Genomic DNA, 72,089 nt, shown 5'->3' on the forward strand with positions numbered 1-72,089 from the left:
GTGTTTCCAATGTGATAAGATTTCAATGTGATATGAACCTTGATGATAGCTATGTATAATTCCAAGGTGACCTTTGACTATGATATCTCAACACTATAAATAGAGATATCATTTACCATTGTATGATACACTTGAATAAAAAAAACTTTCTCCCCTATCTTATACTTCTTGTCTTTTTCTTCTTATATTCTGTGCTATCTTTACAATAATTAACAAATTTTGTCTTTGATATTAAAAGTCTAAATTATGTTGGTATTGTACACGAAAACACAGTTTAAATAATAAGGAAAAGGAAAGACAAACTACATAATAAATGAGCATAATCATATAACGTAATTACTTGTAAAAATTAATAATAACAAAAAGGATATTGGTGAAGCAAAAGATTACAACCTAAAGTTACAATGGAAGAAAAATTAAAGTGATCTAGAGTGAGGTTGTATTTATTGTGTTTTTTGATTCGGTGATATTTTCGACTCTTTATTGTACAAATTGCCGGTTGAGTACTGCGCCTAGTATGATGTATTTATTAGTTGGTTCGGATATCACATCTAGTACAGATTTTCTATTGGCTAGTTTCCGTACCACATCTGGTACATGTTATATATTAATTGGTTGGGATATCACGTTTGGTTTAATTGTTTGTCTTTTTGTTAGAGAATGAATTGGGCTATTTGATTGTAATAATGTTGGATGTATTTTTTGTTGTTGCTAAGACTTATTGGACTATATGTGTATGTCTTCTTGTTAACTAAGTTTAAGTTACTTGTTTGCACTTCATATATTTGGGGCTCGTTGATGATCTTATAGTGTTGATTTTGTGTATTGATATTATATTTTTTATTCTTTTATTAAGTACAAAGTATATTTCAGCGGTTGCTAACCTACCTCAGTTGTGAGTTTCGCACTTTCTACATTTAAGGTTGAGTTGTTTTATTCGGACTGCCAAGATTTCATCTCTATCCCTCAAGTCCATTGTCGGGATTCAGATATCGTTTTTTGGGGTTGCAACCCCATATTGTAGACTATGTAAGATGTTTAATTATTTATGTACACGACTTTTAGATTTTAGGAAATTATTATTGCATATTTACTGTTAATTCTTATGACGGTTTCCTTTATTTATGAGATTGTTAACTTTAAATGATTTAGTTGAGTTTGTATTGTTTTGACGATTAGTTCTTCCATTGGGGGTGGGGGGTTTAGTCAGATTGTCTCTTACTACAATTTAGATTGGAACATTACAAAACACTCTTTTTAAATTTTTAAGATATAAAAAAACTCCACAAGTGAGTTCAAATTTTTCACATTAATTGACCTATCAATGTTTGAATTTGTGATGATAAATACGGATATCACTATCAATTAGTTTTTAAGCATCAAAAGATGAAAATCATAATTGCAAATTAAGAAGAACAACAAATTCCAGATATCTTTAAATATATACAAAATGAGTTGCAAAGTAAATCTCAAAATATGCGCTAAATAGATCAAAATGACTTCGAACTTAACAAGTTTTATTTAATGCACACTTAAACCCTATATGTTAGTATAGTTATCCCCTTGAACATGGTAATTTGGAAATCTCAACTCTTCTAGATGTTAATATGATAAAAGAACGTGAATTGGCTCAATTTTAAGTACGTGGAAGGAAAGAAAATTGAAAATTTGACTTTAAGTATAATATTTTTCAACTATTTATTGCCACATAATTATTATAATAATATATTTAAGCCAATTATATTCCTCTTTGTTTAATATGCATCGTGCATTTTGTCCCAATTTCACAAAAAGAAGAATTACTTCAATGGGTACCTTTTAATAAAAAAAATTAAACTATAACTCTATTTATCTAATCCAAATAAAAAATGATTTAACTAAAGTAATGAAGTCAAAATGATGTAATTTTTATATTTTAAAAAAAAGAAAATATAAATACTTATTTTTGCAGTGAGTACTTATTTTAAGTTTTTAACTATGCATTATCATTATTTTCGGTTCAAATTGTTTGAAAACTTTTTTTCTATATAATTTCGCATTAGATGCATTGATTGTTTCTTTTAATAAAAAAGGTCTACCGTAAAACGAATTTGATTATATATGATTATTTTAAAAAACATAATAGAATTAAAATGTTTATTCCAATTTAATTTTTCATATTGGCCAGAAAAGGATAATTTAAATAATTGGTAAGACCTGAAAAAAATTTAAACATTATTCTAGAAAATGTCACTTGGACAATAAAATTTACTAGCGTATGTAACACACTTTTAAGGGTTGCCAGCATCCAGGAGAAGTGTGACTATTAAATTGTCAAGTTAATGAGGATAACTAAATCAACATAAAGCTTAGGTATGCACTAAATTAATTTCATCAAGTTTAGAGAATTGATCTATTCCGTCTTTGAATCATAAGCTTAAGTTAATATTAAAAGTGCGTGAAGAACACTTATCTAGACTTAGTAGGGTCGAAAAGAGCTCTTGGGGGCTGTTGTAATCGATCGGCAAGTGAAAAGGGGGAAAAGAAATTCAATATAAATTTTTTAAAAATCTGGAAATTTGATATACCACTGATATAGAGTGATATCTAGATCGTATACAATGATATTTTCACGACCCGAGTATACAAGCTAGACGTGGCCGGCACTCAAGAACCATTTATGGTCCACAAGCGAACCCTCATTCTGGATGACTACAAGCAAAAGACTAACTTAAGAATGCAAAAGCTTAAAAATGAAATAAAATTTCATATAACTTAAATCCAAAGAAAACTCTATACAATAAAGCATATGCAACTCGCCATAAAAGGCAACTTTAGTATTTAAAACATTTAACAAAATAAATGAAGACTTCTAAGTTCTACTGTCTATCTATGAAGCCTCTAAACGACCTCCTAACAACTGAAAGTAAATGTAATCCTCCGAAAGAAAGGAGACTCACCATAGTTAACTCGAACTCTATGTGACATCAACGAAGCTCTGATTAAAATCCTTAATACCTGGATCTGCATCATGAGAAGATGCAGGCCAAATGGCTCAGTACGTGGAAAGTACAAGCATGTAAGGGGAATTCTAAAGCATAACATAAGCTTGAACTTGATAAAAATGAAAACATACTTGCCTCTTTTTAAAATTAATCAACTCAAGGATTACTCAAAGATATTAAAAACTACTAACTTACTCAACTCACAAAAAGTCAAGGATAATATAATCAACTCGGAGATTAGATACTCAAATCAAGATTAGATACTCAACTTCAAATATTAGATACTAAAAATCTAAGATATAATACTCAGCTCTGGATACTCAACTCATGAATACTTAACTGAGCTCATTTATTATAAGCATTTTAAAACAAGTTCAATGTAAATAAAAAGGAAAATTTTTTGTAACTTGATGTAAACTCATAATCATAATATCATTAAAAAAATATCATGCTCCTTCTCAAAGTCTACCTCTGCAATGCATGAATGAAGTCTCATACCCACATTCACACTAAGCAGAATCACTTGAGGAACCATGCAATTACTGTTGTGAGAGTTTCTCTAACCGACAACCATCACTTAATTGTTATAGTGATGGTACATCATTATTATGCCCACGCTGCCCGTTCATTCTACACCTTGCCAGAGTATAAGATCTAAACTACTAAGTGGATCAAGTAGTCTATTGTGAATAGGGTTTATCTAAAAAGTATGACCTTTTTTTAATCCATGATAGCTACATGGTTTATGGAGATTTTAGTTAATATGAACTCGCAACCCCATATCGATGCTCAATACTACTCCCAAAAATATACTTAGCTCATATGTTTTAAAATAACTTCTTCTGTGATCTGAGATTAATGCTCAAAAGCTATCTTGAAAATCTCGGTTTCCTCTCTACTGAAAACTAGCCCCAAAGGCTCATTTGGAAAACTCAGTTTCCTTTCTTGTTTAAACCTCTTTTGAAAATCTCAGTTTCCTCTCATCTTAAATATGAAAAAATTTACTCTTGAGAATACTTAGTTCTCATATATCATTTTAAATAAAAAAAAGAACTAAAATCTTAATGATACTCAATTTAGAGAGTCCATGCAGAACATATGGGCATGAACGACTCGACTCGAAGAGTTAAGTATCTACATGAAACTCATGCATACAAATCTTCTCATTCTCTGACTTACTTCCTCAAAACTTATTTCAAATCAATGTTTGATCCCAAAGGAAATCAAATACCTTCTTGAACTTTACTCTTGACTCTCTCTTGAATGTTAATTATTAATTCAAGAGTTATGGTTCATGATATGAAGGATTTAGGTGATATTTTGCCTCATGACTACATTCTACTCACTCTCGCGCTCACTTAATTGAGTCTTGAAACAAGTTACTAGAAGTTGTAGAAGACTCCTCAAAAGGACTCATAGAAACTCTCTCTAAAGGTTTGGAAGAAATCTCGAAACTTAATCTTAACTTTACCTTGAATTTGAATTATTAATTGAAGTTTATAATTCATGTATGAATGATTTCTAAGTTTTTATAAGTATTTTAAAGTATTTAAAATCAAAAGGAGTGAAGATACACTTCAAATTAGCTCAAACAGGACAACCGATGGAAAAGAAGTGGGGGCAGGCGACCCTGGCGCGTTCTACGCGTAGGTAACTAGCCCCTAACTTTAGAGACTACATATGGGCACACTGAAAGCGTGCTTCCACAGCCATTTGGGCTCATCTGGGGTGCGCCGCGCCAGCCTCTCCCTAGGCAAAGTTTCGACGAATTCGCCTCTCGTTTTCTTCCCCTAAATCGTTTTAATCGATTTCTTTTCCCAAATTATCCTTCGATTCAAATTACACAACCTAAGTACATATTAATACACTCAAAACAATCATTTTCATCTCAAGAAATCATCAAAAACCCAACAAGCCAATATTTATAATGAACCTCAAGAAAACCAATCAAGAACTTAAATCCTTCAACTTTTTGTGAATGAAATTACGCTCAAACTAACATGTTTGGTGTGTGGGTGAACTAACACAGCACTATGGAATATTACATACCTCTTAGTAAGTGAACCTATGGCAAAATTCCACAACAAGACGCAAGAATCTCGGCGAATATTTGATCCTCTCCTCTTTTCTCTTTTTGACCTCTCAACTAAACCCTAGGAGTATAGGATTATAAAACTAAACCTAAAACGACTATACCCTGAAAATATTACTAAAAATGAATTGAATCTGATTGTGTAAGAAAAAAACCAAAATACCCCTTACTATTTTCGTGTAACTTTCCTTAACTTGATAGCCTAACTTCAAAAGGTCATATCTCACTCATCCAAACTCGAAACATAGCAAACTTGGTGGCGTTAAAAAGATAATTAAACATATGTCCTAAGGTATATTGTAGCATACCTAAGCATCCTTTTATAAGAATTATGACTGTTTGAAGTTTATAAAAAACTCATACTTAGCTAACTCTCCAAATTTTATATTTTTGTTATTTAAAATTTAGTTTTATTAGAACTCAAGGTGCTACAACTGACCTGACCTTGATACTAAAGAAATTTTGAATTCTTTGACAAAAACTTACTTACTTTGAAGGATGGTTTGAGTCTTAGTTCAAAAGATTTTCTAGGGTGTTACAGATATACGGGTAGTACATTGATACCATGAGTCATGGTATAGCTCGTGATTAATCGCCTTTGTCAATTTTCAGACTCTATCAAGTTTTTATGGTTCATAAAAAATGGGTTTTACTATTAAAGTACAAGTCGTACTCTTACTCATGGTATTTGGGACTAAATTTTTTACACTGGAGCATCTATGGTAAAACAAATTTTTTATTCAAGAATCGTATTGACAAGCACTTAGCAGTGTTGACACTGCAACAAATATAACTTTTAGCGGCAATAAATAGGCACATTAATATAGACTTCTAAAGTCTTTACCGACTTTATTTAAGTGTCATTAGATCCAAATTCGCTAAAATCTTTTGGGACATATACTAAAAGTGTTAATTGCTGCTAAATATATATTTAGTGGTAATTGCTAATTAATTACCGCTAAAGCTCATTTTTTATGTAGTGTAAAATGAAAATTCAAAGATCATAATTTGGTGGGTATAGTGGGACACATAACTCTTCATATTCAAGGAGATATACTCATATAAATTTGATCCTAAAATATCTTATGCAAAAACTTAATAAGTATTGTTGTTGAAGTGAAAATAATTGAAACTTAGTATAGATTTAAAATTTTGAACTATCGTAGTGTAACAAAAAAAAATTCTAAGCTAAGACTAGAACTAAATTGAAGAATGCATGTCACACGTGTCACGCCCCGAGCCTATATCCAGGATGTCGCCAGCACTCGAAGATCATTGTTGGCCTCAAACGAACCCTTGGCTTAGCTTGATTACTCAGCGGAAGACTTAAAGCATTAATACAAGGATTAAGATGCTAACTAACTCAATTGTCTGGAACTGAATTCAAAATGTTTTAAAAATAAACATTTACCTTAGCCAAAATGGCAACTCAAATCTGAAAATAAATTAATAACAAAATTATGATGAAAGAACTAACATTTGACTGTATATCTATGAAAACTCTAATAACTGAGACGGATGTTGGTACAGACTCCATAACATCCTAATAAACTAAACTAGAAAGCAATGAAAACGGATCCTCCGAAAAACAAGGAGGTTCACCAACTGACTCTAAACTGCTCACTCGATCAACGGTGGGCTAGAATGTCAATCCTAGTTACCTACATTTGCATCATAATACAATGCAGGCCAATTGGAATCAGTATGTTGAATGTACGAGTATGCGAGTTAGAGTGCTAAAACAACATATGCTTGAAGTAGATTATGAAAGAAACACTTACCTTAGCTATTGTCCAATGCATAAATGAAGTCTCGTACCCTCATTCATACTAAGCAGAATCTCTTGAGGAACCATGCAACTACTGTTGTGGGAGTTTCTCTAACCGAAAACCATCACTTAAAAGCTACAGTGATGATACAACACTTAACATTTGTATTCCCCCAAAATATATTTAGCTCATATGTTTTAAAAACATCTACTTCTGTGATTTGAGATTAGTGCTCAAAAAATTAACTTAAAAGCTCTGTTGGAATCAATGTTCCCTTTTGTTTCTTAAATGTGAAAATATTTGTAAACTCTTAAGGAATACTTTGTTCGCTTATAACTTTTGAGAAATGAAGTCAACTCTTTACTTTTCGATTAACTTGAAACTAAAGCCTTATAACAAAGTTAAAGACTTATGAAACTTGAAATGAACTTCTTATCATTATCTTTTCTCTTTACTCAACTTTATCCTTAAGTCTTAAAACAAAGTTTAAAGCATTTGTAAAAGACTTCTTGAAACAACTCTAAGAAATTTCTAGAATTGGCTCAAAACTTCCCTTGATTTGAAGTTACGGATTCAAAGTTTTAATTCATGTTACTTAATGATTTATCCTTAGAAGTCATTTAGAGTAGTTAGAATCAATATGAAGTGTGAAAACACTTAAGAAAATATTAAACAGACGGAATAATGAAAATTGGGTGAAAACCAAAGTTCTGGGTGTGTCCGGGCGGACCATGCCAGCCTCACTTTACTGAGGCACCATTCTAGCACACTGCTGGCATGCCACCCCAGCCCTCCTGGCATTATGGGGGCGCGTCGCTCCACCTGTTACTTAGGAAAAAATCTGGCAAATTTTTCCTCTCGTTTCTGACCGTTAATCATTTTAATTCGATTCTTTTCTATAAAATTCACTTTAGATTCATGTACACATATCATGTATACAAGTATCTAACTCAATTAATTCAAGAACAATACCTATATCATCAAAGAAATCCTAAATCTTAACTTATGTTTAAGAAGGAAAGCAATTCAAGAACATTGAAAAAATCCAATTTTTTTAGTATGAAATTACGCTGAATCAAACATGTATGGCACGTGGGTGAATGAACCCAACATTATGGAAGACTCAAATACCTTTTCAGGGATCACCCCCGATGAAATCCACAATTTATTTTCAACGAACTCAACGATCTTGGTTCATTTTTCCTTTCTTCTTCTCTTGTGTTCTTTCTCCAAAACCCTAACCTTTCTTCAAAAGTGTCAAACTGAGCAAGTTCATTTTATACCCTTAATAATATTAACAAAAACAAATTTAATTAATCGGGTAAGAAAAAGACCAAATTACCCTTTTAATTTCTGGATTGGACATTTTCTTAATCCAACAGCCCAACTTCCAAATAGCATAACTCACCTATCCGAACTCGAAACGTTGCAAACTCCATGGCGTTGGAAAGATGGTTCCAAGTGATTTCCAACCATATCTTGAACTAAACCTAACTCATCCTAAGATAGGAGTTATGGACGTTTGAAGTTGACCAAAAACTCACTGTTTCCTAACTTAAGAAAATTTGTAGATTTTAATTCTTTCCAAAACTAACTAATTAGACTTTTAAGCTTCTTCCTAGCTATTTCAATTTGCGATATGTTGAAACACAGCTCTATCCAATAATGATGATCCCTACGTAAACTATACATCTCTATCCTTCTCTAAAAATGCATGTTGGTTTGTTTTTGTGGTAGCCTCCTTCGATTCTTGTTAGTTTCATAAATTTGGTAACCCTAATATTAACCAACCATCCAAATATTTGACCCTAAATTACATAAGCTTAAGTTGTAGCGTAGCATACCTATGTTCGGATATATATATTATTAATCATATGTTAAGATATAGTATTTATTATAGAATAAATATTTGTTCAGTTTTAATAGATTATACATTCGTTTACGGTGTTTATTTACTTATATAGTAGATACTTTAGTATGTTGAATTTTAGTTTATACATAGAGGATTAAATCATCAATTCTTATAAGTATAAAGTTTTTTGTTCTCAATCTAGAATGGTAATTGGACATGTCATTGTGTACAAGTGTAGCACAAGATTATATGTAATTTATCCTGATTATGTGAACGTTATAGTTCCAACTTCTTGTCCGAGTCATTTTGTATGTATTGAATGCGGCCGGGTAGAGATAGTTGTTTTAGACTGACTGACAAAAATGTATTCTATAAACTATTAAATGTACTTATATTCTTAATCCTGATATATCTATTATGATCTGTATATATTAATTATCATTTTGATTTATTAAAAGGTGAGATTCTTGAGATGGGTCAATATGCTTGGTAAGTTAGATGATAATAATATATATTGGTGAAACAATAAGTTAGTTGATGGAATTCATGTCTCGCTATAGAGATTGATTGATATACCTTTTTGAGAAACTTATAAGGTTTCATTGTGTCAACCCTTGCAAGTGGATTTATGAATCTGACACATGAAATAAGTTAAGTAGTATTATAAAGAAAATTAATCATTAAGTTAAATTCGTGAGTAATTTAATCTGTTGATTAGTATCTGAAATCTTAACATGGATAATTACATGAGTGTTTAATGGGGAATTTTAAAATATAAATAGAGAAGTGCAATTACGAATTTCTAGTGGAATGATTTGTAATTTATTATTGTAAGAATAATTCAAATTGATTATTTTGAATTATTTCCATTATAGGAAGCCTCAAAACTAATTATGTAGTCTCTACATTGTCTCATATTTAACTAGAACTCATAATCGCATTTCCTAAGGGAGGAGAAATTCTCTTTTTAACCTAGAAAAAGATTGATTACTTTTCTATTCATACGTGCCCACCCAAGTATTGAGAGAATTCAGACGTGAACTTGAGATCACTTTAGAAGACCATAGCTATCTTGTAGATTTTGTAGATTCACTATTGAAGGACTGTCTAATTTGGAAATTTGCTTGAAGATATTTTTTCACGCTTCAAGAGGTATTTATTGAATTAAATTTCTGCAAGTTTATGTGAATAAGCAAAGATTATGTGTATTCGAGCATAACTGAATTTGGTAGTCTATTAGTCATGTAAGTTGTAAAGATTTTGGTATGTTTCCGCTGTGCATATAATTTTTTAACAACTTATGCTCGGAAGAGTTAATTGATAGTGTAGAGCATAAGTTGTCGTGTAAATCTAATATGCCTGTTAAAAACTTTACACCGAATCAATAAAAATGTATAATAAATTTTAAGCCCAATAAATTATGATAAAGTTCGATAACTATAATGTTCCAATTTTGAATTCGTCTAATTTAAGTATAATGTGATTCTCACAACAAGTGTTGGATGAGGAATGAGGATTGATTAATTAATAGTAATAGTTTGAACAGAAAAGGACCTAAAATATCTTCGAAGTATTGAAAATGGTACAAAATTATCCTTCATTCACCTATTGTCTCCAAAATACTCTTTTCACCCACCTATTGGCTCCAAAATACCTTTGTCATCCACCTTTGCGTTCAAAATTGACCACTTATTTAACGGTTTCAAATTTAAACTATTTAATTTTTTTTAAAATACTTGGCGCTCAATTATTGGATATAATGTAATTTATTAATTAATATCATTTATAAACCAACCCACTACCCATCCATTACTAATGAAGCCCCTCCCAATTAATAAACCATTTGTAATATCAAAATTGCCCTAAACACTACTAAAACACGATGAAATTACTGATTCCTGAAAATTATATTCAAAATTATTTGAGTCCAAATTTAATCCCCAATTAAACTTAGGTTGAGCCGCTTATTTAGAAGGACACTTTCAATAGGATTCTGTTTCAAGCTTGAATTCAAAATTTATGATTAAAGGTAAAGAAGTCGCACCTCTCGAATTAATTCATGCACTTTTTTTAGTATAATTTGTAAATATTTATTATTAGTTTTAAATATTAAAATTATAATATATTCTTTTTTAAAAAAAGTTATCTATTATGTAACATCACATAATTGAGGCAAATGAATAATTAAGATGAACATAGTCAGACTTTTAAGTTTATCGGCAATTTTTATTTAGACACTTGAATTATAATATTTTTTGATTGAGGACTTGAATGTATGTGCAGTCACTTAAAATTTATCAAATATAAATTTATAAAGTTGTTCGGATTATATTAAATTAATGAATATATTAGTCCAAATAAATATTGTGGACTAATATTATTGATTTAATTATTTAAATTCAGATAAATATGAATTTAATTAAAGCCCGCCCCATAAAGCCCATATGATATTTCACTTAAATCTGATTGGCCGAAGGTTCTAGTCTCAACTCTTTTATTCTAAAAATATAAATAGGGGTCTCATAATTTAGTAAAAGAGAACCAAGAATTCTAAACAAGAAGCTAGAGAAAATTCATGGTACAAATGTCATTAAATTCTCTACAAAGCTACAAGTTTAAGAATTCGAGCATTCAAGTTCAAGAACGATCAAGATCAAGGCCATCGAATTCAGGAACAAGCTTGAAGCCCTTGAATTCAAATAAAAGTCAAGATCAAGATAAAGTTCAAGTTCAGGTTCATTAGAGATTCAAAAACAAGTTTTAAAGCCCTTGAATTTATATTTGAAAAGGCGAATTAAGAAAATCATAGAAATTGTAAAACTCGCATTTGAAATAATAAAATTGATTGTTGCTATAATCTTCCGTTATTGATTATTATTTCTCGACGTGAATTTGATTGTATAGTGTATGATAATGTACTTCTAAAGATACTTTCACCTCAATTTTTTAGAAACACTCATTGGTAGTAGCTTTCATGTTGTGCATTAGTAATGGGGCGGGCTTATTAATTGGGCGTGGTTTACTTATTAATGGGTTGGTAGTAGATTGGTTAATAAATTATATTAATAAGTTAAATTATAACAAATAATTGAGCGTCCTGTATTAAAAGTATATTTAAATAGTTAAAATTTAAAATCATTAAATAAGTGATTAATTTTGAACTCAAAGGTGGACGACAAGGGTATTCTGGAGTCAATAGGTGGATGAGAAGGGTATTTTGTACCATTTCTACTACTTCAACGATATTTTTAGGCCATTTTCCGTAGTTTAAATATCGCTAAATATATTTTTAGAGGTAATTAACACTCTTTTGTAAATGTCCCAAAAGGCTATACCGATGACATTAGACCAATAGCAATTAAGTAATATTGTAACAGTTTTAGCACTCTTTTGTTAATATGCCTACTTATTACTGCTAAAAGTTATTTCACCAATATAAAATTATATTTTTGATGATGTGAACTGTTTCTATTTTTTTGAAATGAATCTCTTTAAGGGAAAGGATCTCACGGAAAGAATTGTAAATCTAGAAAACTAAATTATGATAAGACGAAGAAGGATAAACTATTATGACACATGAGTAGCAGCAAAAGAGTGAATTGTATTTGTTTTTTGTTTTTTTTTTACAGTGTAGAGGTTTTACAACAAAAAGGAACACATTTTTTACTGGCCTTTGATTTTTGGCAACTATCAAAAGAATCAAAATAATATTAAACCAAAGTACAAAGTTTTGGACAATAATGTTATAGAATTGAAGGCCTGTGGAACCTTTTACTTTCTCCACAGCCCATAATAGAAGTAGGCAATTTGCCAACTTTCTCAATTCCTTCTTCAAGTACAACTCCCATTCCCATGAAGAAATGTGACTCAATATGGCAATGGAAGGCCCAAACTCCTGGATTATCGGCCCGAAATCGCAATGCGGTCCATCCATAAGGATGGACTGGGATTGTGTTTTTCATTATTGGGTTAACAAAGATGTAATTCTTTGGATCAATAGATTGGTTAAACTTGCCATTACCATAGCCCATGACCCAAAAGTCATGTCCATGTAAATGCCAAGGATGTGTCTCACTGTTGTTTAGGTTCATTGTGTTGGCATTTTGCAATATGATGTCCACTGTTGTATTGAACTTCAATCGATAAATCGAGTTGCTAGTTGTAGCATTAACATTTGGCGCGATATTGAAGATGTCGTAATTCTTTTGGTCATAGTTGTCCGGAGGAGGGGTTTGCTCGAAAACATGTAATAAGTTGTGTTTATGACGTCAAACATCGCGGAATTGGTGCTATGTTAGATATTGAAAGAGAATTTCCCATTGTCGCTCTATTTGATGAAATAAACAGGATATATGCATTGTTATTTCACCAGAGGCGTATGAATCTTGTGCACTCCGCAAACAGATTTGTTCCTTCAATTGAAAAACACATATCAGAGTATGTCAACGCGGGCAACAAGTTGTTGGCCCATCAAATCGCTAACTTCAAGTTCAGTGTCACTGGTCATGGAGATGTTGCTACCATGGATCTACAGAGAAGAACTTGTACTTGTAGAATTTTTTAATTTGAACAAAATACCATGTCCACATGCAATGGCAGCAATTCGATCCAAACATGGTGATGATATTGGAAATCAGATTTACTTGTACTCCTCTCCATATTATTCAGTGGAAAAATACATAATGGCATATTGTCAGGAAATTCACCCGGTGCCAACTGAAGATTCTTGGATTGTCCCTTTGGATGTCACACAAAGAGAAATACCTCCTCCATATGTTGATCCAAGTAAACCCGGGAGAAGGACATATAAGAGACGGAGTGGAGTTGGTGAATCATTTCAAACAAGAAAAAATAAGTATTCAGTATGTAGAAACTTTGGCCACAAAAAAACTACATGCCCAAATCGAAATGCCTCATAAGAAGTGTTAAGCATTGTGTTGTTGAATTTTAATGAATGTTCTTTCTTATTTGAGGATGATCTCTATTATATAATCTTATTTAGAAATGCCCCTACCCGTGAGTTGTTGCTCTTCTTTGTTTGTGTCAACACATGTAAAATGTTGCTACAGGATATACTAGATGTGGCAACATATGCAACAAATATTGTTGCAGGCGAATCATCTGCAGCAACATATGCCACATGTTGTGATTCGCCTTTAGCAACATATGACTCATATGTTGGAACATATAATATATCTAAAAGCACACTATAAAGTAATCATTATTCAATAGTATATGTTGCCATTGATGCTTATATGTTGCAACATATGACTCAAATGTTGCAACATATAATCATATGTTCCAACATATGACTCAAATATTGTGACGGACAAATGTTGTGATATATGCATCAGTTGTACCAACATTTGACACAAATGTTGCTTCATAAAATGATGTGTAGCAACATCTACTTTTAACTAATGATTACGTGGGATTGTGCTTCTAGATATATTAGATGTGGCAACATATGCAATAAATGTTGCTACAGACGAATCAGTTGTAGAAACATATGCCACATGTTGTGACGGACGAATGATGCTCCATATAATCATCTGTAGCATCATATGACTCAAATGTTGCTACATATAATCATCTGTAGCAACATATGACTCAAATATTGCTACATATAATCATCTGTAGCAACATATACTATTAAATAATGATTATGACTGTGGTTTTAGATATATTTGATGTGGCAACATATGCAATATATGTTGCTACAGATAAATCAGCTGTAGCAAGATATTCCACATTCTGTGACGGACAAATGTTGCTACATATAATCATCTGTAGCAACATATGACTCAAATATTGCTACATATAATCACCTCCAGCAACATATACTTGTAAATAATGATTACGACTATGATTTTAGATATATTAGATATGACAACATATGCAATGAATGTTGCTACAAATATATCAACTGTAGCAACATATGCCACAGGTTGTGACGGACGAATGTTGCTACATATAATTATCTACAGCAATATATGAATCAAATGTTGCTACATACAATCATCTGTAGCAACATATACTTTTAAATAATGATTATGACTGTGTTTTTAGATATATTAGATATGGCAACGTACGCAATAAAAGTTGCTACAGACGAATCAGATGTAGCAACATATGCCACATATTGTGAAAGAAGAATGTTGCTACATATAATTATTTGTAGCAACAAATGACTCAAATGTTGCTACATATAATCATCTGTAGCAATATATACTTTTAAATAATGATTACGTGGGACTTGCTTTTAGATACATTAGATGTGGCGACATATGCAATAAATGTTGCTACAGATTTCCATTTTTCCTTTCCTAAATTGATAAAAGCTTCTATTAGTCTCTCCAACATATGCAGTTTCTGTAGTTAAATTCGCAACATATAAGAAACTGTTGCAACATATAATTATAACAAATAACTCTTTTGGGGCTTCATTCAATTAAATTATCATGTAATTCGATATGTAACACCAATATATAGTCCTACAACATGTCTAAGTAACAAATTATGGTCGTTAACAACACTCTCCATTGGATTATAGCAATTAGATTTATAAAGACAATTATCTCTCTAGTTCATCATACATTGTCCTAGTAAATCCATATAATAGTTATATAACACCGTTCTAAATCATTGTTTCAAATGTTATACCTTATTATTATTGATTATTTATGTTCTAAATCACTAAAATTTGGTTCAAATTTCCATTTTTCTTTCCTAAATCGATCAAATTGTCTATTAATGTCTCCTTGAATTTTCATTTGTAGCAACATATGCAGTTTCTGTAGTTAAATTCGCAACATATAAGAAACTGTTGCAACATATAATTATAATAAATCTTTTGGGGCTTAATTTAATTTAATTGTCATGTAATTCGATGTGTAACACCAATATATAGTCCTACAACATGTCTAAGTAACAAATTTATGTTCGTTTAGAACACTCTCCATTGGATTATAACAATTATATTTATAAAGACAATCATCTCACTAATTCATCATACATTGTGCTAGTAAATCCATATGATAGTTATATAACACCCTTCTAAATCGTTGTTCCAAATGTTATACCTTATTATTTTTTATTATTTATGTTCTAAATAACAAAAGTTTGTTTAAATTTCCATTTCTCTTTTCCTAAATTGATTGAATCGTCTATTAGTGTCTCCTTTATTTTTAATCTGTAGCAACATATGCAGTTTCTGTTGTTAAATTCGCAACATATAAGAAACTGTTGCAACATATAATGATAACAAATGACTCTTTGGGGGGCTTAATTCAATTAAATTGTCACGTAATTTGATTTGTAACACCAATATATAGTCCTACAACATGTCTAAGTAACAAATTATGATCGTTAATAACACTCTCCAATGGATTATAGCAATTATATTTATAAAGACAATCATCTCACTAGTTCATCATACATTGTCCTAGTAAATCCATATGATAATTATGTAACACCCTTCTAAATCGTTGTTCCAAATGTTATACCTTATTATGATTGATTATTTATGCTCTAAATCACTAAAATTTGGTTCAAATATCCCTTTTTCATTTCCTAAATCGATTCAATAGTCTATTAGTGTCTCCTTGATTTTTCGTCTGTAGCAACATATTCTGTTTCTGTTGTTAAATTGGCAAAATTTAAGAAACTGTTGCAACATATGATTATAACAAATGACTCTTTTTCAGAAGTGTCCCAATGATAGGCAAACCCCATTCTATTTTTAAAAAAAATTAAAATAAGCCCAACCCATTCTAGAATATGTTTTCATTTTCATTTCAAGAATAGGGTTTTCAAATTTTTCTTCTTTGCCGCTTCAGTTTTGGCGTGTTTTTTTCAAATCAAATTTGATTTTCTGTCAGTCATACTGTTCTATATTTGGTTCACCTTTGGTTAAACCAAATTTCGGTACTCCCATGGATTGTCAAATTCTATACTAAGTCGAATTTGCGATGATGAAAATGATACTATATTGAATCTTAAAATGTATTGCAAACATGGAGATCTACTTTCAATGCAAACTTCATGGTCACAATCCAGGTTGCAGATTTTGATCTTGTCCACGATATCGTGTATGTGTGTTTATTTCTAAAATATTTTGGAGACTTCAGATCTCTTTATTTTTTTAAATAAATTTATTTCTTTGTGGTATTTTAGGAGAATTCATGCAACTTGTTTACATGGAGGGATCGTGAAGTTGTTGATATAAGATCCAAGTTTGTTATTCTCCGATTGGCAAACAAAATTAAGGAGTTGGACACTGTTGATGAAAGTCATATCAAAATAAGTACCAAATGGGGGATGAAGGAGAAGAAAAAGACCAAATGTTGTAGCATCTGGAAGTTAATGTTGGTCTTCTTTGTTTTTTTTTCTTGTATTTTTGTGCATTACAAAAAAGAATTTTGTAGAGGATACAAAATTATTATGTAGTTGTGTACAACCAATACAATTATCATAGTTATGGAATTAAATAGACGTAGTTTTGCACTTCTGATCAAACAACAAATTATTATGTACTCGTGAGGACGAATGTTGTGATATACGCTTCAGTTGTAGCAACATATGACTCAGATGTTGCTACATATAATCATCTGTAGCAACATCTGACTCAAATGTTGCTACATATAATCACCTATACCAACGTATGACTCAAATGTTGCTACAACTGATTCATCTGTAGCAACATATGCCAAATGTCGTGATGGATGAATGTTGCTACAGACGAATCAACTGTAGCAACATATGACTCAAATGTTGCTACATATAACCACCTATACCAACATATGACTCAAATGTTGGTACAACTGATTCGTCTGTAGCAACATATGCCACATGTCATGATGCACGAATGTTGTGATATACGCATCAGCTGTAGCAACATATGACTCAAATATTGCTACATAAAATCATCTGTAGCAACATATGCAACAAATATTGTTACATATAATTATCTCTATCAACATCTGACTCAAATATTGTGATATACAAATCATATGTAGCGATATATGTCAAATGTTGTGATAAATAAATTGATAAAATAAACATTGTATTTAATTACATTGTTTTTAAGATTAAATAAAATAACATATTTGATAAATTAAACGTTATCTTTTAGTACAATCATAATGACAAGGCTTTAAGCACTGAGATATTATCCCATTAGCCCAAATATATTGCATCCGTTCAATTAGATTTTCACATAACAGTGAACTGAGTGGATGCAATTCTATCCGACTAATCAAATGCCCAATGTATGCAATAGAATATGACCTGCACGCTGCTCCACTTGCATTTTGTACCATAGGTTCTATTCGACCGTTAAATTCCAATGGTTGAGTGAGCAACTTCTCTAGCAAATGATTCATTATTCCACTCTGTTTCAGCAATTTAGGCAGCAACTCGAAGACACGTTGTATGAGTGTGAAAAACATGTCATTTTTCGTAACCACCAGGTTGCACTCATAAACATTGATCAATCCCTCGTGCAAGAGAATCTCGACAGTCACGAAATGATTACCAGAAATGTTCATGACTGTCAAAATACTTTTTGCATCAATTCAATCCATGCCTCCAGGAGTTGTCCTACTACCCTGACATAGTCAATCATATCATCATCCCATACAAAGTCATCTAGTAACTGACTCATGCTTTTACCACCTGACATTGTTGCATCATCGCCCATTCGATTATATCTATGTAGGAAGTTCATACATAAATTGAGATCCAGGATTCTATCTCTGGGATCATAGTAGTCTGGGTATTTCCAATGCCTTTGACTCATGAGGTTAAGGATTTCGTGAATATAATAAAATAAAAAATATCTACCCACCAAGCTGTTAGGCTTTTCATGTTCCTGAAATCTTGACCGGTAAAAATATGCATGCCATATTCCATTCAAATATCCTTTGCACCGGTCACCTTAACTACTGCTTCTTTTTCAGCTACACAGGGATGCCTATAAATATTCAACTTTTTATACTCCGTCACCTCTTCCTCCATTACGGCCCTTGGAATTTCTCCAAACATCTTCCTCTTTAAATTTTGCATTGCCTTGGAAAATGATTCTTTTCTCCGCTTGGCCTTTGGAGTACATGCATGCCGCACATTCTTTGATACAATGCCTTTCACACCCCTCGTGTTTTTAAATTCATTGACAACTTCACTCAATTTTTGTAGATAAGTGCTAGACTTTTATCAAGTTTCTTACACTTCTCACAGAGAAAGCCACAACATCGTCTACAAGATGTAGCCCCTTCTTGTTGTCCTGTACCAGCACCAACACCAGCACAATAATCAACATCAACACCATCATCAACATCAAAAACAACTAATTTATTACGTACTTCAATAGGAACTCTCTCTCTTTTGATGATTGTTGCTCCAACCAACACCATTTTAACTCTATCCACAACAGGATCAAAAATGGTTTCAACCAACCCTAGACTTATTAGATATGACATTTGCAATTCCTCTTCTGTTAGGGTAATCCATGGATAGACAACCTAAAATAGTAAAAATGAGTCATCAGCAAGAATTTTTTGTTGCTACAGATGAATCTTCTGTCACAACATGTGTCACAAATATTGCTACAGATGAATCATATGTAGCAACATGTGTCACATGTTGCGACACATGACTCGTCTTTAGCAACATGTGGCACAAATGTTGCTATAAACGAATCATGTGTTCCAACATGTGCCACAAATTTTGCTACAAATGAATTGTCTATCGCAACATGTGTCACAAATGTTGCTACAAATGAATTATCTATAGCAACATGTGTAACATGTCACAACATATGACTCGTCTGTCGCAACACGTGTCACAAATGTTGCTATAAATGTTGCTAAATATGAATTGTCTGTGGCGACATGTGTCACGAATGTTTCTACAGATGAATCATCTGTAGCAACATTTGTGGCACATGTCGCAAAGCGTGATTAGTCTGTACCAACATTTGTGTCACGTGTTGCTATAGATGAGTCATGTGTCGCAACATATGACACATGTTGCTACAGATGATTCATCTATAGTAACATTTGTGACACATGTTGCGACAGACAATTCATCTGTGGAAAAAAATGAATTATTTGTAGCAACATGTGACACAAATGTACATTCACCCATGATTTTTTGTGGTAATCTGCAAAAAGTGGAAACACAATTGAGGGGAGAATGTGGAATTTGAAATTCAACTTAGAAGCGGAAGAATGATTTTTGGAGAAGATATGGATGAAGATAGGAGAGATAAAAAAAATTCTGTAGAAAATTTTATATTTATTGAACTTCAGTAATTATGACAAAAATTTGAAAACTATATTTACTGTCACTAAATAAATCAAACTATACCCTTATTAACTAATAACTAAGGATGTTTGTCATCTCGTATATTTTTTCCTTTTTATTTTTGTTGTCTCCACACCTTCTTTCCCGAGATTTAGTTTTACATTTTTACAAACATATTATTTATTTATTTAAATGCATGAGGTGCATGATAGACCTCAAATCAGGGGCGGATCCACATGTAATGGTGGGGGTGCACGTGCACCAGCTAACTTCGGAAAAAATTACGTGTGTGTGTGTAACTATATATATATATATATATATATATTGAGAAATTGGTAGAGAAACACTATCACACTTGATAACCATTGAACTATTTTTGGTCTGTTGGTAGAAGTGGAGAAATACCTCCTTGAAAACCTAGGTTTGATCCAAGCCAACAACACTCTTTTTTTTTATTACAAAATTTCGCTTCGCTTATGCTTAAATATTATTGGTGCACCCAGACTTCTTAAATCGTGGGTTTGCCTCTGCCTCAAATTAGTTGATAAACAAACACAAAATGCATCAAAAAGACATTAGTTGATAACGAACACAAAATGCATGTAGAAATCAAGAACAAATGCTAACAAACATGAAACAATCTAATTCACACCAATTTTCAATATTCAATAGAAACTATAAACATAAAAAGTTCATTTGCCAAAACTTTCACAAACAAATCACTTTTTAACCCTCCTCAAAAGAGAAGTAGATCAGGAACAACGTAAATGAATAAAAAAATAGAGAGATATTCAGCGAGCAAAGAAGAAAAACCTTGTAGAAATTAAGAGCAATTTAAGAAAATTAAAGATTCTTCCTTCATAGTTCCCATTTCTAAATAAGAGTAATAATATGCATTTCATAAGTGTTCCTTTTTGTTGTTTGGTTTTACTTTTGGAGTATGTTTTTAAAATTTGTAAATAGTAAAGTAAATAGTAAATCACTATAGCCTAAATTAGTTGCTATAAATTCTTCATCTACTCTCTCCTTCTCTTTAATACAAATCCATTAAGCAATTTGTAAATCTATTAACTTCAAAAGACATATTTTTAAATTTTAATTAATTTTATCAAGTACAATTAATAATTAGATACACAAATTATAACTTTTTTTATTGGTATTCTGATAATTAAATTTTGAATAACATATATTTATTTATAAACAAATTAGTTGATTAATAAAAACATAATTAACTTTTAATAGATTACTTAACTCATTCATAGACGTTTGAAACTTGTGGGATGTTTGACGTATAAAAAATTGATACTGTCAAAATTGAAAATTACTTGAAATTTTCATATTAATTGTGTAAGTAGAATCATGAAATATTTTTATCTAAATTTATATATATGATTATCATTTCTTAAATTTAGTGAATTTGAAATTATATACCAAAGTAATTAATAGTATTAATTACTATTAATACCAATAAATACTACTTTTATGCTTGCATTGATTTTTTTTCTCATAAATTTATTTAATTTAAATTTAAAAATGAGATTAAAAAACAATATTTTTTATGGGAAAAGGGTCTAATATACCCCTCAACTATGTCATTTGGAGCTGATATACCCCTCGTTATAAAAGTGACTCATATATGCCCTTACCGTCATACAAACTGCTCACATATACCCCTGTCGTTACAAAATGACTCACATATACCCTTCATTTAACGGATTTTAAAAAATTAGTTTTAAATTTATATTTATTACTTCTATTTTTTAAAAAAATTATATAAGGGTATATATGATTCTTCTATCAAAGTTCAAGGTATATTTTAAATTTTTTCATACATAAATTATTTTTTGACTTCTTTTATTATAATTATCTGAATTTCTTATTCTTATTTTGTTTTTTCTTTCATTCCTTAGTTTAAAGAATAAAAAATTAAACTATTTTTTTGTGTGTATTGTAATTTAATTTTGTATTCGAAGAAAAAATTTGATCATCTACAATAAGTTTTACAAGAATATTAGTGAAACATAAATAAATTTGATTATCAATACAATAATTATAAATTAGTCATTGAAACAAAAAAAAAGTCAAAAAAATATGTTTGACGAGGATTAATTTACTCATATGAGATTATATTTTTTAGAAAAAAATAATAAAAATTTAGATTAAAATTATTATTTTTTCATTTCCGTTAGAGGAAAAGGATATATGTGAGCCATTTGTTTACAAGTAGCGGTATATATGAGCCACTTTCATAACAAGGGGTATATCAGCTCTAAATGACAGAGTTAAAGGGTATATCAGACCATTTTCCCTTTTTTTATTGAATAGTAAGTGTCAAGAAAGATCATTATGAAGGGAAGACTTGACTTTTCTTAGTGACAGAGCACATTTTACGAAGGGTGTGCAAAATTATAAAAAATAACCAACAAAGAATTTAATGAGTGGATTTATATTCATCTTGCTCAACCTAGTTATTTTACCATAAAAAATATAAATAATTCTTTTTAAATACAATTTGTCTAATTCTTTTATCTTGAATTTGAGATCTCACTTATAAAAAGAAAATTCTTAAATTTTTGTTGCGTTTAGTTATAAAAATGCATGGTAAATTTTATAAATTAACATAATCATTTTAAAAAAAATGAGTCAAGATTTTTACTGAACACATATTGCATCTTCAAGAAAAAATAACACCAATTTATAGTTTTTACTTGAATCAAAAGTTATTTTCAATCTCTGATTTTGTTACTTAATTTAAATGGATGTTAGGTTTCTCATTTTTCGATAGAGAATGTGCGAAATCATGATGATAAAAACTCAAATCTTCGCTAATTCTCTTGACTCACTTATAAAATCATGAAAGACATTTACCTACAATTTTTATAAAAAAAAAACAACGTTAAGTCAAACCTCCCAATAACCTTCCAATTAGGAAAGAATGGAAAATATAGTGGTATATATAGGTAAACATGAGAAATCTAGAAGAAATAAATTTTAACTTTCATTGATAATGGTCTCACAATTAACTTGACTTGATAAGAAGTACAAGAAAATTCACCATTGAAAAGAACTTTTGAGATTCTTTAATGGATATCAAATTGAATCTCAATAATATATCTCATTATTATAAATCCAAGATGCCCCAAATGATCAGAATATCAAAATTAGTAAACTTCTGATATACTATAGAATTAGGGAACTTTTCAGTAACATATGTATGTCCAAAGACATTCTTGGTGATATCACGTCCGCAATCAAAGGTTACAGACCCTTTCCACACATAGCGTGGTGGGCATACACCTCATTCAATACAAAGAATAGATTTGTATTTTTAGCATTATTCAAAAGTTTTCATTTCTCATGAATGGAATACAATCATTTGAGCGTGCATATCAATTTTTTTTATGATAGCTTAGTACTCGATTCCACATTTATGTGTATCTATCAATGTTCTAATATTCATGAATGGAAGACAATCATCTGAGCATATCAAATTATGATAGCTTAGTACCTCATTCAATATTCATGTGGATCATTAGACCACTTGTCCTCTTTCAGACATGCACTACTACTACATTCACTTTTAGGGAATAAAGCGATTTCAATGAGACGTGTTTCGTGACTAGATTTCACCAAAAATATACTATTTAGTCGTAGCCATCATTATATCATCAATATGGTGCATGTATTCAAATTCAAACTCAATGTCTGATCCATAAAAACATCTGAGATCATGAATCCGTGAGACTTAAATCCAATATGTTATCATCATGATGCACCGAGACTTTAACCTGATGTCTTACCCCTTTTTAATGGTATAACTTAAATCCATCATCTTACCGTCAATCAATAAAAGCTAATTCTTGAGCCTTTAAACTATCTATACTACCATCAGTTATTAACTTTAACATGGATAAATAATGTGCATCTTGTATTGAATAAATAGGTTTTAAAATGGGTTAAGACCTTCCATATATCATAAAATACTTTAGCATGAAAATCTTTATCGAAGCATAACAATTTCATCCCTCTCTCTATATATGCATAAAAAATGGTCCTCAAAATATGCATCTTACTTATGCTGATGATATAGTTATATTTAGTAGCGGCAATACTAATTCTATTAAGGGTTTGTTTAGTATGAAGGAAAATGTTTTCCTTGAATACATGTAGATATTTGACTTATTTTTTCATGTTTGATTGGTGAGCAAAAAAAATTTTTGGAAAAATATTAGTGTTTGATTTTTGAATGAAAAATATTTTTGAGAAATATCTTTTACTTTTGACAAGAGTAGAAAATATTTTTTGAAGTTGAATTATTCTTTAAAAACAAGTTTAATTTTTTTTTTGTGGTGGTGGTTTGGTGGGGGGGGGGGGTGTTTGAGGATAAAGGTGAAAAATTAAAATTTAAAGTTGATTTTTTTTTAAAGGGAAAAGGGTCTGATATACCCTTCAACTTTGTCATTTAGAGCTGATATACCCCTTGTTATGAAAGTGACTCATATATACCCCTACTTGTAAACAAATGACTCACATATACCCTTTTCCTCTAACGAAAATGAAAAAATAATAATTTTCAATCTAAATTTTTATTATTTTTTTCTAAAAAATATAATCCCATATGAGTAAATTTAATCCTCGTCAAACATATATTTTTTTTGACTTTTTTTTGTTTCAATGACTAATTTATAATTATTATTTTGATAAACAAATTTAGTTATGTTTCATTAATATTCTTGTAAAACTTATTGTAGATGCCAAATTTTGTTTTTCGAATACGAAATTAAATTACAATAAACACAAAAAAATAGTTTAATTTTTTTCTTTAAACTAAGGAATGAAAGAAAAAAAATAAAATAAGAATAAGAACTCAAATAATTATAATAAAAGAAGTCAAAAAATAATTTATGTATGAAAAAAATTAAAATATACCTTGAACTTTTATCGAAGAATCATATATACCACTAAATAATTTTTAAAAAAATTTATAAGTAATAAATATAAATTTAAAACTAATTATTTAAAATTCCTTTAAATAAAGGGTATATGTGAGCCATTTTGTAACAGCAGGGGTATATGTGAGCCGTTTGTAAAATGGTAAGGGTATATATGAGCCACTTTTATAATGAGGGGTGTATCAGCTCCAAATGACAAAGTTGAGGGGTATATCAGACCCTTTTCCCTCTTTTAAATAATAATATTACGTTTTTTAAGGGGGTGGGGGTGGGGGTCGTAGGGGGCTAGTGAGGTGGGAGGTCGAGGGTAAGGTGAAAAAATGAAAGGGCCAATTACACAACAAGTAACACCATTGAATACTCCAAAAAGTACTGGAAGCAAGCAACAACGTCAAGGAAGTGTACATGGGAAGATATGGTGGAGGAAGATACATCAAAAGTGAGATCTATAGAAAGGCCAAGTGAAGGAGTGACATGGAGTAGAATTGTAGGGACAACATCGCAGATAGAAGGACTGGCTCTGAGTGGGGAAGTAAACCCTAGTCTCAATGTTAAGATAACAAGAGAGGATATACAAGAGGAAGTGAAATATTGGGAAACAGCTGTGGTTTGTTATGCATTAGGATCGAACCCACCGCCGATAGTTATAGAGGGATATTTTAGGAGAATCTGAAAAAAGTTACGGATAGATAAAGTAGCTCAGGTAAATAGGGGGTGTTTATGGTGTGTTTCAACAATGCTGAGAATAGGGGAATAGCCGTGGAAGAAGGTGTGCAAATGTTCGACAAAAATCCAGTAATAGTGAAACCATGGGAACCAGATATAGTGGTAACAAAAGATAAGGTGGAAAAAGTGCCAATTTGGGTGAGATTGGTAGGGTTAGATATAAAATATTGGGGAAAGAATGCTCTAACAAAGATAACAGGGTTGATAGGACATCCATTGAAAGCAGACAGAGCAACAACACAAAAAGATAGATTAACGTTTGCAAGAGTATTGATAGAGATGCCTCTAAATAAGGAATATCCCAAAGTAATAATGTTTGAGAATGAAATAAGGAAGATAGTGCATCAGCAGGTTGAATATGAATGGAAAACAATATTATGCAAAAAATGTAAGAATTTTGGGCATGATATAAGTGAGTAGAGAAAACAATTAAAGGAGAATGAGAAGCAACACAAAGGAGAACAAGTGATAAATGGAGAAGGACAACAAAGGGTTGATAAAGTGGAGGAAATAAGAAATGCCAGGCAATCTAGTAGAATAGAGATACAAAAGGGGAAGACTCAAATAATAAAAACTGAGAAAACTAACTCTTTCAATGTGTTGAGCGAGATAGGGCAAGGAAGTAAGGAGATAAGAGCAGGGAATAATGTGATAGGAAATGAGAAAAGGAAGGAGAAGGATGGGGAAGACCAATCCTGAATGGATAGAATAGGGTTTTGAAACTCTAGGGGATTAAATAGAGTTGATAAACAAAAGGAAATGTAGGTTTTCCTATATACCTCAAAAATCATCTTGTTTGGTTTCCTAGAGACTAGGATTAAGAGAGTGAAAGCAAGTAATGTGGATCTTAGTCTATGTAGGACATGATCGTTTACAACTGAGCTAGCAGCTCACTATGGGGGGGGGGGGAATTAGGATATTGTGGAAGCCAGAGATATACAATGTGGATGTGAAGTTAGTAACATGACAAGTAATTCACAGTAAAGTAGAATATATGGGAACGAGAAGGGTATTTGATATTACAATGGTATGTGGTTTCAATGACCAAGCAATGACAAGAACATTATGGAGGGACATAAAAGGGTTAAGAGGGAGCATCAATGGGGCTTGGGCTATAATGGGAGATTTTAATCGCATGTTGAATATGGATGAAAGGATAGGACGACCTTTTGAAATGGCAGAAATAAGAGAATTTCGACAATGTGTGGAGGAATGTGAAGTTCAGGACCTCAAATCATAAGTCTCATTCTTTACATGGAATAATAAACAAAGAGGGGAAGACAGAGTTTGGAGTAAAATAGACAGGGCCCTAGTTGATAGTGATTGGATGACCAATTTACCACGTCTGAAGCACACTTTATGCATGAAGAAAATATGATCATTGTCCTGCAATCATAAGCTGGGAAGAGGGGTCTATAAATGGGAAGAAGAAATTTAGGTACTTTAATATGTGGAGAATGGAACCAAAATAAAAAGAAAAGGTGAAGGCTAGCTGGGGGGGAAAAATAAGAGGAAGGAATATGTTTCAACTAGTGGGGAAACTAAATAGGTTGAAAAAGGTGTTACTGAGTATAAACAGGGAAAATTTTGGAGACATAGAGGGTAAGGCTGAAGAGGCAAAGGAGGAACTGAGGAAATGTTAGATGAAATTGAGCAGAGATCCAACAGATAACAAGTTGATTGAACAAGAACTAGAAATATCAAAACAATATGGAAAACTAAAAGGGGCCAGGGATCAATTCTTGAAACAAAAAGAAAAAATACAGTGGATACAAGAAGGTGATCAAAATACAAAGTTCTATCACAACTACATAAAGACAAGAAGGAACACCAACATAATTTTTGGAGGAAAGGATAAGCATGGTGAAAGGCAAGAAGGCATGGAAGAAATTAGCAAGGCTTTTTTGGAATACTACAGTGAGCTGCTAGGACAGTCAAACAAGGGAAGAAAGCATGTGTGCAGGGAGATAATTATGAAAGGATCACTGGTTAATAAGGAACAACGAGAACAACTAGCAGCAAAGTTCACAGAGAAGGAGGTAAAGGAAGCTATGTGGAGCATTGATGGGAACAAGTCGCCAGGACCATATGAATATGGGAGTCCATTCTTCAAAGATAATTGGGAGATTATCGGTAAAGATGTGGTGAAGGGAGTGATGGAGTTCTTTAGGACTAAAAAGATGCTTACTGGGATGAATGATACAACAATTACATTGATAGTCATGCTAAATCAGTGGGGGATTACAGACCAATATCATGTTGCAATACTATATACAAGACAATTTCAAAAATGTTATGTAACAGACTGAGGACAGTGCTGCCAGTGATAATATCGAGCAATCAAAGTGCTTTTGTGGCGGGTAGATCAATAGTGCAAAATGTTTTAATCTGTCAAGACTTGGTAAGATTATATAATAGAAAGAATACTACAAGGAGTTGCTTGATAAAAATTGACCTAAGAAAGGCATATGACAGTGTTGAATGGGGTTTTGTGGAAGAATTTTACATGCTCTTAATTTCCCACATGTGTTCAGAAAATGAACAATGGAATGTGTGAAAACAACAAGATATAGCATTGCACTAAATAGGGGAATGTTTGGAAGCATAGAAGGACAAAGGGGGCTGAGGCAAGGGGATCCAATATCGCCCTTATTGTTTGTAATATGTATGGAATATTTCAGCAGGATCATGATTTGGGTGTCGGAAGAAAAAGGTTTTCCAGTATCACACAAAATGCAAAGCAATGAAGCTGAATCACTTATGCTTTGTAGATGATATGCTAATTTTTAGTAAAGGGGACTACCAATCGGCATTGATGATGTTGAGAGATATCATTTTCGGGGGCTTCAGAATTGATAAATAATGCAATTAAGTCAAACATATTTTCAGCAAACATGGAACAACAAGAATTGAATGATCTCTGTGAGGTGTCTGGATATGCAAAACGAAAGCTACCATTTAGATATTTGCGTGTACCCGTTTCAGCAAAAATATTATCGCCAGGAGATTGTGAGGTACTAGTTGAGAGAATGGCAAGTAGAGTGAGAGCATGGGTGTCAAGAAATCTGTCATATGCAGGCGGAGTGCAATTCGTTAACTCAGTTTTGATGCATATGCACTCATATTGGGCAACGATATTTATATTGCCTAAAAAAGTATTGAAGGATATCACAACAATTTGCAGGAACTATATATGGAGTGGTAAAGCAACAACAAATAGACCACCTTTGCCGAAACGAGAAGTTGGGCTGTGTCAAATGTAACCAAGAAGCAATTGCAAAATATTTTGGAATGTGGCAGAAAAGGAAGACAATTTATGGGTAAAATGGATCAATAACATATACATAAAGAATGAGGGATGGTGGCAATATAGGCCAAGCAATGACACATGCTGGTACTGGAAGAAAATATGTGCCATAAAAGAAAAATTCAGACAGGGAGTAAATGGAAATTGTTGGTTAAAAGAATCAGGGAAGGTTGACTCTTATGAAGGAAAGTTTACTTCCACCAATAACCATTCAATTTAAAAAAAAGTTTATCTCAGAAATTTAGGCAATCCTCTGGAACTGGCATTGATGTTTCCATGTTTGGAGAGGCAGAATTGTGTAATGCAGATATATATGAGCTGGCGGTGAAGGCAGAGGCATTGGAGGATGGAAATGTGTCCACAAATTTCCAGATTACTCAGGCAGTTTTTGAAAAGGAGAAAGGCAAATTCAAAATTAGGGTGGTGAAGCAAGTTAATGGCATGCAGTATGAATTGCAAGAGATTTATGGCAATGGGAATTCAGTTGATAAGGACTTTGATGGAAATGATAATGGGAAGGAATGTGTTGTTTGTCTTTCTGAACCTAGAGACACTACTGTACTTCCATGCCGACACATGGTATGTATTTTGGAGTCGAATCTTAACACTCTTCTTCATCTTTTTTGTTTAAAATGATTGTAATGTATATGAAAACTAAATGTGCATCTTAAATCCAGTGCATGTGCAGTGGATGTGCACAAGTTTTGAGATTCCAAACAAATCGTTGTCCTATTTGTCGTCAGCCAGTTGACCGATTCTTGGAGATTAAGGTCAGCGAAGCTGCTGAAGAGTAAGAGTCGCGATAACCACCATTAATGTATAAAAACAGGGGCGAAGCTAGATGCCTGAATACAGGTCTGGCTGAACCTAGTAACTTTTGCTCTACACTACACTCTACAGTTGAAAATTGTGGCTCCGCCTTGTATAAACATATTCCTTTTTTCCTCAGTATTAGAAGTGGGTACAAATGGCTAAGTGGGGCAGGGTCAGAATGGCCATGGTAGAGGGGAGTGTGCAGTAGAACTACTATACCTAAGAATGGATTTATAAGCTGGATTGCAATGCATGGAAGGTTGTTGACAAGGGTGAGGCTGACAAAAATGAAACATGAACAAGAAACAGAGCATCTATTTTTTGAATGATTTTATGCACAGAAATGTCTGCTGGAAATACAACAATGGTTAGGGGTAACAAAGCAAAAGACAAATCTGCAAAGAAGTGCAAAAGAGCTTTCCTATGGGCAGTGCTGGCAGCAGTGATTTATGGGATTTGAAAAGCAAAAAAATAAAGCATTGTGGCAGGAAAGAGTACCTCAGCCACACATATAGAATACTAGAAGTACTGAATAAGAAAAAGAAATGTAAAGCGAAAAAATGGATTGAAAATAGAAAGTGGTATGTGGACATTAACGATAGGATTTTATGTTTGTTTTTTGTTTTTTTTATTTCTTTTCTGGTTTTGTATTTCTGATTTCCTGTTATGTGTAAGTAAGCATAGAAGAATAATAGAGGGAGATAGGGGTTTTATGAATGAAATGTGTTTGTTCGACCAAAAAAAACAAGTTGAAAATATTTTAAAAAAAATAAACTTAAATTTTTTAGGGGTAGGGGGTTGGTAGTGTGGGTGGGGGGCTAGTAGGGGGTGGGTTGAGGGCTGGTGGAGTTGGTAGGGGGAGGTTGGAAGAGAGTTTTGAAAAATGTTTTTCTTAAGTTTTGAAAAGTCATTTTCGTTAAATTTGAGGAAAATGAATTGATTTGAAAAATATTTGAGCCAAACAAACATAAAAAAAATTACACACACTAAGTTGATCATGAGCATGCATATAAAAAATTATGAAAAGATTTTTGAACAAAAAGTGAACAAGGATAAAAGCTTCTTTCTCACTGGCCCCAAAACTTGTTCATATAGAATCAGATCTTCTAGAGGTTTTGATCTGGAAAGCATGTTACTTATCTCGGTTGCCCCATAAATGCTTTGATGGTATGGTTACTAAGGTGATTAAAAGATTAAGTGCTTGGCAAGGTAACATGGTAAGCAAATGTTAATTAAAAGTATCATTCAATCTTTGCCTATTTATATTCTTTCCCCCAAAAGGTACTTTGGAGCTTATTGAAAAGCATATGGCAAGGTAACATGATAGGCAAATGTTTCTCTCGCTTAAATATTCCCTAGCAGAAACTCTAAACTCAAAAACTTTCTGGTCTTGATGACTCTGCAATATGGACCTATTCAGAAGATGACCAATACTCTAATGTTTCTGCCTGGGAGAATATTATAGAGCACAAACAAAGAGATAGCTTTATTAATAATATATGGAACAATTCTATTCCTTCTAAAATGTCTTGCTTATGCTTGAGGCTAATTTCCAAAAAACTTCCTTTCGACCTAAATTTGGAACTCAAGACGATATAGATCATATCCTACTCGATCATCAGCCTATTGTCACCCCTAGAACCAGTACTCCTGACCAAGTGTGCCATAAAAGTTTCAAGGATTTTTTGCAGCCTATTTTGATTCATTACAACTCTATCTATTGTCCATTCAAGCACTTAATAATTGCACCAAGTATATATAGACTCTATCTATTCACTCTCTCTTGCAGTCTAGAAATGACATTCTCTTTTCCATATTATGAGGTTTACCTCCTCTCCTTTCCATAGGATTAGTAATACAATCCAAATTCACCAATGACCTAAATGGACTTTTGACCACTTGGTTTAGTCTTGACTTATAATCTAAAAGGACAACATAAAAATAAGAGTATTATAACATATATGATGTTTCCAACATACAATTTATTTCTAACATCCACAGGTGCTTGTTCTTATTCATTTGAACTTATATATCCATAGGCCACCACACAAACATTTAAGATGACATGTTGCATACTGAAATAAGCATATGAAAAGCTAAAATAACATGAGTTTATGCTCTTTTAAATGTATCAAAGATAAAGGAACTAGGTTTTAAAAGTTTTTCTTTGTCTTTAATTGATCAATCGAAATTTTGAAAGTCTTCACCATTAAAAGCTTCAGTGAAGAAAACATCATCCCAATCTCATGCATCATTCTCATTTCTTGTGTCAGCAAAGTATTCATTGCTTCCCATTGTATTCTCCTAATCATTGTGATAAAACATTTAAAGTGAGTATTTGAGTGAATAATATAATAAAAAATGAAGTTATAAGCAAATAAATTTAATTAGTTGATAGTAATAAGAATATAGCTTTGAACTAACCTCCCTAGGATAGTTAAATCCATGAATATTAGGAGTTATTGCATCACTTTGAAATAAAGAATGCTCATTTTGTTGAATGATGTGATTGATTTTGTTGTTATTGCTCAAGTTGATATTCGAATTTGAATAGGCATACTCCAACCCCAATTCTGAGGGATTGTTCAAGTGTGTACCCATAGTTGCTAGTGGACTCGAGACAGGCCTGAGAGAGAGCGAGAGAGAAATATTAGGAATCATATCATGTTAAACAGAAAAAACACCAACATAAATATTTCATCTTGTGTAGAGTTTGGGTGCATAATAATCATTTCTTTTTCAAATTAAAACAAATAACATATTATTGGAGAACAATAACTAAATGCATAAATATCGAAAGAAACCTTGTAGAAGCATAAATATTTTTCCAGAAGTTCATGAGAGAGTTGTTACTACTTTCATCAAAAGTCAATTGTGCCTGAAAAATATATGACTTAACTAGTTTAGTACAGGGGGATGTAGGATCTAACAAAGAATAACATTTCAAGAATATTAGTTTACATGTGATTTTCCAAATATTTGTGTTGGACTCTGCTGGATATCTACCATCATGTTTTGTTGTGGACTCTGTTGAGTGGATAAAATAATTATATCAAAACTCAAAAAGAAATATTTCATTTCTTTAAGGAGATCTTAATAAGAAATAATATTTCAAGAATATTAATATACCTGTGACTGTCCAAATTTTGATGGTGGATTTTGTAGGACATCTACAGCGGTGTTTAGTTGATAGCTCTATTGTACAGATAAAAATAACAATAATTAAAAATCTCATTATAAGGATATCTTAGTTACTGCATTTTGAAAAAGTGTTACCTGCAATGGAATATAAGGCGATGAGTTTTGATTTTGAGAAAATGGTATATTCCCACTCTGTGAAGAACTTGCAAAGGAAGGGGTATATGTGTAATGGCTAGAACTGTTTGCTACTCTCTTTCCTTTGTCCATCCAGTTTTGATACATACTCTCCTGGATACTTGGACTATAATAATAATGAAATAATAATTAAACAAAAAGGGAAAAGGAGAGGGACTTCTTGTAAAGAAATATCATGTGAAAATATTAATAACCTGTACGTATCAATCCAATTATTAGTAGTAAACTGATGATGAGTTATTTGTTGTGCTGCAAAGTGAACATCCACATTTCCTTGTTTCTCCAATTCCACCTAATCATAATTTTCTTGACATTAGTTAGGGTTTTACATTATTTCTTAAAAATTGTAAATTCACATTATTCTTCAATGATTAATGAAACAGAAAATTGGTAAAAGAACAAACTTTTCTATCCCTGATTTTTTGGAGAGATAGTTGCAAGTTCTTTTCGCACCAACAAAGCTGATGAAGAGGAACCTCTTCTTCTGGCCCTGGTTCGTAATCCCTGCAAGATCGTGTTGTTAGGCAAAAATATCGATTTTAATTTATTAGTATATTACATTTAGACAATTGAAATAGACTATACTCTAAATATCTAAATAAAAATTTAAGGTGACGTCAATGTATTCAATCACGATGTTATAATTTTAGAACTACAAAGAAAAACACTTGTGATACTAAATCAAATGACCTTATATGAGCATCCACAATTTGCAATTCCAATGTGCTCTTCATTATTTGTAGCTCCAAATTCTATATCAAAGAATTTCACAATCAAAATGATGTTATCAACTTCCCTCATAGATACATAATGATTAATTGATATTTATTTCAATGTCCCACTTAACTAACAAACTACTAACTAAAATAGTATTGAAAATATAAAAAGAACTTATAAGAGAGGTATCAAATTAAATTATGCTCACCTCAATCCTGTAGAGATTAAGATACCAATAGCAGGTTGAAACATCCAAAGGCAACCATCATGAGACAATGTAATTCATCAGTGAGAGTCAATTTCACTTTATACAAAAGAAATCAAATATGATGAAGGAACTAGGTAGTATCTAACATTTCAATGAATTAATATTTTACAATGCTAATATAACTCTACTTCCGTGAGCTTGCTCATATTGTCAGTCTCAACCTCGGATAACGAAGAAGGTGATTTGTCAATCAGAAACAACTTATGTACCCTATATATAAAGGTAGGAGTAAGGTTACATACTTAGTCTCCAAGACCCTACACATGGGAATACACTGATGGCGATGGCGATGGTAGTGGTGGTTTAACACTTATATATATGGTCTTGTAAGTAAAGTAAGGCTAAAGGACACTATTCTAAAGTACATGTTTTTGGAAATAGCATTGAACAAAATAAAACTAGAGAGAGACAATAAATTAGTCAAAGGAAGACATGAGAAAGAAAAGAGATACAAACTGCTTATCAAGAAAGTATCTCTTGCTAATATCTCCGCTGATATTGTTCAATTGCCTTAGTTTTGCCACTTTTTCCTTCATTTATACAACAAAAAATATATATTAATAAATGGTGGTAAAATTATATTTATCAAAACTTTATCAATAACACGGTTTTTGACATGAGTCAAACTTATTGTCTTGAACAAATTATATCTAGTTTAAAAATCATTTAGTATTTCCTTAATTTTGAGGATATTAGTTTCAAAATTTTAATTATTACTCACTCCATTTTCATTTGTTTGTTTAATTTTTTTTCTTTCGACAATTTGATAAAGTAATATTTTTGTATTTCATGATCTTAGGCTAAAGATGTGTGGAAATTAAAAGGTATGAGTAATCATTTAATTTTGTGGTAAGAACTATGTGATATTAAAAATTTAAACTAAAGTGTAGCCAAAAAAGATTCAAAATAATTTTGATGAAGGATTGAATGTCCTACTCGATAATTAATGTTCTCCGACAAGGTAATTCTCCTCTCTTTGAAATAGGGTATGACTTAGATTCAAGACCTAATTAACTTGATATGATATTAGATTCAATACATAAGAGGGCCCTAAGAAATGTGGCAGTTGCGCGGGTGGAACTACCCTTGGTTTGTATTTAAAGTGGGGGCAACAAATGGAATTACAGATTAAAAAATATGTCCGGATAAGGGGGATATGTGTGTGATAAATGGAATACTGGATACAAAATGTTTGGATCTGGGTATTATTTTTGTGTGTAAGGAGTGAAATTGTGCTTGGACAATGGGGGATGTGTGTGTGATAAATAAAATACTGGATACAAAATGTTTGGATCGGGGTATGGTGTATGTGTGTAAGGTGTGAAATTGTGCTTGGACAATGGGGGATGTGTGTGTGATAAATGGAATACTGGATACAAAATGTTTCGATCTGCGTATGGTGTATGTGTGTAAGGAGTGAAAGTTTGCTTGGACAATGTGGGATGAATGTGTGATAAATACAATACTGGATACAAAATGTTTGGATCAGGGTATGGTGTATGTGTGTAAGGAGTGAAACTTTTCTTGGAAAAAGGGAATGTGTGTGTGATAAATGGAATACTGGATACAAATGTTTGGATCTGTGTATGGTGTATGTGTGTAAGGAGTGAAATTTTGCTTGGACAATGGGGGATGTATGTGTGATAAATGGAATACTAGATACAAAATGTTTTGATCTGGGTATGGTGTATGTGTGTAAGGAGTGAAATTGTGCTTGGACAATGGGGGATGTGTGTGTGATAAATGGAATACTGGATACAAAATGTTTGGATCTGGGTATGGTATGTGTGTGTAAGGAGTGAAATTGTGCTTAGACAATGGGGGATGTGTGTGTGATTAATGGAATATTGGATACAAAATGTTTGGATTTGGGTATGGTGTATGTGTAAGGAGTTAAATTGTGCTTGGACAATGGGGGATGTGTGTGTGACAAATGGAATAATGGATACAAAATGTTTGGATCTGGGTATGGTGTAAGTGTGTAAGGAGTGAAATTGTGTTTGGACAATGGGGGATGTGTGTGTGATAAATGGAATACTGGATACAAAAAGTTTTGATCTGGGTATGGTGTATGTGTGTAAGGAGTGAAATTGTGCTTAGACAATCTTTTTTCCTTTGAGTTAGCTTTTGGTATATGAATTAAGCTCAAGACCTAACTTGACACATTTTGTTAAACAAACTAAAACAAATTAGGGATAACAAATAAAAATGAAGCGACTACTAATTTTCAATTCAAAGTTTAGTTCATTTCATATTCTTTTGTAGATTAGACTAATTGATTCACATTCATAAAAACAAGATATAAGGTTAGAAAATTCCTACAAATATAGATCGATAATAAATATGTAAAAGAGTAAAGTACCTCAACATCGACCATATGACTATCCCCAACAAAAAAAAGAAACTCATAAGTTAGTGTTATAGTATATAAGTTACTAATAGCTAAATTACAAAAAAAAAAAATCAATAGAAGAAATTTAGGGCTAGTTCACATACGTCAATTTTCTCTCAATCGGAAGCTCAATGTAGCGTTGAAGAATGTCTTCAATTCTACAAAAGTAGAAATTTAGTAAAAATAATTAATCTAGCTAATCCTTTATACAGATCAATAACAAGCACAACGTAACAGAATTTTTTTCGATATCGTAAATGCAATACCTATTTTTGCTACAAAATTTACTAAGACGTTGAGCAGGGGAGAACGTGACCAACAACACATCCACATCACTGGAAATTGCAATCTCTTTCGCCTTCTTTAGTAAAGTACTACGTCGCTTTGAAAATGTGACTTGACGCTTTGACGTTTCTTCAATTTTCTTAATCTCAATTTTTCTACCCATCTTGAAGGTCTTTCAAGAAAGTCTCTTCCGTCTCTTGGAAAGACCAATAGCTTAGAGTGTTGCGTGAAGTATACGAATAATACAATGACTGAAAAAGAAGGCTCCAAAATAGCTAATTTATACGGTCAAAAAAGCTATTAGTCAAAGATATAATAAATAAAAAGTTGGTCAACCCCATACAAACATGGCATATATATATATATATATATATATATATATATATATATATATATATATATATATATATATATATATATATATATATATATATATATATATATATGCCATGTTTGTATGGGGTTGACCAACTTTTTATTTATTATATCTTTGACTAATAGCTTTTTTGACCTTATAAATTAGCTATGAGAAAAGAATTTGATATACACCTCAACTTTGTCATTTGGAACTGATATACCCCTCGTTATAAAAGTGGCTCATATATGCCCTTACCATTATAAAACGGCTCACATATACCCCTGCCGTTACAAAATGGCTCACATATACCCTTCATTAAACGGATTTTAAAAAATTTGTTTTAAATTTATATTTATTACTTCTAATTTTTTTTAAAAAAATTATTTAGGGGTATATATGATTCTTCTATCAAAGTTCAAGGTATATTTTAATTTTTTTTTCATACATAAATTATTTTTTGACTCCTTTTATTATAATTATTTGAATTTCTTATTCTTATTTTATTTTTTTCTTTCATTCCTTAGTTTAAAGAATAAAAAATTAAACTATTCTTTTTGTGTGTATTGTTATTTAATTTTGTATTCGAAGAAAAAATTTGATCATCTACGATAAGTTTTACAAGAATATTAGTGAAACATAAATAAATTTGATTATCAAAATAATAATTATAAATTAGTCATTGAAACAAAAAAAATCAAAAAAAAATGTTTGACGAGGATTAAATTTGCTCATATGGGACTATATTTTGTAGAAAATAATAATAAAAAATTAGATTAAAATTATTATTTTTTTCATTTTCCGTTAGAAGAAAAAGGTATATGTGAGTCATTTGTTTACAAGTAGGGGTATATATGAGCCACTTTTATAACAAAGGGTATATCAGCTCTAAATGACAAAGTTGAGGGGTATATCAGACCCTTTTCCCATTAGCTATTTTCGAGCCTTCTTTTTCAGTCATTTTATTATTCGTATACATCACGCAGCACTCTGGATTAAAAATGTACTTAAAAGGAACATTATAACTCAAATTCACACAAATAATTAAGAAATAAAATCAAATATAGTGAATAAAATTTTGTCATTATTATTAAAAATCAAAATCATGTAAGTATTGATAAGTGAAAACACACTCTTAAACAATAAGGTCAAGGAAAGACAAATACATTATAAATGATCATTGAAATTAACAATAACAAAAAGGATATGATAAAGTAGAAGATGACAACCTCAAGTTACATTGGAAGAAAATTGAAAGTGATCTACCAAGAGATTTTACATTGTACATATCCGTATATATAAATTATTATACTCACCTCAGATTTTTCTTTCATAATTTGACTTTTGTAACTAATAGTCTCATAAAAGAATATATAATACTAATAAGTGTTAGGATTGAAAATAAATAGGTGTACTGCGAAAGCTAGCAAAACAAACCTCAAAAGACCATAATTGCAACTCTCAAAACCCTAGGACTACATTGTGAATGTTGATTAAGTTAGAAGGAACAAGTATCTATTTACAAAGTCCTAAGCCTTTTCCTACAAGAAAAAAGACTAGTAAATCCAAAATATTTTGCTAAAAGAAAAATTTATATGTGATATGAAACTCGGAGAAAATAATACCCAACAAAATCTCTCTCTTGACCTGAATTTCTGGTAAAATAATTTTATCCATCTTCTTCACATAATCTTCAATGTTTGTTTCTCCTCTCCATAATATCCTCCAGCAAATCTATGTCTCCACACAAATAATTTCTCAAACAAAAATCTTCATTACTGTCAAAAAGGTTGCGGCTAAAACTACACTCGCCAAGATGAACACCCATTTCTAACCTGGTGGCTCCATCATTGATTTATGGATCTAATACCACTTGTTATGACTTAAATAAGCAGGTGTAATGCAGAAGCAAGCAAAACAAACCTCAAAAAACCAAGAGTAAGAAGGCAAACGAGAAACACACCAAAAGACACAAAGATTTAACATGGTTCAGTCAAACAACCTACGTCCACAAAGGAGATGAGAAATCCACTAAAAATATGAGACTACAAAACATAGAGAGAAACAACTTCAACCAATTCACTCAGAATACAGGAGGTACACACAATTCTGCCCCATAATCGAACTCTCAAAATAGTAGGACTACATTGTGAATGCTAGTTAAGTTAGAAGGAACAAGCATATATCCATAGAGTACTAAAACCTTTCATACAAGAAAAGGAGTATTTAATATATTAAAACTTTTCCTGTCACGACCCAAATCGGGCCGCGACTGGCACCCACACTTACCCTCTTGTGTTAGCGAACCAACCATTCTAAACCTTAACATTTCAATATAATATCAACAGAAAGTAATGCGGAAGACTTAAACTCATTAATAAAATCAATAACTATTATTATCCCCAAAATCTGGAAGTCATCATCACAAGAACATCTATGATCAAAGTACTAAACTAAGAGTATTCTAAAAAGCTAAAACAAGTAAAAGCTAGTCCATGCCGGAACTTCAAGGCATCAAGACATGAAGAGGAAGATCCAGTCCAAGCTAGAAGCATTAGCTCACCCTGATATCCGGAATAATGAAGACTGGCTAGAGTTGCGGTTGAGTTGAAGACGATGGCACGTTTGCTGCACTCCACAAATAACAAAGAAGAAAACATAAAAGTAGGGGGTCAGTACAAACACAAGTACTGAGTAGGTATCATCGGCCAACTCAAAATAGAAAACAGTATATACCAAGTAATATCATAAAATCAACTATGATACTCAACATGTAGTATTTACAATTACCATAATCCTTGGTTACAACACCAAGCTCATCAATGAGGACTCACGCCTCCTCATCATACTCATTTGGGATTTAGGTTCATTAGATTGAGTATATTAACATCTTTCAAGATTCATTATTTTTATTCCTCTCGTGTCAGTACGTGACACTCCGCTCCTCAATATACTATCCTGGTGTCAGAACGTGACACTCTGATCCTCAATCTATCCTGGTACCGGAACGTGGCACCCGATCCATATTCTACCCTGGTGTCGGAACGTGACACTCCGATCCTCATTCTATCCTGGTGTCGGAACGTGACACTCCGATCCTCATTCTATCCTGGTGTCGGAACGTGACACTCCGATCCTCATTCTATCCTGGTACCGGAACGTGGCACCCGATCCATATTCTATCCTGGTGTCGGAACGTGACACTCCGATCATCATTCTATCCTGGTGTCGGAACGTGACACTCCGATCCTCATTCTATCCTGGTATCGGAACGTGGCACCCGATCCCCTAATCTCCTTCTATCAATTCATCAAGCCTTCTTTCTTACCAAGGCATCATCAATCACAGTATTTTAGTTCATCACGCCTTCTTTTATACCAAGGCCTCATCATTAACAAAAAGATTAGGTTTTTTCAAGATTTAGGATTCAATAACTTCATCATGCTTATATAATCACAATTATATAATTACATTCATGCAAGCATACAATTAAGCAAATAGCAGGGTTTACAATATTATCAATACATATCATTCGCTATTAAGAGTTTGCTACGAATATCGTAAGAGAAACCATAACCTACCTCCACCGAAGACTAGTGATCAAGCAAGCAAATTCCCAAAGCTTTGTTCTTCTTCTCTCCCTGTTCGTTCATTTTCTCCCTCTCTTGTGCTTTTAAATTTTCTTATTCAAACCCTCTTTATTTTACCCTAATTAGCATATAATTAAGAATAAAAGGTGGCAATAATAACCCACTAATTAACTGAAGGTTACCTCTTTTAACCCCCAAGAAATTTAGTTATTAATATAAACCCACGAAATATATAATTATAGCAGGAATAGTCCAAAATGCCCCTTTAAAACTTAACCAGAAATCCGACTCCGACTGGGATTACGCAACCTGTGACGGCCCATCGCGCCTGCGACGGTCCGTCATGCAGGTTCGTCAGAGACCTCGATTTCCTTAAGGAGTCAGTGGCAGCCCGTCGTACCTACGATGGTCCGTCCAGCACTTCCGTCACGATGTTCAGAGAATCATTCCCTGTACCAAATTCTCAAGAGTTGAAGTGATTTGAAACGGTGGATCACGACGGTTCGTCGTGCCTGTGACGGTCCGTCCTGCATGTCCGTCACAGAGTTCAGAGAGTCGATTTCAGCACCCAAATTTCAGAATTTCTAAGTGTTTTGGGACGAGACACCCTCGACGGTTCATCGTGTCCATGACGTTCTGTCGTGGGTTCCGTCGTCTCAGCCTGTTTTTTCAGAAATAAAATCTGCTGCTCAAAACGACTAAACAGGTCGTTACATTTCCCTAAAAGGAAAACTTTTTATGGTAAGAATTCAGAACAAATAAATCCAAACAAATCTTCCCCTTGCCCTGAACTTCTGACAAAATAAATTTATCCATCTTCCTTACATAACCTTCAACAGATTACATCTTTTTTCCATAAACTCCTCCATCAAATCTAAGTTTCGACATAGAGAACCTCTCTGAAATAATTTCTCCAACAAAGATCTTCATTACTGTAAAAAAAAAAAAGGTAGCGGCTAGAACTACACCCGCCAAGATGAACACCCATCTCTGACCTGGCTCGATCATTCAAATAGATAATCAACAACAATCAATGCTTTGATATCACTTGTTAGGATAAAAAATAAGCAGGTGTTGTGCGGAAGCTAGCAAAGAAAACCTTGAAAGACCATGAGTAAAAAGGCAATCGAGAAATACACCAAAAGAGAAAGATTTAACGTGGTTCGATCAATATTGAGAGGGATATTGGAAGGTCTTAAGGGTGTCACGGGAAACAGCTTCTTCGAAAAAAATGCTATATATATGTAATCAAAACTAGAAATATAACAAAGATATATGTATAAAGTGTTAAATCTTTACATAAGAGTGTGCGTGGCTTAGATGGTAAAGTTTCCAAATTTCTTGTTCACGAACTTGAGTTCGACTCCCTACCAATGTTTTTATTCATATACTAGATATCATGTGTCCGCACCAGCGCAAGTCCAACGTATGTTAATTTTTTTTTCAATTTATATGACACAAATAAAATTTGAAAAGGTGAACTAAATTTTTTATGTTTTTTCTAAAAAAAAATTTAATTGTTAATTTATGTAATTTTATGTTATTTTCGAATAATATATGTTACTCCATCTGTTTTATTTTATGTGATACAAGTGATTTTAGGAAAGTAAACAAAATTTCTTATATGATTCTCACATATTTTTAGTTTTCATTTTACTGTGATTTATAGTACTTTTTAGTTTTTACGTTATTTTCAAACAATATGTGCTATTTTTTTTGTTTTGATAAAAATAAGGGAGTCAACCAAATTTCATTATGTTTTTTAGCTATGTTTTTCTAAAAATATCTTAAATTGTTACATTGCGTTATTAAGCTTTTTTTTTAATGTAATTTTCAAATATGTAACAAATTAGAAACTAAAACGAAGAATTAAAGTTTTCAAATCATTATATTTGTATATTAAAATGTTCAAATCTTTAAAAATCCACATATAAGCACAAATTAATAGAAGGAAACCAAACGATTTTTTTTCAAAAATAATATATGAAAACTCATTTCAATAATAACACATATATATATTTCATTTTTAATATATGAATACCTCCGTTTCGATTTATGTGAACTTATTTGATCATCATTCACTTCATATATAGAAAGATGTTTGTAGCATTACTTATTCTTGATAGATTTTTGTTAAAATGAAAGTACATTTTTATTCTTGGTCATCTTTACTACAAATATATCATCCTATTCATTTTTATTTGTAAAGTTACTTTTTGACATCTTTTTCTTTAATTCCAATATAATATATGTTGTTAATTTTATCACACTAATTTATTTTCAAGTATATTAATTAGATCAAAAATAAAGATTGAAATAATTAATTCATAATATTTTTATATAAAAAGTAGGCTTTTTTTTATAAGCGTAGTGAATATCACAATAACTCACAAAAGAAAAGAAAACAAAAGAAAGTGAAGCAATAACAAAATAAGTTAATGGTAATAATAATAACTTAAGATATTTCTAGAACTATTTAATTTTTTTGTTATCATTTTTGATAGATTTTTGTTAGCGTGAAATTACATTTTTGCCTTTGATTATTATTCACTTTATATATAGAAAGATAATTCTAGATTTATTTATTATCTTTCTTCTTTCTTCATAGATTTTTGTTAGCGTGAAATTACATTTTTTCCCTTGGTCGTCCTCCCACTTCACTCTTCTATATCATAGACTAGATATCATGTGCCAAATTCTTTTATGGTTTTGAGTTTTGTAACAATTAGAATCAGAATTCAAGTTTTCCATTGTAAGTCAATGTGTGGTAGTATGTATTGTCAATGTATGGATTGGTAAGGTAGGAAATGATTGATCGCATCGGGTATTGAGCATTTGGAAGGACGTGTGCATGGTTTACATCATAATATTTTTTATTTTTTATTTTTAAAGGATCTAAGGAAGGGTTTCTCTTAAAATCTTGGTTTAGAGTATGAGGTAAAATTTCAAAGGTTGTTGGTCATATGATAAGATTGGTAAGTGAAACACCCCAGAAAAATTTTAAGCTAAGACTTGAACCATCATTCGTAGTGAGTAAGTTTTTGCCAAGGAATTCAAAATTTCTTTAGTATTAAGTTCAGGTTACCCGACATAGCACCTTGAATTCTAAAAAAAAACTAAATTCGAAAGAGTGAAATGTGAAATTTTGCAAGTTATGCTTATGTAAGAGTTTTAGGTCAACATCAAACGATCCTAACTCTCAGACACGAATGAGTTAGGTTAGCTACAAGAACCTTAGGAAAGATCTTTGAATTATCTTTCGAACGGATGAAGTTTTCTCTAAGTTTAGAGTTCGGATGAGTGAGATATGATCTTTTGAAGTTAGGTTGTCAAGTTAATGTAGTTAGCCGAAAATAGTAAGGGATATTTTGTTTTTTTCCTTATACAATCATATTTAAATCTTTTTTAGTAAGGTTTTAACGCTCTAATCCTATTAGGTGCAGTTTTATAATCCTAATATAAGCCTAGGGCTTTAGTTGAGAGTTCAAGAAAGAAAAGAGGAGAAACGAGGAGACGATCAAGCATTCGTCAACATTCTTGCGTGATGTCGTGGATTTTTGACATGGGTTTGATCCATAAGAGGTGTGTAAGCTTCCATAGTTTTGTTTTAGTTCACCCACACGTCAATCATGTTATTTTCTGTGAAATTTCATTCTTGAAGCTGAAAGAAAAGAGTTCTTGATAGGTGTCCTTGAAGTTCATTCTAAATCTTTTTGTGTTGGAGTTTCGATGATTTATGAAGATGAAATTGATTGATTTTAGTGTTTTTTAGTATATTAGATTGTAATTAAGTTAAGTAATTGAATTCAAGTGACTGGTGAAGAAACTGTTCGATTCTAGGCGAATTAGCGAGAGAAAACGAGAAAAGAATTTCGTCGAGTTTTCTGGGTTGGGGGGCCTGGGATGATACGCCAGAAAGAGCGCCCCAAACTCTCCTTTGAACTTTAAGTCTTGATACTCGCGCCACCCATAGCGCCAGTGTCTCTTACACCATCCAATTTGTCATTGGTTGCTCCGTTTGAGTTCGTTTAAAGTACACCTTTACTCCCTTTCGATTCTAACTAGTCTAAGATACTTATAAACACCTAAAATAATTTCTAACATAATAATAACCTTGAATTCATAATTCAAATTCATTATAGATATGAGAGTTGAGTTCTGAGAATTCTTTTTACCGATCTAAGAAAGTCCCTTTTGAGTCCTTTTTAGTGTCTTCTACAATTTCTAGTAACTTGTTTTAAGACTTGAGCAAGTGAGTATGAGAAGGATGACAATGTATTCATGATCCTACCTTGACGTTATGAGATACTCCATATCATGAACCATAACTCTTGAAGAAAGTATTTAAGTTCAATTGTAAATCCTTGGGTATCAATTTGAACTAACCTTTGAGGAAGTACGTAGGAGAATGAGAAGGGTTGTACATAATGCCCGTAACATCAGTATGAATTTCTTAAATTGCGTATCATTAAGAGGAGTAGTATCTTCAAAGTCTAAGTCTTGAGTATTAAGTTTTCAACCCTTTTGAGAATATACTCCTAATCATGGGACTATTGTATGTTACCCATTAAGTCCTTGAGTTGAATTGTTCATGCCCATAATTTCGCATGAACCCAATAAGTCGAACAATATTGAGATGAGAAGAATCTTTGAGTCCTTGAGTTAAGTAGTTTATGCTCATAATTCCGCATGAACCCTCTGAGTTGAGCATTCTTGAAATGAGCAGTATCATTGAAGTTTGTGAGTTCCAAATTTTAAATTCTACCTATGGTTATTTAAAACCTTGCATTGAGCCGTCCATGTCCATCATTTGGCATGAACCATACTTTAAGAAGTCTTATACAATTGTTTTAACTTTATTTTAAGACTTAAAGCTTTGAAGTTGAGTAACGAGTAAGAGTAAAGTTCATTTTTTTAAAATGGTATATGGGAATGAAGTATTCCCAAGAATAAATGTTTTCACATTTAAGATAAGAGGAAATTGAGATTTTCAAAAGAGTTTTGAACAAGAAAGGGAACATCGATTCCACAAGAGAGCTTTTAAGCTAAGTTTTGAATAATTATCTCAAACCAAAGAAAGAAGTTGTTTTAAAAATATATGAGCTGTGCATTTTTAGGAGTAGTATTGAGCACCGATATAGAGTTGCGAATTCATATTAACTCAAGTCTCCATAAACTATGTATATATCATGGGTATCAAAGGGTCATACTTTTTAGATGATCACTTAAGTTAAGCTAGTGGATCCACTAAGTTAAGTGTTCTATATGAGGTCAAAGTATAGAATAGTTCTGGCAGCGTGGGTAAGACGGTGTATCACCACTTAGGCTCATAGTGGTGTTTGTTGGTTAGAGCATCTCCAACGGAAACTATGTTACTTATTATATAATTAAAGTTAAGTTTGTTATTGCATTTTTGTTAATAAACTAAGTTGTTTTTACTGTTTTATAAAGCTTTCTATATTGCATGTGTATTGTTGCTTTATATTAAGTTGAGTATCCAAAGTTGATTACCAAGAGTTGAGTATCTAATCTCTGAGTTGAGTATCTTATCCTTGAGTACTTCTGAGTTGAGTAAGTTGAGTAGTTTTGAGTATTCCTTGAGTTGAGTAAATTTGAAAAGAAGTATGTTTTCATTTTGATCAAGTTTAAGCTTATGTTTATGCTTTAAAATTTCCTTACATACCATTCCACGTACTGAGCCATTTGTCCTGCATCTTTTGATGATGCAGACACATGTCTTTAGGATCATCAACATGAGTTTCGTTGATACATACGAGAATTTGAGTTAGCTATAGTGAGCTTCCATGCTTCCGGAGGATTTCATTACTTTTCAAGTTCAGTCAAGATGTCATGGGTCTTGTCCCAACCTCCATCATGATCAGTTAGAGGCTAAATAGATAGTATGTATAATTGAGAAGTCTGTATTATTCATTTATTTTATTAACTGTTTTAAAGACTTAAGTTGTCTATTTTATGGAGAGCTGAATATAATTTGCTTTTGTTCAAAGTTTTCATTTGAGTCAAAGTTTTGTATTTTAGTTTCATGAATTTTTATTCAATTTTTAAGCTTTTGCATGCTCAAGTTAGCCTTTCACTGGTAGTCAGCCCGGATGAGGGTTCGTTTGGGGAACAACAATGGTTCTGGAGTGTCGGTCATGTCTAGGGTGTAGACTCGGATCGTAACAGTAAGCGAGTTAGAGAAAGGAACAAGAGTCTCATATATTAAAGAGTTCAACATATTTGGAATTTATGTCATGGTAAGAATACAAGAAAAGTGAAGGAATATTAATATATCCTGTGTAGACCCTTGGTTCGGATTTGAAGGTTGTATGGATTTTTGCCTTTGAATTCAGATATGACTATATAATCAAAAATTGTTCGCAATAGACTTACTAGGGGTTTATCAACGACCTTTATGACATTTGGGTTTTTTTTGGGTGACAAATAATGATATGTGGAAGATTACACGTTCTTATGTTGGTTTTGACTATTCAAATTATAGTAGATGGCTTATGGGGGCTCTACGATATAGACCTAGAGTTCTACATGGTTATTGATGATTTCAAGGAGATTGAAACTACTGTATGTTAGAAAAAAATACTACAATACTGATATTAGATTGGAAATTATAAAGTAATAAATAACTTATCACAAACACTCTGTCGTGGCAAGCCACTTCCTTGAAAGAGATTTCGGCCCGACGCTGATTCAAATTGTAATAATCGATCACTCCCCAAGGTTCCACAGTTACTCTCAAACGCGTGCATTCGTGGCTGAAAGTTTGGAGATTCCCACAATCAATTGCCCAAAAATATTCTAAGAATAAGCTTAAAAAAAGAAAGGAGAAACAACTTTTTCTCTTTTTTTTTTTGGTTTTTGTTGTATATTATGCTCACAAAATGTCATGCTAATATAGATATTTCAAGATGTGGCGTTTCAAATAGAAGATTTATATTTTTTTTCATTTGGAGAAACTAATTGTCAAGATTAATGGCATTACAGGTCATTACTTCACTTTTACATAAACCCCTTGTTGTCTTTTGGAACGGATATGTTTTCTCTTTTGACACGTATTATTGTTATATCTTTGCATTAGACATAATTAACATAATTAGAATTGACTCAACACTATTTTGATAGGACTACTCATACCGTTGTGATGCATTACATATACACGTGATGGTAAATAGAAGTTATGTGTTCATGGTATATAGAAGTATTGTGGTGACAAAAAATTTCTCTAAGTTTTGGTATGAAGGACATTTTGAATGTTAGATAAAACTTAGTATGTGAAATATTACGTGGAGTTGACATTGATATTTTAGATGGTTCAATTGAGTCTAGAACTTCGAGTTTAGATGTGTAGCATATTTCGTTTGCGAACTCGGGGTTCCAAAAGAATCCCAAAGATCCATTTGAGAATTTTGTACTTCATGTGAATTGTTGGCTTGTGTTTTCTGGTGGATATCATTTGTTCTTTGCGATCATGACATGCACCCTCTCTTGCAATCGCATAGGGTTAGTTGTGTCCATCGCTGATCACGTAGCTTTTTTTCCGTGTCATCACGATTGTGTGGCTGGACCTCGTGATTGCAATGATTAAAATAAATGAGTTGACCTTCTAAGTCATATTGATCTCAAAGCCTTGTTTAGCATGATCGCGAAGAGTAATTTTCACCTAGACGGAATATTTTATCAAAATTAAGATTTCAACCTGATTCCTCATTTTTTTTAATATTGAGAGCTCTATTTTGGCGATTTCAAAGGGATTAGTCAACATTCATCAATTGGATCCCAACTCTATTACCCATAGATTAATTCATGATTTTGGTGATTAAGATTGAGTGGTGAGTCCAACTTTTGAAGGCTTTTGAAAAGGTTTAAGGCTTATGTTAAATTGGTGATTTAAGAATTGATTCAAACTCCGTTTTTTATTTGGTTTTCACAGTTGGTTTCAAAATTATTTGGGTAACACAATTTTATATAAATATACAGATTTAGCTTCATTTTTGAAATTGGGGTTTTGGGTCAATTTGACCTCATTTTCCAAAACTCTTGATATGGGAGCTAATAGTCCCAAAATCTTGTTGTGTTTCACTACAATAAAAATAACTTTTAGAGTCAATAAATAGACACATTAATAAAGAATGCTAAAGTCTTTATCGGCATTAATTAAATGTCTTTATATCCAACGTCGCTAAATGCTTCCGAGACATATGTATAAGGATAGCTAATTTTCGCTAAAAATACATATTTAGCGGCAATTGAGCTATTATCGTTAATTAATTGTCGATAAAGATCATTTTTGATGTGGTGATTACTTATTTGAATAAATTGTGTTGAATTAGAGACTCGACAAAAGGGAAAAGTGCAAGTCCGGGAGTGATTGTTTTGATTAATTAAGGCAAGTGAACTTGTTAACTTTTCGTTGAGTTTATTGAAACTTGTATGTCATAGTATGATTGTAGTACTGGGAATTGGTGAAGGGATTCATATGAGAATTTGTGTATTGTAAATTTATGATATGACCTTGTTAAATAACTTGGGTTATAACGAGAATCTAGTTGATTTGTATAACATGATTATATTGTGGGCAATTGGTCGAATGAGATGATTGACTTGAAGGTATGCTTTGATTGTCTGTTGTTGATGTTGATTTATCGTCCTCATATTTGATCATTGCACTATTGTTTTTGCGTTGATATTTGAAGAAACCTATCCCCTAGAACAAGAACCAGGTTCTTGTAAGTTGCTTTTAAGTAAAGACACAAACACTTATTAAATTAAAAACCTTCCTCACTTAAGGTTTCCTTATTTGTCTCAACTTGTACCTTCAATATATTATTTTTGGCTTTGACAAATAACTCTATTTCTTGACTATGTGGCTGCATCATTTTGCTACTTTATTTTGTATCGCTTTGGCTGCTGCTTTGCTGCATTAATTATTTTGCATTTCTTGTCTATCATCAAAATATTGATTTTGATTAACTCTATTTCTTGAAGTAGAATTATCGGTTCTATCATATTCTCCCTTTTTTATGAAGACAAATCTATCTGTGTGATGCAAACCTCTTCCCCCTTTTGACAAATCAAAAAGAGTCCAATAGCAGCTAAACAAAATCAAATAACATTCATAGCAACAATTGAAGCTCAGCCAGTTGAGCACAAGAAAATGTTCTGGCAACAAAAAAAAGAGTAACAACACAGAGTTAAACAACCAAAATAACCAGGTTCAAACAAGATGCTTTTCAAGTTGAAGTTTGACTAGGCTTGGTTGAAGCAAAAGCAAGCATATCCAGAACTCTGTCAACCCTTGCATTGTTAGCAAGTTACAGCTGCACCAACTGATCTTTAAACCTATGAATTTCAGCATTTGAAGTATGAAGTTCAGTACGTAAATTCTTGTTTTCTAACTCAAGAGTGGCATATTTTTCTTCAGCCACTTTGAGTTCCCTGAGTAATTGAGCAACAGGACCAAATATACGTGGAGAAGCATTTGCAACCTGCTCCGACTCCATGGGAATGCCACAATCAGCAAGAATGGTTTGAGTAAACATATCTGCACGAGTCAAAATCCTACCTTCTCCCAATGGTACTTCAAATGCATCAAACACTCTAGTTAACAGATTTCCAAAAGCTAATTGATGAGAACCTAGTTTAGGATCAACAATTCTAGCAAGATGTTTGATAATCAGTGTGGGCCAGTCAATGCGTTCTTTGCACTCAAGAGCATTCATAAGTCTCATGTCTCTTATGGAGGCAATGTGACGTTGGTGATCTCTAGGTAGTATCACCTTATGTACTATCTCAAAGAGAAGCGTATGCAATGATCTCATAATGCCCTTTAAAACAGTTTGTGCCCTAGAATTGACTCTACCTTGAGAGAATTTAGCTGGCAAGCTAGAATGTTTATCAAAACCCCAATGATACTCATTAATACCCACAGATGGTATATGCAAGATTTCCCCAAGTTTAGTTGCATTAAAAACAATGTCAACTCCCTTCACATTAGACGATACCACATCTCCTTCCAAGATTACCAAATTTGTATAGAAATCTACCACTTCTTGTTCATAAATAAGATTAGGTTCCAGAAATAACTCCTCCCACCCCTGAAACCTTAGTAGTTCACAAACCTGCTTAACTATATCCATTGATTGTATATCAGGGTGAAAGGTTCTACCCCTAAGCACTGTTTTGGTTTGAAAATATTTTTTCTTTCCCACTTTGAGAAATTTATCCACATTTCTTTTTGCATATTTTGATTTTGACTGAGGAGTTTCAGAATGTTTACCCTCAGAGACATCATCTATTTCAGAATCAAGATTCATTGGAGAAATAGATGAGTGAATAGGAGACTTACCCAAACGACGACGCTTCACACTAGATGTTGCATCATCAGTTGGTTTGACCACATTCACACTCCGAGTCACTGGCCTGTGTGGATGAATCTGTTTAACTGCAATGTACTTTCTTGGCCGTCTTGGTTTTTTAGGGTGAAGTGTGCTCAGAAGAATGTCATCATTGATTGGAGAATGTGGAGATGGTGGTGGATTTTTAGGATTGGTTTTGTGAGATGGGGAAGTTGAGATTTTTTGGGACAGTGGTTATGGGAGTTTCTGGATTTGGTGGTAATGGGGTTTCTTGGACTGGTGGTGGTGGTGATTTTGTGACGGGTGATGGTGGAGATTCTGCAACTAGAGGTGGAGATTTTTCTTTCACTGGTGATGGTGGAGATGTAGACGGATCTGATTTGGGTGAGGATATAGATGGTTTGGTTGGGAGTTGGCTTTCTTCCCCTTGATTAAGCACAGTATCAACGACGGGGTTCTCTTCCCCCTAAGAAGATGCATTGTCAGATGAATTTTCGTCATCTGGGTAAGCAACGAGTGGATTAACAATGGTGAAGGAGAGGATTTTTTTTCTGAAGAATGAAGATGAGAAAGAGTTGGTTGCTTGTTTAGAGAGAGTGCTTTATTGGGAACGGTTTTGATGTTGTATTCGAGGGGTTTGAGTAATTATGGGTGATTGACATCGAGGAGACGTGTGCTTTGACGGTAGCACCTGCTTTTCAGAGACGTGACATAGGAGAGAGAAGATGAAATTGTCCCCCCCCCCTTTTTTTTTAATTTTTGACAGCTAAGTGTAAAGAAGTTGTTGAACCAACTTGACTGAACCTGGTTCATATCTCCTTAGAACTTGGTTGGACAGAATTCAATCTAGAAAGATGAGCCCTAACTCAAGTCTATTTTTCTGAAATGATTCTCTCCCTAGTGCCTTGGTGAAAATATCAGCAACTTGATCCTCCGTTTTGCAGAACTTCATTACTATGTTTCCTTTTTCAATATTATCACAAAGAAGGTTATGTCTAACATCTATGTGTTTGGTGCGTTTGTGTTGAAATGGGTTTTTGACCATGTTCATAGCACTTGTATTATCACATAGAATAGGAATACAACATGTTTCTATGCCAAAATCTGTAAACTGTTGTTTCATCAAAAGAAGTTGGGCACAACATGAAGCAGCTGCAACATACTCAGCCTCCGCAGTAGATAGAGCCACTGAATTTTGTTTTCTAGTTGCCCATGATATTAAACATGGTCCTAAAAAGTGTGCCATCCCAGAGGTACTTTTTCTATCAACCATATGTCCTGCATAATCTGCATCAGTAAATCCTTTTAAATCAAAAGAGTCCCCAGTTGGATACCAGAGAACCAGGTTCATTGTGCCTTTTAAATATCTCAGGATTCTTTTGACAGATTTTAGATGTGATTCCTTGGGACAGGACTGAAACCGTGCACATAGACCAACACTAAAGTCTATATCAGGTCTACTGGCAGTAAGGTATAGGAGTGATCTAATCATACCTCTATATTTAGTGTCATTTACTGGTGAACCTGGTTCATCTTTATCAATCTTTGTTGTTGTCCCAATAGGTGCGTCATTTGACTTAGTTTCATTCATATCATACTTCTTCAGTAATTCCTTGATGAACTTTTGTTGATGAATTGATGTTCCAACTTGAGTTTGCTTAATTTGGAGTCCCAAAAAGAAGTTTAACTCTCCCATCATACTCATCTCAAACTCACTATTCATTAGTTAAGCAAATTCTACCCCCAGTGCGTCATTGGTTCCTCCAAATATGATATCATCTACATATACTTGGACTATGAATAGATCTTTACCTTGTTTTCGAAGAAACAGTGTATTATCAATTTTTCCTCTTGTTTATCCATGTGTGAGAAGAATAGTGGACAATCGATCATACCATGCTCTAGGTGCTTGTTTTAGCCCATAGAGTTCTTTGTCCAGTTTATATACATGATCAGGATACATGGTATTCTCAAAACCTGAGGGTTGTTTCACATACACCTCTTCTTGCAGATAACCGTTTAAGAAGGCATTTTTGACATCCATTTGGTAGAGTTTAAACTCTATGTGAGCAGCATATACGACCAATATTCTGATTATCTCAATTCTTCCTACTATTGCAAAGGTTTCATCGTAGTCTATACCTTCTTCTTGGTTGTATCCTTGTACAACTAGCCTAGCTTTGTTGCGTACTATTTGACCTTGTTCATCGAGCTTGTTTCTAAACACCCACCTTGTTCCTATTACCGTCCTGTTTTGAGGTTTTGGAACCAGGTTCCATACTCTGCTTCTTTCAAACTAATTGAGTTCTTCTTAAATGGCACTAATCCAATCAGAGTCCAGTAGTGCTTCTTTTATATTTTTTGGCTCAATTAGGGACACATAGGAAGAGAATGCACACATGTTCCGTAATTTGGATCTTGTAGAGATGCCTGAGTTAAGAGGAGTAAGAATATTTTGCAAAGGGTGAGAGCTTTGATGTTTCCAACTGTGAGTTGGAATGTTTGCTTGCTCTTGAGGTGCAGAAGAACCAGTTTCATTAGTAGACTTATCTCCTATTTCAGGTGTTTTATGAGAGGGTGTAGATTCTTCTCCCCATATTTTTGGTTCTGATAGCTTGGAGCAGGTTTCCTCATTTTGTTCATCCTCTGAATTTCCTTCACCTTCACTACTATTTTCATTAAAGACAACATGAACACTTTCTTCTACACGGTTTGTTCTTTTATTCAGTACCTTGTAGGCTTTGCTTTGTGATGAATACCCCATAAAAATTCCTTCATCACTCTTGGCATCAAATTTTCCCAAGTTGTCCTTGTCATTGTTGTGTATAAAGAATATATACCCAAAGGCCCTAAGATGTGCTAAATTTGGTTTTCTTCCTTTTAGCAGCTCATATGGTGTTTTATTTAACACGGATATGATCATACATCTGTTTATTAGATAGCATCCTGTGTTCACTGCTTCAGCCCAATAGAATTTTGGAAGTTTGCTTGAGATTAACATTGTTCTTGCAATATCTTCCTGTGTTCTATTTTTCCTCTCAACTACACCATTTTGTTGTGGTGTTCTAGGTGCTGAGAAGTTATGCTCAATCCCATTTGTAGTACAAAATTGTAGGAATTGTGAGTTCTCAAACTCCAGCCCATGATCAGATCTGATGCTAATTATTTCTTTGTTGAATTTTTTTCTGAAACAGCTTTGCAAAGATTTCAAACATAGTGAATGTCTCATCCTTTGTTGCAAGAAACAATGTCCAAGTGAATCTTGAGTAGTCATCAACTATTACAAACACATATCTTTTTCCACCCCTGCTTTGTACACGCATTGGTCCACACAAATCCATGTGGAGCAGTTTTAGTGGCTTGGTAGTACTCATTGTCAACTTTGGTTTGAAGGATGATCTAACCTATTTTCCTTGAATGCAGGTTCCACATACTTGGTTGTCCCTGAAACTTTTGGTTGGCAGTCCCCTAACCAGGTCTTTAGATATGAGTTTATTTATAGTTGTCATGCTAATGTGTCTCATTCTTTTGTGTCATAGCATGGAGCAATCAGAGACTGCACTTAGACATTTAAGAGTATATTCCTTGGAGTCAACAATCTTGGCTTTGTACACATTCTTGTGTCTCTTACCTAGTGGAACTAGGTTCCCAGTCACTGAGTTTGTTACTATGCATTCCTTTTCTGTAAAGAGAACATTGTTTCCTTTATCACATATTTGAGATACACTCAATAGATTATGTTGTAGGCCATTCACATAGTATACATTCTCAATTGCATGAGTATCCATTGATCCTACCTTTCCAATTCCCTGAATTTCCCCACTTTTTCCATTACCAAAGGCAACGTTCCCTCCTTTGATGTTCTTGAGTGAGAGGAAGCTTCTTTTATCTCCAGTCATGTGTCTGGAACATGCACTATCCAAGTACCATTTTTGTTGCTTCCTCTTCACTGATCCCTGCAGTTTAATTTTGGGGATTAGATTTTGGTACACAAATCCACTTTGATTTATGCTTAGAGAATAGATGAATAAGATTTTTTCTGGCCCATCTAGGAAGAGATTTGACTGTAGGAATTTGTTTTTGCTCATTGGTTTTCTCATGATGAGGTTTTCTCAAAGATTTCAAGTTTTTGTTATGAGCAGTTTGTTTTCTTTGACAATCATGACTTTTATGCCCTACCAGCCCACAGTGCATGCATAGACAATCTATGTTGGGATTTTTTACTTGAGAGCTAATTCTATCAAAACCTATCACATGTATCTCAGATGTACGATTCTTGTGAATGTTGTTAAGCAATATGGAGGACCTGGTCCATCTCATTCCATTGTCAGCTTCAGTTTTAGTCACAAGAAACTCTTTGGAGAGTGCTTCATTCCTTTTAGTTACCAAGTCTAGGTTTTTACTTAGTTCAGTATTCTTGGATAAAAGATGAAGATTTTTTTTTCAAGATTCTTGTTTTCTTCTCTTAGTGATGCCTAGTCTTCCATTATCAATTCCCTTTTTGAGTCTATGGTTTTATATGCATCAATGAGAGTGTAGAGTAAAGATTCTAGCTCCCTTTTTGAGTATGAGTTAAGATTGTTTTGTATGTGATGAAGACTAACCTTTTCATTCATATCTTCTTCTTCTTTATCCTCTTCAGAATCTGATCCAGCCATGAGTGCTAGTATGGTTTCTTGTGATTGCAGGTTTCCTTTTCTTCCTTTGTTTCCACTGCTACAAGAGCAAGAAAGTCATAATCATCTTCTTGTTCTAGTGCAAGAAGGGACTTGTTTTCTGTCTCATCACCCTCAGACTCTTCATCAGAAGAATTCCCCATTGCTGCAAAGGCCCTTTTCATTGAGATATCTGCCTCTTGAGTTGTCATTCTTTTGTTTGAGGGGACAAACTTATCTTTCTTGATGTCTTTGCCCTTCTCAAAGTTTGCCTTTTTCTGCTCTAAAGCCCAAGTGGACAGAATTTGATGAAGTGATCCGGGCTCCCACACTTATGACAAACCTAGTCTTTAGTGTTTTCATATGGTTTTTGAGGAGTTTTCTTTTGAAAGGTCTGCCCTCTCTTTAGCATTCTGGTGAACCTTTTGGTTATAAGGGCAATATTTTCATCTTCAAAATCATCTAATGCAGTAGCCTTTAGAACCAGGTTCCTTTACTTCCTTTTTTCTCCGATTTCCTTTTCTTGGTTTTTCTTGAGTTTATATGTGATGAGATTACCAATTAAATCATCCATGGCCAGTGACTCTAGGTCACAGGCTTCAGTGATAGCCTCGACTTTGCTTTCCCAAGTTTCAGGAAGGACACTCAAGAGTTTCCTTACTGCCTTTCCATTAGGAACTATCTCTCCCAAGGAGTACATCTCATTGATGATGGAAGTGAACCTGGTGTGCATGTCTTGTATAGTCTCCCCTTCTGCCATCCTGAACAGCTCATATTGCCTGTTCAAGTTATCAATTTTGGACTTCTTGACTTGCGTTGTTCCTTCAAGAGCGGTTTGTAGTGTTTCCCATATGGCTTTGGCATCTTGACAAGACGAGATTCGATTGTATTCGTCTAGTCCTATGCCACAGATCAAAATTTTCTTGGCTTTGGCATTGTTTTGGATTGCAAGCTTGTCTTCAACCTTCCATTCTTTTCTTTTCCTTTGGAATTTTGGTGATTCCATCAGTTGCATTTTTCATAGGTATAGTTGGTCCATCTAGAATTACTCCCCATAGATCAGGGTTTTCGCCAATTAGATGGTCCATCATACGATTTTTCCACCATCCATAGTATTTTCCATTGAACAGAAGTGGTCGTGTTTGTGAAGCTCCCTCTTGTGGGGTATGTGGTGTTGTCATTGAGTCTTTTCAAGGTGTGAATCTTTTATCGAAAAGACCTTCTCTGATACCAATTGAAGAAACCTATCCCCTAGAATAAGAACCAGGTTCTTGTAAGTTGCTTTTAAGTAAAGACACAAACACTTATTAAATTAAAAACCTTCCTCACTAAAGGAAGGAAAAATCTCGTTTTATTAATTCAACTAAAAGATTTTGTGATTACTACTCAATAATCAAAAAGCCTTACCACTACTAACTCTCTCGATTGACTACAATCGATTACTTCTACTCTCCAAAAGGTCAAACTCACCTTGTGTTACAACCCTCACTGAAACTCAACCCTACAAGAAGCCAAACCCACTCCTTGTACAATAACTCGTAACTTACAATCAAGAACGAAACAACAAGATAGTTTTACACGTTTAAAACTTTCTCACTCAAGAACTTTTTAAACTTAGCAAACCTATCGATCTTGAAGACTTCTACTCGATGAATAATTCTCACTTTTCTCTCTATGTGAAGTCGTGATCTTCTATTTTGCGTATGTCCTCTTTTTATAGATATTCCTGCTACCTTATATCCTTATTAATTAAGGTAAGGAAATTGTAATCATGGTTGAACAAGGAGTACTAATTTTCCTTTTTATTGTACAATCCTTTTTCTATACTTCCTTATTTAATATATTAAGGTTTCCTTATTTGTCTCAACTTGTACCTTCAATATATTATTTTTGGCTTTGACAAATAACTCTATTTCTTGACTACGTGGCTGCATCATTTTGCTACTTTATTTTGTATCACTTTGGCTGTTGCTTTGCTGCATTAATTATTTTGCGTTTCTTGTCTATCATCAAAACATTGATTTCGATTAACTCTATTTCTTGAAGTAGAATTATCGGTTCTATCGATATTGTTGTACCACTATTGTGATGTTGAGAGGAAATAGGGAACGGGTTACACATTCATGGCGGATTCATTGAGAGGAAATAGGGAACGGGTCACACATTCATGGTGGATTCATTTAGAGGAAACAGGGAACGGATCACACATTCATGGCGGATTCATTGAGAGGAAATAGGGAACGGTCACACATTCATGGCGGATTCATTGAGTGGAAATAGGGAATGGCCAACACATCCGTGGCAGATTCATTGAGATGAAATATAAGGAGCCCTAGTCAGTCTTCGTTATATCAAGATGCAGCATTATGTAACTCTCATGTAAACCTATACCAAGTTCTAGCAAGCATGATGCTTGTTTGGCCATAAAATGGTGCATTTCTCTATGCTTGCAGCCAGTATATACTGATAGAGCTGTTAATTATTCATTTGTTTTATGAGACTGTCGATTTAAGGATTGGTCTAAAATTCAATGTTAATGATTTCACTTTGTGCGTTGAAGCTTCCATACCCATCATTTCTTATCTAATAAGTCTTTATCCTCATACTTGTTTTCTTATTAAGTCAAGACAATTTCTATGATATAATAAAATAAAAGTATTCTAGTGCTTAAGTTATTATTATGAGCATAATGTACAAGTTAACTAAAATTTATATTAGTATATAAAAATGAAATCTTAATTTTTGGTTAAATTAATCCCAAAAAATGCATGTATTAATATTTGGCGACTTATAACCCAAGCAAAATGAAGCAAGTAAACGCTCAGCAAGAAGTCAATGATTTGTTCATTAAAGCTGAAGCATTTTAAACAAGTTCAAAACTGGATTATACCAGATATCTTTCAACAAGTATTCTTCCAAATCAAAGGAAAAAAATATAGAGGTGATCCCTCCACTTGTTTCCAAGCTTCTTGCACCATCTTCATATAATCTAAATGGACAACTTAATAATAAAAAGTATTAAGACAAATGATGTTGCTAACACAATTTATTTCTAACATTCATAGGTACTTATTGTTATTCACTTTAATATATATAGGTCACCCTACATACATAAAGATGATATCTTGCATATTGAAATTATAAGTAAAAACAAAGCTAAAACATCAAGTCTGTAATCTTTAAAATGGACCAAATATAAAGAAACTAGATTTTTTAAAAAAATGTTTGTTTGTCACTCATGGATCAATCTAAATTTAAAAGTCATCTCCACCGAAAGCCTCATTGAGGAAAACATCGTCCCATTCCCATGCATCATTCTCATGTGTTGTTTCAGCAAAGTATTCATTGTTTCCCATGGTATTCTCCTGATGATTGTAACAAAATATTTAAAGTGAGTTTTGTGCGAATAATATTACAAATATAAATTTATAATAAAAAAATAAATAAATTTAATTGATCAATAATAATAAAAATATGGTTTTGAACTAACCTCCATAGGAAAGTTAAGCTCGTTAACATTAGAAGCTATCGCATCACTTTGAATTGAAGATTGATCATTTGATTGAATGATGTGATTGATGTTGTTGTTATTATCCAAGTTGATATTCCAATTTGAATGGTCATACTCCAACCCTAATTGGGAGGGAGTGTTCAATTGTGTACCCGTATTCACGAGTGAACTCGAGTCATACCTGAAAGAAACAATGTTAAAGAACTACAATACCAACAAAACTATTAAATGTATTTCATTGACTTAATGTATATCATATTATTACTATTTATGCAGTCTCTTTTATCATAATAATTTGACCTTGTATAGAGTTTAGATGCATTGATCGTTATAATTCTAATGTCATCATATTTTTAAGAAGATAAAATATTATCTTGCAAACAATGATTAAATGCATGAATATCGAAAGAAACCTTGTGGAAGCGAAATCATTGTGCCAGAACTTTGTGAGAGAGTTGTCACTACTTTCACCAAATGTCAGTTGTGCCTGCAAATTATTAGTTAACTACTTTAGTACAAGGGCGGGCACTGAAGGGATAAGATTTTTTTTATGAATAACATCTCAAAAATATTAATGTACCTCTGACAATCCAAATGTTTGTGCTGATTTGTGCTGGATATCTACTAGCATGTTCTGTTGTTGGTTCTATTGTACAGATATAAATAATTATATCAAAATTAAAAAAAATATCTCACCTCTTTAAGAAGATTTTAATAATAAATAATATTTCAAGAATATTAATTTACTTGTGATTGTCCAAGTGCTTGTGTTGAATTTTTAAAAAAAAATCCCATCTCTTTAAGAAGATATTAACAAAGAATATTATTTCAAAAATATTAATTTACCTGTAATTGTCCAAATGTTTGTGTTGAATTCTGTTGGACATCCACTACCATGTGTTGTTGATGGCTCTATTCAACAGATAAAAATAATGGTATCAACATTCCAGAAAATATTTCATCTTCTTAAGGACATCTTAACAAAAAATGATATTTCAAGAATATTAATTTACTTGTGATTGACCAAATGTTTGTGTTGGATTCTTCTGGACACCTACCACCATGTTTTGTTGTTGGCTCTATTTTACAAACAAAAATAATATTAAAATTCAAAGAAAAAATCTCATCTCTTTAAGGAAATTTTAGCAAGGAATAGAATTTCAGGAATATTAGTGTACCTGTGCTTGTCCCAATATTTGTGTTGGATTCTGTTGGATATCTACTTCCATGTTTTGTTGCTGACTCTAGTGTTAGGGTAAAAATTATTATATAAAATTCAAAAAAAAATATATAGTCTATTTAAGGAAATCTTTACAATCAAGAATATTAATGTACTTGTGGTTGTCCAAAAGTTTGTGTTGGATTCTGCTGGACATCTACCATCATGTTTTGTTGTTGACTCTATTTCGCATATAAAATAATATATCAAAAAAATAAAAATAAAAATCACATATCTTCAAGGAGATCTTAAAAGGAAATAGTATTTCAAAAATATTAATATACTTGTAATTGTCCAAATATTTGTAATGAATTCGCATGAACATCTACCATCATGTTTTTTTGCTGGCACTATTGTACAAATAAAATAAAGCATATCAAATATTTGAAAAGAAAATATCTCAATTTTTTAGAAGATCCTAAAAAGTGTTACCTGCAATGGGGTAAAAGGTGATGGGTTTCGAGAAATTGGCATATTTCCTAAATGTGAAGAACCAGCGAAGGAAGGGGTATATGTGTAATTGCTAGAACTGTTTGCTACTCTCTTTCCTTTGTCCATCCAGTCTTGATTTTGAATAGTTGAACTGCAATAGTAATGAAATAATGAAACCAAAAGGAGAAAGGAAAGGGATTTTTTTCAATTATGTGAAAAAAGTTAATAACCTGAATGGACTAATCCAATTATTAGTATCAAACTGGTGAGGAGCCATTTGTTGTGCAACAGAGTGAACATCCATATTTCCTTGTTTCTCCAATTCCATCTAATCAAAATGCATTTGATATTAGTTGCGATTTTACATTATTTCTAAGAAAAATAAGTATTTTCTTGAAATTATGATTTCATATTATTCGTCAAATGACAAATCAAGGAAAATTAAATGGTGGAAGAACAAACTTTTCTGGCCAAGATTTTTTGAAGGGAGTGTTTCAAGTTACTCTCACACCAACGTAGTTGGTGAAGAGAAGGCTCTTGTTCTGCTCCTGTTTCGTAATCCCTGCATAATCATATTGTTAGACATAATATATTGACAACCACTTAAACTTAGTAGTGTATTACATTTAGACAAGTGAAATATTCTATAATATAAAATGAAAAATAAAGGTGATGTCAATAAGTGAAACCATGAGACTATAATTAAGAAAAACACTTGTAATACTAAATTAAATGACCTTATGTTAGCATCCACAATTTGTAGCTCCAATGTGCTCTTCTTGATTTGTAGCTCCAAATTCTATATTAAAAAATTTCAAGTTAAAATAACATTATCAATTTTCGTCATTGGCTCTAGAATGATTTATTAACACTTATTTAGACAATTCTTAATTTCTATTTCAAGTCACACCTAATTAACACACTACTAATTAGAATAGCAAGGGTAGATTGAAAAGAGAAAAAACAACTCATAATAGAGACATCAAATTAAGTTTTGCTCACCTCAATTCTGTAGAAATTAAGACACCGGCGATAGGTTGAAACATCCAAAGACAGCCATCATGATAAAGTTTAATAATTAGTGAGAAAGACCTGAATTTGACTTAATACAAAAGAAATCAAGGATGAAGTACTAGGTCTAGGTTGTATCTAACATTCAATAAATCAAAATATTGTAACGCTTGTATAACTCGACATATTTGAGTTTGTTCATATTATTAGTCTCAAGTCTAAATAATACAGCAGGGTTGTTGATGTCTGATGGTCAATCAAAAATAGTTTCTTCACTCTATAAAGATGGAATCAAGGTTGAGTATATCTTACTCTCCTTATATCTTATTAATAAGATTATATCGAGTTTGTTGTTGTTGGTGGTGATTGTGTCAAACTTATACACATGCCTGTATATATTTTTCCTTAGTCAAAATAGATTTTGCTAATTATGCTTTGGCCGAATCTTAGATCTCTTTGGTCTGATATGGAGAGTATTAATAATAATAATAATAATAATAATAATAATAATAATAATAATAATAATAATAATAATAAAAATAATAATAACAACAATATGCATATGATAATTTAAGTTTATAAGTTAGTTAAATTTATTTATCTTCTGTATGAAATTGTCACCCCTATCAATTTATATATTTATATTTTATTAGCACCTTTAATTTAATTAAAGATTTTATTCATTTATCCGTAATATCTTTTCTAATTTTCAAAGTATTCTTTTAAAATAGAGCTTCTAATTCTCTTTTTATTCCATTTCGTCGTTCGTGAATCTTCTTAAAACACATACTTTTTAATTTTACATTTTTTGTAAATAATATCGTAACACAATATAATTAAAGACAATAAAGTAAACAAAGGAAAAAAGTGAGAAAGAGAGGAGATCCAAACTGTTTATCAAGAAGGTGCAGCTTGCTAACATCTCCTCTGATGTGATTCAATTGTCTCAATTTTTCCACCTTTTCCTTCATTAATATAACAAAAAAATGTATTAAAACTAATTTAAAATGGGTCAAACAGATATCAATAATTTAAAAAAAAAATTATGACAACTCTCTCAATTATACACTTTTTTAATTAAGTCAAGCTTGTTTTGTTGAATGAATTAAAACAAGTCAAAAATCACTTAGTATTTCGTTAATTTTGAGAATGTTATTTTCAGAATCTTTTAATTAATACACGCTCAATTTCAATTTGTTTATCTGATTTCATCTTGATGTAATTTAATAAACTAATATCACTTTTGTATCTTACGATCTTAAACTAAAGAGAGATAGAATGTGTCAAAATAAACATGTGTTATGTGAAAAGTTACAATTAAAAAGTTATCGAAAAAGAAAAAAAAGTTTTGATCAAAGATCGTTAAATGTCCTACATTGGTGAATAACTAAACTTCTGAGGGTATAATTAGTTTTGCCTAAAATTTAACTAAACATGGTATAAGAGTCAAACTTGATGTAGGCCTCAAGAAATGGAACAGTTGTGGGGGTGGAAATACACCACCACCACCACCCCCGTCCATAAACATCACACTCCGGATCGGACAGTGTTTGAATAAAGAATATCCAAATCTGGACTTAATAGGGTGTTACCATGAAATCCCACATAAAAATGTCTAGGTCTGGGTATGAGATCTGGTGTAAAGCGGTGATGAAGGAATGAAGTGTCCCACATTGGTGAATAACTAAGCTTCTGAGGGTATAATTAGTTTTTCCTAAAATTTAACTAAACATGGTATAAGAGTCAAACTGGATGTAGGCCTCAGGAAATGGAACAGTTGTGGGGGTGGAAATACACCACCCCCATCCATAAATATCACACTCCAGGGACAGTGTTTGAATAAAGAATATCCAAATCTAGACTTCATGGGGTGTTACCATGGAATTCCACATAAAAATGTCTAGATCTGGGTATGAGATCTGGTGTAAAGAGGTAGTGAAGGAATGAAGTGTCCCATATCGGTGAATAAATAAATTTCTGAGTTCCTTGGGTTACACAAAAGCCCTAACTTGACACATACTTATTAAAATGTATAATAAAAAAGAAACAAATTGAAATGGGTAAGAACGAGTACTAATTTTCGTTTCAAACTTTAGCAAATTTCATCATCATATAAAAATTAGACGGATTAATCAACATTAATAGAAACAAGACATAATTTTAGAAAATAGAAAAGTCCTACAAATACATATAGATAATAAATATATAAAAGAGTAAAGTACCTTAACATCGGTCATGTGACTAGCCCCAACAAAAGAAAAAAAAACTCATAAGTTAGTGCTACACTATATAAGTTACTAATAGCTAAATAAATATCAAGAAAATAAAGAAAATATTCGTGTACGTGAATCTCCGCTCAACCGGAAGCATAAGGTATCTCTGAAGCATATCTTCGACTCTACAAAAATTGCAAATTTAGTTTTTTTTTAAAAAGTTAATCAAGATAATAGTTTTATAGATTAATAACTAGCACGGCAAAATGGAGAATTCATATTTTTATTCGAAATCATAAATACAATACCTTTGTGGGCTACAGAATTTATTGAGACGACCAGAAGGCGAGAACGCGACAAACAACACATCCACGTCACAGCAAAACGCAATCTCCTCAGCTTTTTTTAATAAACTACTACGTCGCTTAGAAAATGTAACTTGACGTTTCGTTGTCTCTTCTATTTTCTTTATCTCAATTTTTCTACCCATCTTTAAAAGGAATCTCTTCTCTACCTCAAAGGGAACAATACAATGATTGAAAGAGCAGGCTCCAAAGTACCTAATTTATAAGGTCAAAAAAGCTATTTGGGTCAATATGAAATAAATAAAAAGTTGGTCAACCTCATCCAAACATGGTCGTGTGCATGTGTTATTAATTGTTGACTTTTGGACAATATTAGTCAACTGTTTGTCCTCTGCACGTGTGATTGCATTAATTAATTAATTAATTAATTAATAATAATAAAAAGAAAGTAGCTAATTTATAAGGTCAAAACGCTATTTGAGTCAAATGTTAAAATAAATAAAAAGTTGGTCAACCTCATTCAAATATGGTCGTGTGAATTATCATAACCAATTTGACATTTGGACAATATGAGTTAAAGTGTATGTATTTTGCATGTGTGTTTGCATTATTATTATTATTATTATTATTATTATTATTATTATTATTATTATAAATAATAATAATAATAATAATAATAATAATATATATATATATATATTAGGTAATTTACCTACGTTTCATGCGGGCATATGTTATTTTTATATTCTTTTGAACAATCTTTCATATAATTACTTTTATAAGGAAAAAAATGTAAATTATTGTAGTTTTTAGAACATTTCTAAAGAAATTAAATGATTTGACATTGGCATATATTTTAAAAATTGCAAATATATAAATATTGATTATAAAATATCTTGGTATCTAATTGTTTTTATATGTTACATAATTAATCATATTATATGTTATATGATATAATTGTCTTGTTAAAATTGATTGATGTTTTAATGTAGCGACTAAACATAATTTTTTATATTTTTTTAATATGAAAAATATAGAATCTTATAATTTTATGGTTAAAATAACTCGTGTAAATAGATTTATGTGAAAAATTTTGATGATAAATATGAGTTATAAATAAATTAAGACTGTTAAAAATTTACACTGCAACAACAAATAATTTTTTTAGAGACGATCTACTTGTGCGAGGTCAAATGTTCACCACTTTTCGTCATTATTAATTTGTTACTCTAACGACATTTAGAAGGAGAAAAACAAATTTGTAACAACAACAAAATTATATTGTTGACTCTTATAGAAATTCATTCATCATTAAATTGCCGAAGGCCCTTCGAATTCTTCATCAATGAAAATTTATGACTTTTGCAAGAATATTTACGTGTAGTTGTTGCATTATGAAAGTACAAATCGATAAACATGTTTGATATTAGACTCATTTTAAAAAAATATTCTCAAACATTTAAAAAATAAAAAAAGATTCTAACCTAGATAATTCAAATGCTCAGGGAACATGAAGGATAACAAATATATGTTAATAGACATATCTTTAAGATATTACCTTTGTTTAGAGTAGGTTTTGTTTCATATTCATCAAATTAAGCTTGATGAAAATAATCACAACTTACATTTCGTAAAAGTCGCAATTCTTCATAAAAGTAACAACTTTTCATAAAAGTTGCAACTTTTCATAAATGTCACAACTTTTCATGAAAAAAGTTAAAATTTTTCATAAAAAGTTTTAACTTTTCATAAAAGTTATAATTTTTTATGAAAGAAGAAGGCTAGTTCTGGAAATAAAATAAATTTAAAGAGAATCCTTGCTTGTGGTGGCGCCACATAGGCATGACTAGGATATATATATATATATATCTTTCTAAAAAAATAATGAAGAATTTGAAAGATAAAAATATACTTAAAAAGAAACATTATAACTTACCCTTACATTAACAATTAATAAAAGAGAAAGTTATTTGTGTTAAATATGGAATAAATAAAAAGTTGGTTAACATCACCCAAACATGGTCGTGTGACTATATTATTAAACGTTAAATCATCATAAAGAATTTATATTCGGAAAATTAATTAAATACATGCATTATGCCCGTATATTTATAATAATAATAATAATTACATATACACACACCAAAAAATTAGTATAATTTTTTTGTAAAATAAATGAAGAATTTGAAAGATAAAAAATATATTTTAAAAAGGAACATCATAACTCAAATCACCCTGATAATTAATTAATGTTGTAAATCCATTATATATGTGGATGATCCATTAGAGTTATCCAACAATTAATTGGATTCATGTATTAGTGTTTCCAATGTGATAAGATTTCAAGTGATATGAACCTTGATGATAACTATGTATAATTCCAATGTGACCTTTGGCTATGATATCTCAACACTATAAATAGAGATATCATTCACCATTGTATGATACACTTGAATAAGAAAAACTCTCTCCTCTATCTTATACTTCTTGTCTTTTTCTTCTTATATTCTGAGCTTTCTTTACAATACGTTATCAGCACGAAGTTGCTACTTGCAAAGAAATCCCCATTTGTTAGTTGGATTCAAGATGAGTAATAGAGATGTATGTCTTCTTGATAGTGCTACAACGCATACAATATTAAAAGAAAAGAAATACTTTTCTAATTTGGTTATGAAAATGTCATATGTCAACACAATATCAAGTAGTACAAAAGTAATTGAGGGCTCTGGAAGAGCGACCTTATTACTATCTAGAGGGACAATATTAAGCATTGATAATGCATTATATTGTAGTAAGTCTCAAAGAAACTTATTCAGTTTCAAAGTAATTCGCCAAAATGGCTATCATGTTGAGACGGCTCATGAAGGAAATGTTGAATACCTTTACATTACTACAATTAATGTAGAGAAGAAAAGTGTGCATGAAAAATTACCTGCATTTTCTTCTGGGTTGTACTATACAAGTATAAGTACAGTAGAATCACATGCCGTAGTAAATAAAAGGTTTACTAATTTTATTGATTTTATCATTTGGCATGACCGGTTGGGCCATCCCGAATTTAATATGATGCGCAAAATCATTGAGAATTCACATGGGCGCACCTTAAAAAGCCCAAATATCCTTCAATCAAAGGAATTCTCTTGTGCTGCTTGTTCTCAAGGAAAGTTGATCATTAAGCCATCAACAGTTAAGGTTGGAATTGAATCCCTTGCGTTTCTGGAACATATACAATGTGATATATGTGGACCAATTCAACCTGCATGTGGACCCTTTAAATATTATATGGTCTTGATAGATGCTTCTACAAGATGGTTACATGTGTGTTTATTATCAACTCGCGACATGGCTTTTGCAAGATTGGTGGCTCAAATAATAAGATTGAAAGCACAATTTCCAGACTATACAATAAAGACAATCCGTCTAGATAATGCTAGTGAGTTTACATCTCAGGCATTTAATGACTATTGTATGTCTACTGGTATAACAGTTGAACATCCAGTTGCACATGTTCACACTCAAAATGCTCCAGCAGAATCATTGATTAAACGTCTGCAATTGATAGCTAGACCATTACTAATGAGAACAAAGTTATCTGTGTCTATGTGTGGGCATGCTATTCTGCATGCAGCAGCACTTGTGCGCATAAGGCCGGCCAATTATCATGAATTCTCCCCATTACAATTGACTTTTGGTCAACAGCCAAACATTTTCCATCTTAGAATTTTTGAATGTGCGGTGTATGTCCCAATTGCTCCACCACAACGCACAAAGATGAGGCCCAAAGAAGGTTGGGATATATGTTGGGTATGAATCTCCTTCAATTATAAAATATTTGGAGCCTATGACTGGAAATTTATTTAAGGCAAGATTTGATGATTGTCATTTTGATGAATCAGTATACCCAACATTAGGGGGAGAACATAAGTCGTTGGGAAAAGAGATAGATTGGAATTCATCATCTCTATCTCACATGGATCCTCGAACAAACCAATGTGAGCAAGAAGTTCAAAGAATAATTTATTTGCAGAATATTGCAAATCAACTACCAGATGCATTTACTAATCTTGCAAGGATTACTAAATCGCATATTCCAACTGTTAATGCTCGAGTTCGAATTAATATCCCGACGGAACAAATTGTTAAGGCAAATGAGTGTAGACCACATTTGAAGTGTGGTAGACCAATTGGTTCCAAGGATAAAAATCCTCGAAAGAGAAAAGGAATAAATAATCAAGATGATCATGGGTTGAAGAAATTTCTCAAGATGAGACCCAAGTCATAACACATGATGATGAGGAAGTTCGAACTTCTGAAAATAATGAAATTTCAGTGAATTATGTATCGAAAAGAAAGTTGTGGAACCGAAATAATGTTGTGATTGACAACATATTTGCCTATAATGTTGCTATTGAAATAATGCAACAAGATGAAGATTTTGAGCCAAAATCTATTCACGAATGTACATATAGAAATGATTGGCCAAAATGGAAGGATGCAATTCAAGTTGAATTGACTTCACTAGAAAAACGTAAAGTTTTCAGACCGATAATTCGAACACCTAAAGGTATCAAGCTAGTAGGGTACAAATGGATTTTGTACGAAAAAGAAATGAGAAAGGTGAAGTCATGAGATATAAGGCCCGGACCTGGCATTGATTATATGGAGACATATTCTCCAGTGGTAGATGCAATCACCTTCAGATATCTCATAAATCTGGCAGTTCATGAAAAACTTGAAACGCGTCTAATGGACGTTGTCACAACCTATCTATATGGCTCATTGGACCACGACATTTTCATGAAAATTCCTGAAGCATTCAAAGTGCCTGAAGCATACAAAGATTCAAGAGAAACTTGTTAATAAAGCTTCAGAAATCTCTGTATGGATTGAAACAATCAGGAAGGATGTGGCACAATCGTCTGAGTGAATATTTGTTAAATAAAGGGTACAAAAATGACCCGATTTGTTCCTTCATTTTCATTAAACGGTCAGGGTCTGAATTTGTAATAATAGTTGTGTATGTTAATGATTTGAACATCATTGGCACTCGTAAAGAGTTGTTAGAAGCTGTTGAGTGTCTGCAAAAAGAATTTGAAATGAAAGATCTCGGCAAGACAAAATTTTGTCTTGGCCTACAGATTGAGAATTTGTCAAATGGAATACTTGTTCATCAATCAACGTACACAGAAAAAATACCAAAGCGTTTTTACATGGATAACTCACATCCATTGAGTACTCCAATGGTGGTAAGATTGCTTGACATCAATACAGATCCATTTCTACCTCAAGAGAATGATGAAGAGCTTCTTGGTGATGAAACTCCTTACCTTAGTGCGATTGGGGCACTAATGTACCTTGCTAACAATACTCGACCAGCTATCTGTTTTGCAGTAAGTCTTCTGGAAAGATTCAGTTCCTCCCCAACAAAAAGACATTGGAATGGTGTTAAACACATACTTCGATATCTTCGGGGGACCATGGACATGGGTTTATTCTATTCCGATGAATCCAAGTCAGAACTGATTGGTTACGCAGATGCAGGGTATTTATCTGATCCGCATAAATCTCGATCACAAGCAGGCTATTTGTTTACATGTGGAGACACGACAATATCTTGGCGATTAATGAAGCAAACGTAGGTAGCCACTTCTTCAAATCATGCAGAAATAATAGTCATCCATGAAGCAAGTCGAGAGTGCGTCTGGTTGAGATCAATGACACATCATATTCAGGAAATGTGAGGTTTTTCTTTGAAAAAGAATATACCAACCACAATGTACGAAGATAATGATGCATGTATAGCTCAATTGAAAGGAGGATACGTCAAAGGAGACTGGACAAAGCATATTTCACCAAAGTTCTTTTTCACGCATGATCTTCAACAAAATGGTGAGGTAGAAGTTCAACAAATTCGTTCAAGTGATAATCTTACTGATTTATTCACTAAGTCATTTCCAACATCAACGTTTGAGAAGTTGAGATACAAGATTGGAATGCGCCGTCTCCGAGATATCAAGTAAAGTTTTCATCAGGGGGAGCGAAATACGTGTTGTACTCTTTTCCTTAACTATGGTTTTGTCCCAAGTTGGGTTTTCCTGGTAAGGTTTTTAACGAGGCAACATTCAAAGCGTATTATGAGATATGTGTACTCTTTTTCCTTCACTTTCCTAGTAAGGTTTTAACGAGGCACATAATCTATGGATATCCAAGAGGGAGTGTTGTAAATCCATTGTATATGTGGATGATCCATTAGAGTTAACCAACAATTAATTGGATTCATGTATTAGTATTTCCAACGTGATAAGATTTCAAGGTGATATCAACCTTGATGATAACTATGTATAATTCCAAGGTGACCTTTGACTATGATATCTCAACACTATAAATAGAGATATCATTCACCATTGTATGATAAACTTGAATAAGAAAAACTCTCACCTCTATTTTATACTTCTTGTTTTTTTCTTCTTATATTCTGAGCTTTCTTTACAATAATTAACAAATTTTGTCTTTGATATTAAAAGTCTAAATTATGTTGGTATTGTACACGAAAACACAGTTTAAATAATAAGGTAAAGGAAAGACAAACTACATAATAAATGAGCATAATCATATAAAGTAATTACTTGTAAAAATTAATAATAACAAAAAGGATTATGGTGAAGCAAAAGATTACAACCTAAAGTTACAATGGAAGAAAAATGAAAGTGATCTAGAGTGAGGTTGTATTTATTATGTTTGTGATTGGGTGATATTTTCGACTCTTTATTGTTTCGGGTACCACATCTTGTACAAATTGCCGGTTGAGTACTGCGCCTAGTATGATGTATTTATTAGTTAGTTCGGATATCACGTCTAGTACAGATTTTCTATTAGCTAGTTTCCGTACCACATCTGATACATGTTATATATTAATTGGTTCGAATATCACGTTTGGTTTAATTGTTTGTCTTTTTGTTGGAGAATGAATTGGGCTATTTGATTGTAATAATGTTGGACTTATTTTTTGTTGTTGCTAAGACATACTGGACTGTATGTGTATGTTTTCTTTGTTAACTAAGTTTAAGTTACTTGTTCTCACTTTATATATTTGGAGCTCGTTGATAATTCTATACAGTGTTGATTTTATGTATTGATACTATATTCTCTATTCTTTTATTAAGTATAAAGCATATTTTAGCGGTTGCTAACCGACCTTTGTTGTGAGTCTCACACTTTCTACATTTAAGGTTGAGTTGTTTTATTCGGACTGCCACGATTTCATCTCTATCCTCAAGTCCATTGTCGGGATTTAGATATCGTTTTTTGGGGTTGCAACCCCATATTCTAGACTATGTAAGATGTTTAATTGTTTATGTACACGTCTTTTAAATTTTAGGAAAATTATTTTGGCATATTTACTGTTAATTCTTATGACGATTTCCTTTATTTATGATATTATTATCTTTAAATGATTTAGTTGAGTTTGTATTGGATTGACGATTAGTTCTTCTATAAAGGGGGGGGGGGGGGTTAGTGAGGTTGTCTCTTACTACAATTTAGATTGGAACATGACAAAACACTCTTTTTAAATTTTTAAGATATAAAAAACTCCACAACTGAGTTTAAATTTTTCACATTAATTGACT

The 72,089-nt window shown here is 32.4% G+C and overlaps 4 protein-coding genes and 1 pseudogene across 4 annotated transcripts; 2 read left to right on the forward strand and 3 right to left on the reverse strand.

Annotated features, from left to right (window-relative positions):
- Positions 1-12,308: 12,308 nt before the first annotated feature.
- On the reverse strand, positions 12,309-12,959 carry LOC101259238 (L-ascorbate oxidase-like; the record flags this gene model as incomplete). The annotated part of the gene is made up of 1 exon (XM_004237558.4): positions 12,309-12,959. A coding segment is annotated over one exon (519 nt), but the record flags the coding sequence as incomplete, so codon positions are not given.
- A 14,363-nt stretch (positions 12,960-27,322) lies between these two features.
- On the forward strand, positions 27,323-28,043 carry LOC101258945 (uncharacterized). Its single transcript, XM_069296803.1, has 2 exons — positions 27,323-27,898; positions 27,984-28,043. Exons 1-2 carry the CDS (start codon positions 27,323-27,325, stop codon positions 28,041-28,043), a joined length of 636 nt encoding a protein of 211 aa, XP_069152904.1.
- Positions 28,044-28,573: 530 nt separating this feature from the next.
- Positions 28,574-30,292, forward strand: LOC101258648 (probable E3 ubiquitin-protein ligase LOG2; annotated as a pseudogene).
- Positions 30,293-32,043: 1,751 nt separating this feature from the next.
- On the reverse strand, positions 32,044-36,960 carry LOC138348182 (agamous-like MADS-box protein AGL8 homolog). Its single transcript, XM_069296804.1, has 12 exons — positions 36,779-36,960; positions 36,617-36,670; positions 34,061-34,067; positions 33,826-33,887; positions 33,540-33,639; positions 33,330-33,427; positions 33,076-33,241; positions 32,929-32,994; positions 32,761-32,826; positions 32,604-32,677; positions 32,224-32,425; positions 32,044-32,103 (listed from the first exon to the last, which is right to left on the reverse strand). Exons 1-12 carry the CDS (start codon positions 36,958-36,960, stop codon positions 32,044-32,046), a joined length of 1,137 nt encoding a protein of 378 aa, XP_069152905.1.
- Positions 36,961-58,900: 21,940 nt separating this feature from the next.
- Positions 58,901-64,646, reverse strand: LOC104646946 (uncharacterized). Its single transcript, XM_069296805.1, has 11 exons — positions 64,465-64,646; positions 61,395-61,494; positions 61,163-61,260; positions 60,933-61,083; positions 60,460-60,525; positions 60,295-60,360; positions 60,128-60,193; positions 59,862-59,927; positions 59,695-59,768; positions 59,261-59,462; positions 58,901-59,135 (listed from the first exon to the last, which is right to left on the reverse strand). Exons 1-11 carry the CDS (start codon positions 64,644-64,646, stop codon positions 59,025-59,027), a joined length of 1,182 nt encoding a protein of 393 aa, XP_069152906.1. The 3' UTR covers positions 58,901-59,024.
- Positions 64,647-72,089: the final 7,443 nt, after the last annotated feature.

This window comes from Solanum lycopersicum, chromosome 4 (assembly GCF_036512215.1).
Source record: "Solanum lycopersicum chromosome 4, SLM_r2.1".
Lineage (NCBI taxonomy): Eukaryota > Viridiplantae > Streptophyta > Magnoliopsida > Solanales > Solanaceae > Solanum > Solanum lycopersicum.

Excerpts from the sequence above, each read along its gene's own strand:
- LOC101258945 (XM_069296803.1), top strand. The coding sequence starts at position 27,323 with ATGAAATTGAGCAGAGATCCAACAGATAACAAGTTGATTGAACAAGAA. Across the intron at positions 27,899-27,983 it reads ATACAACAATTACATTGATA|ACTGAGGACAGTGCTGCCAG; the intron begins GTCATGCTAAAT and ends GTTATGTAACAG.
- LOC138348182 (XM_069296804.1), bottom strand. The coding sequence starts at position 36,960 with ATGGGTAGAAAAATTGAGATTAAGAAAATTGAAGAAACGTCAAAGCGT. Across the intron at positions 32,827-32,928 it reads CAAAATTTGGACAGTCACAG|AGTCCACAACAAAACATGAT; the intron begins GTATATTAATAT and ends TCCACTCAACAG. Across the intron at positions 32,104-32,223 it reads GATTTAACTATCCTAGGGAG|GAGAATACAATGGGAAGCAA; the intron begins GTTAGTTCAAAG and ends CACAATGATTAG.
- LOC104646946 (XM_069296805.1), bottom strand. The coding sequence starts at position 64,646 with ATGGGTAGAAAAATTGAGATAAAGAAAATAGAAGAGACAACGAAACGT. Across the intron at positions 59,769-59,861 it reads AAACATTTGGATTGTCAGAG|GCACAACTGACATTTGGTGA; the intron begins GTACATTAATAT and ends AATAATTTGCAG. Across the intron at positions 59,463-59,694 it reads AATGATTTCGCTTCCACAAG|GTATGACTCGAGTTCACTCG; the intron begins GTTTCTTTCGAT and ends TGTTTCTTTCAG.